Below are 67,000 nucleotides of genomic sequence, written 5' to 3'. Positions count from 1 at the left end.
TGTTCCAGCCTGCACTGACACTGCCATGCGGGGATTTTAATTGTGGGGATTAAAAAAAAAAAAACAACTTTTCCAGTCATTTGGGGTTCCATTTTCATTTTTTCACACAGAAAAGACACAGAAAAGAAAATAATAAAGAGAAAATGGAAGGTTGAAAATGATTGGGTTTCGGGGGAAAATATATTTTTGGCATTGAAATGAGGAAAAGCGCCAGGGTTAGGGAAAAAACCTGAGCTGAGCTCTGAAACTTTACCTTCCTTTAATTATCCAGGTGACATTTCAGACATTTAGTCTGATTTTTTTTTTGCATCTGCATATTGAAAACACCCTTTTAAAAACACTTTCAAAAAAACAGCTGCTCCCAAAGATTTATTTAGCAAAAAGTAAATCTTATAAAAATTCAATTGCAAAGTAGTTAAGGTATTTGAATTTTTTATATATATATATATATATATATTTTTTTTTTTTAAGGAAAGAAGAATCCCAAGAAAGAAAGTATTTGATGGCTAATAATCTCATTTCAATATAATAGGACCTTTCTTTTGCAAAGAGCAAGACAGGTTAAAAGATATAATTATGACTTTGCAAACTCTCCCAAGTGCTACGAGATCATCTGACAGTTCTGATCCCGGGCTCAGCTCTCAGAGGGGAAAAGTCTTTGTCTAGTTAGAGAGTTAAAGAGACAGGATCCCTATTCCACCCTCTGCCTACATTGCAATTTAACTGTCAAAAAAATCCAAGCTGCAAAATTGTCTTATTCCAACACAGCGCAAGGAAAGAGAGGTTTGAGACTGACCTGTCAAACGCACCCTCTTTAAAAATGTATAATATATTTTAAACATTTTTTTCCAGAGGTACTTAAAGGTTAAAGATGTGCCAAAGAAGGAGGATGGGTGGTTTTTTTTTTTCCTCCCCTCTTTTCGCTAAAGCTTTTTAAAACAATTAAAACAAAAAAAAAAAAAAAAAAAAAAGGAGAGAGAGGGAGAAAAAAAAATTCAAAATTAGGGATCATCAGTGTAAAAAATCCCCTGAAGATCAAAAGGAACACATTAGAATCACATTAATTCTGATTACAAAAAAAAAAAAAAACGGGAATAAATCCCCTCTTTCAATGGGAAGAGAAACTTGGAGGACATTTAATGGTGTTTCCATTGTCAGGGTGTGCAGGAAGGTGGAGCAGAATGTCAGGGAGAGACGGAGCCCACGGAGCCACGGGCAGAGCCGGAGCCTGGTGACACTCCAGGATATTCCTGGGCTCTTTAAACCTTGGCTTTTTTCGTGTTTCAAAATAGTGAAAGAAGGAGAGGAAAATATTTTTCCCCAAGTAACCAAACAAAAGGAGCCATTTCCACAGGGGGGTTTCCAAGGAGCCACAAACAAACAATTCCCAGTCATTTTTTGACCAAATATAGATGGCAAACGGGCAGCTGGACACGGCCAGAGGCTCGCCCGTGGTGCCACCACCCGGGCACGTGGCCGTGTCCCCACACACCCCCTGCCACTCCACAGGGACACAGGGGCTGGGAGCAAAGCCTGGGAGCTGCAGGAATACCAGGCTGGGATCTGTTGGCACAGGATTTGGGTGTTTATGGGATCACAGGATGGGTTGGGTTGGGTTGGGTTGGGTTGGGGGATCTTGAAGATCTCATCCCACCCCTGCCATGGGCAGGGACACTTCCACCGTCCCAGGGTGCTCTAAGCCCCATCCAACCTGGCCTTGGACGCTTGCAGGGATCCAGGGGCAGCCACAGCTTCCATGGACAGCCTGTGCCTGTAAAAAAAATTCCCATTATTCGTCCTGCTGCAAGTCAGGAGAGACCCCCCCAAATCATGAGTCAATTCCCTGGAGACAACGTTCTCCCACCTGGCGGAAACCAAGCGGGAGCGAGTTCAGGTCCATTATCCACCTCCATCCCACCACAGCAAACTGGGAACTGGAACTGGGAGGGCTCTCAGCCCAGCAGAGTATTTGGAGTCTTTATCTGCCGCTCGTCCAAGGAGCCAGGTGGGTTTTCCTCCCTCCTAAACTGGGATCTGCTCCTTCCCAGCCGTGCCTCGATGGATGGTCCTGCACAGCCAGGGGTGGGTGACAGATTTGTGGCTTTGGGACAAAAGTCTTGGGAAACAACATCCCTCCCTGCCCCACCTGGCATTGGAGATCTTTCCCATAATGATCCCTCTCCCAGGCACTTGGGTCCCAAACCCACCAGGAAAAATGGGAATCTCCTCCAGGCTCTCAGCTGATCCTTCCAACCAAAGGCTGCCAGGGAGGGGACCCATCTGAAAGGCACCAGCTAAAATCTATTTAGGACTGCGAGCCAAAGGACACAACCTTGGGGATTTTCCCGAATTATTGACGATCCAATAGTCCCAATCCAGCAGCACCTGCAGAATTGGATCACCTGCACAGGGGCTGCACAGCTGGGCTGATGTTTCAGGCTTTAAAGTGCTTGGAAACAGCCCCAGATTTCCTTGGATTTATACAAATGCCAAGGCCATGGGCACACCCAGTAAAACCACCCTGAGTGGTACCAGCACAGTCCAAGATAATCTGGCACCAGTGGCAAGAAAATCACCTCAGCCCTGTGCCCAACTCCTGCCTTTCCAGCCCTCTCCATCCTGTGTTTCCAGGTGGGTGGGGAAATGGAGGAGCTTTGCAGCAGCACTGAATGTCAGACATGGGAGCTTGGGAACAGGGGGAAGTTGTGTGCTTATCTTCAATATTTAATAGATATCAAACTCTGGTGAGCTGGGAATGACCAAACTAATAAAAAAACAGGGATGGGGATCTCCTTAAAGCATCCTGGCAAATGGATTTGTCCCTCCTGCCACACTGGGAAGGGTCAGCACAGCCCTGAGTCCACGGGACCTGCAGGGTGACCGGCGTTTCAGGATTACTCACTGAAAATGAAAGGCAAACTGGACTCCTGCCCCAGGAATGCTGCCAGATTCCTGCTCGGAAAGGAATGATAAAAGCCTTTGGGATGCTGCTTCTCTGACTGGGCACAATCAGGGGTGAGTCTGGGATGAGAGCTCCTCATGAAATGGCTCCAACCCCGCTTCCCTTTCATCCAGAGGGGTCTTCCTTGAAGAGCAGGCCCAGAATGCAGCAGCCAGACCAAGGTGTGCTCCTGATGGGTCATCCCAAGGGAAAGGGCTCCCAGGAGCTGTTCCTTCCATGGATGTCTTCCTAAGAAGACGAGAAAGCCTTTCCCATCCTTTCCATCCCCAATTCTCCTCAGTTTGCCTTGGCTTGTCCAGGGATGAGGTGGTGATGGGGGCTTCCCTGGTGAAACCAGGAGCAGGATCTGGGTCTCCTTGGAAAAATCCAAGCTAAAGCTGAATTCCTCGTGCCACTGGAAAGCTGCCAGGGTTCTGCCCACAGATGAACCCAAACTCATCTGCTCTGCACAACTTCCTCTTCATCCAACCCATTCTCCAGCTCATCTTTCCTTGCTTGGGATGAGTTTGGAAGGATTTGTCCCTCTCTGGCAGGGCCAGGCTGGCTGGGACAGCACCAAGAGGGCTGCAGGTGGTGGAAGGGAATTCCAGCAGTGAAAGTCATGGATGTAGCTCCGAGGAGACAGGGACAGTGGGGAGTGGGACACTGCGAGTGTCACCTGGTGAGAGAACAGCGCGTGACAAAGGGGACGCAGCGACTGCAGGAACACCCATCCAAAGGGGAGAGGGAACCAGCAGGAGAAACCCCAGGAAATCGCAGATAAACCCATCCATGTGTGGATTTATCCTGCTAAAATCATGGAATGGCCGATCCAAACCATGGGTAACACCAGCAGCTCTGCCAGGATTTTCTCAGGAGGGGAATTCCGCCGGGGGTGTCAGGCTGCTGGTGCCAGTGCCACCCTGTCCTCAGTGTCCCCACAACGGGAGCGGAGCTGCCTCGGGCTGGGCCGGGCTCCGTCCCCATCCCCGTCCCCGTCCCCAGCTGGTCCCCCCTCGGCGCACGGCTCTGCTTTGCTTTGATTGATTTTGTAATTGCTCCTTTAATTGAACAGTTACAGCAACACTACCAGGGAAAGGTTTCAGGGCTGGGAAGGGAGGTGGGAGGGTTTTGGGGGTGGAAGGGGAATTGGAGCTGGGGAAAGAGCAAAATGGGTTTTTCCCTGTTTCTCGAGATGAAAACACAGGGAAGAGGCAGGGGATGAGTTCCCTTCAGCAGCAACTGAGGAGGAGGAGAGCTGAAACAATAAATTACAGGAGGAGAAGAAGAAAAATGAGAAGTGGGTTGAAAAGTGTGGCAGGGCCAGAGGGTCCCAGGGACTGCTCAGCCTCCAACTGACATCGGCTTCCTGCAGGCTGGGAGCGCCGGGATGAGGAAAATGGGCCACCGAGAAGGGAAGCTGGGAAGCTGCGAGAGCTGGGAGGGGGGAAGGAGCAGGACAAGGTCAGAAAAGATCCCTGTGTGCCTCAATAAAAGGTGCAGGAGCAACATGGGGAGGCAGGGAAAGACATCCCTCTATCAGAGGAGCTGCGGAGAGTGGAGTGGGGAAGCAGCATAGGGGAGAACAGGAAGGGCTGTGCTTCCAGAGGGATTCTGACAAGTGGAAAGGACAATGGGACAACGGGACAACGGGACAACGGGACAGAGGGCAGGGTCAGATGGGATATTGGGAAGGAATTGTTCCCTGTAAGGGTGGGGAGGGGCTGGGACGGAATTCCCGGAGCAGCTGTGGCTGCCCCTGGATCCCTGGCAGTGTCCAAGGCCAGGTTGGACGGGGCTTGGAGCACCCTGGGATGGTGGAAGGTGTCCCTGCCATGGCAGGGGTGGCACTGGGTGATCTTTAAGGTCCCTCCAACCCAAACCATTCCACGATTCCCTGTGTAACCCCCCCGTGTGCCCAGCTGTGGGGTGGGCACGGCGAGCTCCGAGCGCCGCCGTGGCGGTGGCACCGCGAGCCCCTCAGTGGGGTCTGTGCGAGCCGGGAGCTCGCTGGGAGCGTGTCAGGAAAAGGACAGGAGAATCCAGACGGGGTCAGGGGGGAAGGTGCACGCAGAGGCCACGGTGCAGCTCCACAGCGAAGCAGCTCAGGTTTCAGGAGAGCCTGGAGCCGCGGCTGCAGGGGGACAGGAGGTGGGCTCTGCATTCCCTGGCAGGCAGCACAAGGCAGGTTTAAAGAATATCCTTCCATTTAGGAATTTGTTTATTATTCTTAACTAAGCAGCTCAGGCAGGCAAGCCGGCAGCACCGCATCCATGCTGGCTTCCCAGGAAGGCCGGGAAGGGAGGGACAGGAAGGCAAAGTTCCAGACTGGGGGCAAAGGGATTTGTGCCCTGCTGGGCGAGGGAAGGGAGCAAAACGCTTTGCCAAATATTTAGGAAAAGTGTGGGAGAGACTCAGCTTTGGGATGTCGGGGGAGCCGGGGTGGGGTCCAGCCGAGTGCCCCAACGGGATCAGAGCTGAGCTGCTGTCCCAAAACCCAGCAGCACCTTTGGGGTGGCCGCTCCTCTGACACTTCAGACCTTGAGACTTTTGTCTGAAATTCCTCAGACCCTGGAGCAGATACTCGGCGATGAGGGAGGAGGGAGAAGTCATCTCTCTCCTGTCAAAATCCACTCATTCCATGAGGAGTCACAAGGTACCAGGACATTTGTGGTCATAGGAATTCCCACATCTGGCAGGTGTGTCCATACTAGGGAGTCAGGGCACATCTCCCAGCTCTGCAGTTTGAATTTCTGAACCATCTGGAATGTCCTCAGCTGCTGCAGCGATGGCCAAGAACACGGCAACCCAGGCCAGGTTGGAAATTCCTCCCCGTGAGGGTGGGCAGGCCCTGGCACAGGGTGCCCAGAGAAGCTGTGGCTGCCCCTGGATCCCTGGAAGTGCCTAAGGCCAGGCTGGAGCCACCTGGGATGGTGGAAAGTGTCCCTGGCATGGGGTTGGAATTGGAAAAGCCGTGTTTTTCAGCCCAAATCTCCCACATCCCTGACCCTGGGTGCAGGGAAGTGCTGCAGATCCAGGTGCTGGACACCCAGCCCGGTGTGAGCACGAGCAGGGCAGCGAGGGAAGGACAAACCTGCCCTCCCCCAGTGCCCGGTGTGCTCTGGAAATGAGGGCGAGGAAAGTCATTCAGGATAAATCAAGGGTGGAAGTGGAGTGGGAGCCTGTGGATGCCAAGGAGATCTCAGCGGTGGGAGGCGGCGGGGGGAGGAAGGGCTCATAGGACACCGGGAATGCCACACGTGGGGGAAGCAGAAAATCCCGGGAATTGGAGCAGGGAAACGGTGGCAGCCAGAACAGGAGGCAGGAAAGGTCCCTCATCCCGGCCATAAGCAGGGCTGGGTGTTAACTCCCGGGATTATCCCGCCCCAGAGGCAGGAGGGCTGCACACCGCAGGCCCTGCTGACAGGAAGCCTTTCCCTGGAAACTCGCTGCAGAATGCCTCGCTCCTGGTAGCGATCTATTCCCATCGCCGGCATTCCTGGGAGCAGGGAGGCGGGCGGGGGCTCCCACCTGGCGGCCCCAGCAGGGAGCAGAGAGCCGCCTGTCACCACCTCCCGCTCCCCTCCCGGCCCTCCGCCCGCCTTTCACCACCGCCTCCCCTGCCATGTCTCCCCTCTCTCCTCCCTTTGCCAGCCTCCTCGCTCCCATTCTCCACTTTCCCTCTGCCCGCCTTTCACCACCGCCTCCCCTGCCATGTCTCCCCTCTCTCCTCCCTTTGCCAGCCTCCTCGCTCCCATTCTCCACTTTCCCTCTGCTCTCATCCCTTTCTTTTTCTGCTGCCGTGTCTCTCCCATCTCCAGACCTCCCAAACTCATCTCACCTGTGCCCCACCGGCAGCGCTCAGCGCTTTCTCCTGGGGCTCAGGCCCAGCCTCCAAAAGCCTTTCAGTGGTCAGTCCTCCCCCAGCAGTCTCTGGACAGTCTCCCTCTCTCCCTGCTCCCTTCCCCCTCCTCTTTCTCTCCCTCCCATAATATTTTCCATATGAAGAAGCCTTCCTGAAGCCGCACACTGCCCTCTTGGCGAGTCTTAGGCGGGTTAGAGGAGACCCTGGGAGCCTTTAATCCTCTCTCTCTCGCTTGCTTTCATCCTCAGCCACAGCTGGACGCCCCATTGATGTGGAACAGACCAAACACCAGGCCCCTCGCTAAGCTGCTGCTGTGGGGCCTCTTCTCCTCCAGAGCCGAGCCCACAGCCCGTGTCCGGCTCTCCGAGCGAGGGTCCGGCGTGTCCGGCAGCCCCTCCACACCCAGCGTGGGGTCCCGGCCCTGCCTGCCCCCCCAGCCCTGCTTCCCTCCCCCCTCACTGCTCCTGCTCTTTCCTGAGCCATCTTTTACCCTGTTATTCTGAGAGTCCCCACCTTGTTCCTCATCCCAGTGTCCCCCTTTCTCAGGATTGTTTAGGATCCATTCCCCACAGCCTCACGTCCCTGCAGAGCCTGGGTGAGGGTGAGGGGCTGCTCTGTGTGCATGTGCTGAGGATGCAGCTCGTGGTTATGGCCCAGGGAGGGCCTGGTGGGCTCCGCCAGTGGAGCAGTCGGGTGTTGAGTGTGCAGCCCGCTCAGAGTTTTGGGAAGAAACATTCTTTTAAAGCCCGCTGCAGGTGAGGCAAGAATAGCATTGAATTGTGGAATGGTTTGTGTTGGAAGGGACCTTAAATCCCATCCATTCCCACCCCCTGCCACGGGCAGGGACACCTTCCACCATCACAGGTTGCTCCAAGCCTCGTCCAGCCTGGCCTTGGACACTTCCAGGGATCCAGGGGCAGCCACAGCTGCTCTGGTGTCTCACAGGAATATCCACCCACCTCCTCTCCAGACTTTGCAGCGTGGATAAGCCGGGCTCGGGAGGGCAAAGTGCCGCGTTTGGGGACCCGCCTGCAGCGCGCAGGGGACAGCGACGGTCCCTGAGCGGCGCCGCTGGTTCCAGGTGGAACTCGGGAATGTCGCGAGTGTCACACGGAACGGGCTGTGGGGGGTGTCCCTGCCATGGCAGGGGTGGCACTGGGTGCCCGGGCTGTGGGAGGTGTCCCGGGCTGTGGGAGGTGTCCCTGCCATGGCAGGGGTGGCACTGGGTGCCCGGGCTGTGGGAGGTGTCCCGGGCTGTGGGAGGTGTCCCTGCCATGGCAGGGGTGGCACTGGGTGCCCGGGCTGTGGGAGGTGTCCCGGGCTGTGGGAGGTGTCCCTGCCATGGCAGGGGTGGCACTGGGTGCCCGGGCTGTGGGAGGTGTCCCGGGCTGTGGGAGGTGTCCCTGCCATGGCAGGGGTGGCACTGGGTGCCCGGGCTGTGGGAGGTGTCCCTGCCATGCCAGGGGTGGCTCTGGGTCCCCGTTGCGGTCCCGTCCCAGGGCCCGGGGGGGACCCGCGGGTGTCACCGGGTTCATTCCTGAGCCTCCCCCGCCCCCTGGCGGCCTCGCTCCGCCACTGCAGCCCCCCTGCGACCCCCACCCGGGGCTCCCCGAACTCCCCAAAACCCCCGATGTTTTCTGACCCAGAGAGGCTTCTGCGGATGCGACAGCAACCAGAGTCAGTCAACTGCAATCTGCAGCTCCAGGCTTTCCTTGGAAGGCAGCAGGAAGGGGATGGCTCCATCGTTAAGCACCAAAGGAACTTTGGGGAATCCAAGGAGACAGGCAGGGAGGAGGTGAATTGATAAGGGAGAGGAAGATCCAAGCTTTCAGGAACACAGCCGAGGAGGGAAAATTAACATATTTGGGATGCAGCTGTCTGGAGTGGAAGGGCCGAGGGGAGGAGTGGAGGTCCCTGTGTGCATCAGGAGAAGGGGAATGATCTGATCTCCGAGGTCACAGTGGGTACAGGGGAATTAAAGTGGAGCAAGGCATCAAAGAGCAGGGAGAGGCAGAGCTGGGAGGAGTGCTCAGACAGTGCTGGAACAGGAGAACGCTGCAACCTCGACTGCTTAAAGAGATCTTTAGAAATTACATGGGCAGACCTGATCCTGCTGTGTCACCGGGCTGGATTAAGTGACCTCCTGAGATAACATTCATCTTCTTTCCTGTGATTCTATAATTAAAATCATATTGATCCTCTGTCAGAGATGCAGCCAAAGGACCAACTTCATTACGTTCCTGCTGCTCCAAGGTGCCAGGCCCTGGACAGGCATCTCCTCACCGCCTGTCCTGCCCCACAGAGCCTCTCCCCTCGGACAGGACCTCCCATGGATGCAGCAAACACCGTGGGAAGGGCTGAGGAGCAGCTCTTGGCTCAGTTTGGAGGCAACCAGTTGCAGAAACTGAACTAATTGCAGGCTCCTGGGATTTGTTTGCCGGAGCCCGAGCGTGTTCCCCCTTCTCGTTACTGCGCATCAAGAGCCTGATGAGAGAGGGATTTGGGGACAAGACAATGCGGAGATATCTAGCACAAAATGATTAGCCAGAATGTATTGTTAATAAGCTGCTTATTCATATAATTGGAAATTATTTGCAGCCAGGGTGTCAGTGGAGTCTGTGTGTGCCGCTCTGCTGGAGCGGGGCAGGTACCAGCCCAGGGGACGCTGTGCTGGCACAGGAGCTCCCTGCTCTGCTCTGGCTGCCTTCAAGGGCAGGGAAGGACATGGGGAGGCAGAAGGGGCTCAGCCAAGTCCTGCTGATGAGGGACAGGACTCCCAGCGTGGGAAGCACAGGGTGTCTGGGAGCAGAGTGAAGAACAGGCCTTCTCCAGCATCCTCACAACACCCAGAGAGAGAAAGGCCAGGGAAGCTTGGCCTCGAGGCAGATAAGGCCTGACACTGCTCCTGCTTCCCAAAGCAGCTGTTTGGGACAGAGCCAGGTGTGGAAGGTCATGAGGGAGTCCCCCCAGAGCTGGGACAGCTGTCACCCAAGGGGACTTTGGCGGGGGGATGCCCACATGGCAGCTCCAGGGGTGACCTGGAGGATTCCACCGGTGGCTTTGATCACGTTGAGGAGCGCTGGCTTCGTGTGGATTTCCAGGAGGCAGAGTTCCTCAGCGAGGCTGAGGGAAAGGAGGGAAAAAGCAGCAGAAGCCATTCCCCATTCCCTCTGTCAGCCCTGGTTGAGCCCAGGCCTGCAAAGCACTTGGGTGCAGAATCAGCTACAGGGAAGTTTATGTGACACCAAAACCTGGAACATTTCTCTCCTACCAGACAGGAAGGAAGATGAAGCAGGTGGGTTGCCCTCACCACAGGCTGAGGGGGCCAGGAGGGTGACAAAACAAATGCCACCAGCCAGGCAAGAGCAGCAACAGCGTTTGGCACCAGGACAGGCTGTTGTGCTCTGGGCTCAGCCACTTCCCCAAAAGCACCCTGAGATTATCTTCATATTAATGTTGTAACAAAATACGGGGAAGTGTTTCTGCCTGGGGCAAGAGCTCGGCACTTCCCCCAGCTGTGTCACTGCTGGGCAGGAGGGGTCACAGGGCACCCACACTGGCACAGGACACACTGGGCAGCCCCCAGCGATGTCCCTTCTCTGGGCCTGAGGATGGCCATGGAGCTGAGAGCCCTGTTGCTGCTGCCACTCTGCTTCCCAGGTAAGAGAAGGGCTCGGCGTGTCCCTGGGCACGGGGACACCCTTGCCCACTTCCTGCTGCCCGGGGAGCTCCTCCAACACCACCGGGGCTCTGATCTGAGCAACTGCTGCAGGGGTGGGAGGGAAGGGCAGCCCCAATTCCCACCACACACCCCTGGCTGCTGCAGGCTGCCGGGATGATCCACCCTGGGAGCACCGAGCTTTCCCACCACGCTGGCCCCGCTCGGCTCCTCTGGTAGCAGTCTTGGGTCAGGACAGTGCCCAAGGCACCACCTGCACCTCACCAGCCCTGCAGAGAGCACAAAGCTCCCAGAATGTGGTGGGCTGGGGAATGAAGCTGCACCCAGCACAGCCTCACAGCCAGGAGCCGCTGGCATCGCTGGGGATGTGGCACGGGGGAGCTGCGGGCTGCACATCCTGCCCCAGCTCCTTCCCTCTGCCCCTTCCCACCATCCCAAACTGAGCCCCAGCCCCCAGAGCGCTGTGTGGGCAGGGGGTGGTCCCCATTTGCCTGCAGGGAGGAGCAGTGCCAAGGGGCTGGTTTGCTGGGACAGCTCCAGACACTGCACCACTCATGGCCCAGCCCCTGGAGCAGCCTGTGCTTGTCTGTGGGCTTTAAACCACAGCTGCAGCCCCAGCTCAAATCTCAACACCGCCCATCCCATCTCCAAGCAGATGAATTCAGCACGGGGAAGGGATTTGGGGTTTTGGAGTTCTTCCAGCCGCCAGTGTCCACAGGGGAAGGTGAGAGGCAGAGTTTCCCTCGGGAGGCTGTGGGCAGCCCTGCATCTTCACAGAAACAGCGATTGGGCATTGGAAGGGACTGCTCAGGGAGGTGGTGGAGTCACTGTCTCTGGAGGTGTTAAAGAAAAGACTGGGTGTGGCACTTGGTGCGAAGGTCTGGGTGACAGGGTGGTGTTAGGGCATAGGTTGATCTCAAGGGTCTTTTCCAACCTCGTGGATTCCGTGGTTCTGTGATTCTGTGACTGCGATTCTGCGATCAGCTCTCCTCTCCCTCACCACATCTGATCCTTCCAGCTCTCCAAGGCCAAACCCCTGAAGCTGAGAGACGTCGGGAAGGGGACACTCTGAATGTCGAGTGTCCTTATAAAGCACAGACTGAAGACTGGCACACAAAATACTGGTGCCTTGAGATAAACGGAAGATGTCAAGAATTAGCGTGGGTATACCAATACGGGGAACAACCCAAGGACAGGAGAGTTAAAATGAAGGATGACCGCACTAGTAGGACTGTGTCCGTCACCATGACTGACCTCCAGTCAGAGGACTCAGGCACATATTCCTGTACTTACTATTCCACTGGATATGTGCTAAAGAAAATCTCACTGAATGTTTTCAAGGGTGAGTACCTGTAGTCCCACCCAAAGCCAAGTGTTGTCAGGAAGCAACATCATTCCTTCCCTGCTCTTCCCCGCTGTCCCCCACAGCTGAGCAGCTTCCCCTGATCCCCCCAGCCCCATTCCCAGCCTCGCTCCCTGCTTTCCCTCCCACACTGGGAGACCTGGCTGGTCCTGCTGCCTCCCGGCTCCCTCGTGTCCTCCCCCACCTCACCCCTGCCCTGACAAGAGGCTCTCCTGAGGGAGCTGCCCGAGGGCATGGTCTGTCCCAGGTGCCTGTGTGCCTAGAAGTGACCAGGCAGTGACCACCTTTGGTGTTTCACAGAGCTGCTCAAGTGGGAGTTGGACACCCTGTTAGTGCAGTGCCCGATCGGGTATGGTGTGGCCTGGTGCCGCAGAGAGCAGACAGACTGCACCAACCTGGTACAAAGAAGTTCAAGACAGAGTGGAAGGAAATCCCCACAAGACAGAGCACAAATCGAGTACAGCACTGAGCAAGGCACTCTCACCGTCACCAAGAGGAAGCTGCAGACCTGGGACACTGGTGTGTACGGGTGTGCACTGGGCCCTGGTCACACCTGGATAAGAGAGGTCGTGCTCTCTGTGTTTAAGAGTGAGTACCTGCTGTGCTCTGTGTCCGAGGGTGGGTTCCTACTGCACTCTCACTGCCCAAGAGTGAGCCCGTCCTGGCAGCCCGGTGTGGATGTGGCAGCTCTCAGCCCAGGTGACACCTCTCTCTCCCCCTGCCCATCCCTCCAGCACACACGGTGCCAACTGATCCCTGGCACCTTCAAGCCAAAGCTCAGGCCAGGCCCTTTGTGCTCTGTCTGCTCCCAGCAGAGACTCAGAGGAGGTTCCTGTGAGTCCCACAAATGGGGCTGCTCATCCCAACTGCTTCCCACAGGGCCAGACCAGTGGCTCCAGCACTGGTTCCCACTGGGCACTGCTGGGACCCTCCCCCATGCCTGGCATTGCTCTTGCTCTGGCCCCACAGCCACCAACCCTCCCAGACCCTATGGGCTGAGTGTCCCACCCTGGGGGAACCAGAGGAGGGGGACAGGACCCCCAAACCTCTGCATGGGGACTCTGGGTCCAGTCCCCTTCTGCTCCACGTGTGTGGAGGTGGATGCAGCTCTGGGGTATTCCAGTGCTGGGGAGGAGGTGCTGCTGTCAGATCCCACTTTGGGGTCTCAGCACACATGCCGGGTGTTTTCCAGGGACCCAGAATTTCACAGCTGAGGAGTCAGGCAACGTCACTGTCCGGTGTCACTACAAGATCGTAGACTACAGGGCTGTCAGCAAAGCCTGGTGCAAAAAGGAAGAGGAGGAAATGTGTAAGGTGCTGGTCACCACCAGCTCAGAGCCCCCAGGGGGACAGAGCACAGCTCGGGAAGGCAGTGTCAGGATCCAGGATGACACCCAGCAGGGCATTGTCACCATCACCATGGAGCAGCTGCAGGTGCAGGATGCGGGTGTGTACTGGTGCGCGCTCCAGGAGAGCTCCGGTCTGTCCCGCATGGAGGAGGTCACGCTCAGCGTTTCCAAGGGTGGGTATGGATCTGTCAGGACACAGTCAGAGATTCCAGACTCCTTTCCCTGCTCTCTCCCTCTGCACTGCCCAGCTTACCCCACCTCCCACCTTGCCTATGTTTGCCTGCCCACACCCTACAGCTTTGGACCTTCTCATGGCCACCACCCTGTGGAATAGCAGCAGGGATGGGAGCAGATCCACATCGGTGCTGTGCTGCTCCTCCTTAACCTGGGAGCAGCCTCAGCTGTCCTGAGAGGGGTTTCTGTCCCTCAGTGTCTGATATCAGTTCTTTATAGTGACTTTATAGCCCCTTTAGAGTGACTCATCCTTTGGCTTTCAAAGGCCTTCCCATTGGGTTGTCAAGGGAACAACTTTAGACTCAGATTTTATAGATCTGTGACTTCTGGTTTCTCATTCAGATGATGTTTGAACAGTAAGGGCTGGCACTGAGGCCCCTGGTCGTGGCAGAGCAGCCCCAGGCTGCAGCCTGGCTCTCACAGGACTGACGGAGCAGGCAGTGCAGGCAATGGGAGGGGACATTGGGATGCTCTGGATAAACTCACGGGATCAGGGCTCTGGGCACAGGAACAGCAGTGGCCTGGGGGTTTCTGCTGAATGCAGAGCAGCCCCACAGTGACCATTGCTCTCCTCATGTCTGTGATTGCAGCGTTGCCTCCAGGAGGATTTGCAGATGCTGAAAACAAAGGTGAAGAAACTCTTTTGGGCGACAGCCCAGAACCCAGGTAAGGCCTAGAAAGAGTCTCTGAGCCTGAGCACACACAAGTTCTTCACGTTGTACACCTGGGCAGGCAGGCCCTGGGCACTCCTTCCACTGCAGAGGAATTGGATAGGACAGGATCCTCACCAAAGGTGGCCTCTCCTCCTCCAGCTCCTGCCCTAACCCTAATTCCAAAGGAAGAGGCAGATTGGTAAAATCGTATCACAGCCTTCTGTAGGTGCTTCTCTACTTCTTTATCCTTCTCCCTTTGGGCTCTGCACTTCACATGAACAGAACCCCCAGAGTCTGCCCTGAGCCTCGACTTTGCTCACTCCTGTCTGAGTATTTAACAATGGGACAGTCCTTGGCTGCTCTTTAATCCATCTACCTGTTAAATGTGAAGGATTTTTTCCCCTTTGGACATCTGCTGTCATCAATGCTACAGCAGCACGCAGAACCCAAGAATCATCCCTGCTCCAGAGAGCCTGGAATTGTGCTCAGAGCTTTGAACAGTGGCTTGTTTCTGGAGACAGCCAGGAGAAAAGTCTAGGAGAAGCTCAGAAGGCACAGCCAGGTGGGAAAATCAAGAACCATGAACCAGGGGAGGTTCCCTTCTGGATCAGCAGGGACTTGCCCATCCTCATAGATGGAGGATCCTGCAGGAGAACCAGACCCTCTTCCAAGTTCTTGAACCGAGCACATAAAACCTGTCCCAGTCCATCTTTTGGTCCCTGTTTGGTGATGGGCTCTGAAACCATCCCACACTGGTAACTCCCTTCCTCTCCTCCAGCTGTGATGGGAACGCCTTCCTCATCCTGTCCGTGGTGCTGCTCATCCTGCTCATCCTGGCCCTCATCGCCTCCATAATTCTGTGTGTCAGGTACTCCAAGCTCCTGGGGAGAACAGGTACGTGGAGCTGGGATTGTCCCAAGCAGGGCCTTCCCTGCCATCACTGTGCTCCAGCTGAGCTCATTCCCAGTGCCCTGAGAAGGTCAGGCTGGGAGGCCTCAAGGCTCCCCGCTGCCTCCCCTCACAATAAATCAAACCCAGGTTCCTCCAGACCCTGCACAGGGGTGCAAACACCTTAGAGGAGGAGGAAAGTGAGAGTAAAGTGTTCCCAGGCTCAGGGCAGAGGCACTGCTCCCATCACCAGGCAATCCCACGGCCTTCCCAAACCTCCTCAGGCAGAGCTTTTCATGGAGTTCTCTGCATCTAAACCCACTGATTTTGTCTCATTCTGAAGGTATCAGAGAAGCAGAGGACACCAGTGACGGAGCAGAGGGCACAGCACAGGTAAGGAAAACGAAACGTTTCCCACACGGTGCCAAATCCCTGACCAACAGTCTGGGAGGAGCTGTCAGACCCTCCTGGTGAAGACCTCAGAGCTCAGCTTGGTTATAAACAGGAGAGAAATGGTATTTAACATCAGCAGAGAAAGGAACATTCCTAGCTGGAGAGAGAGGGGGGTAATTAATGCAAGGAACCTCCAGTAGGAACAAACCCAGTGGAGCAAATTCTAGTAACCCCTGAGAAAGGAGTCGAGGAGTAGCAAGCAGGGTCAGAGCACGAGGTTGTCACCTGTATCCAGGAGAGGTGGTGAAGAACAGAGTTCTCTGCTCTTTCACCTCTGTCATGACCAAAGGTAAATTTTGACACAGCTTTTCTTCTCTTTGTGGGAAAATCTCATTCTCCTGGCAGCAGCTGTGGCCTGGCACTGACTCATGAGTGTTTTCCCTTTCTTTTCCTAGCCTGGCAGCACTGGAAGGAGGGAAAGTTCTCAGGATGACAGCAAAGGGCCAGCATACATCAACATGGACATTCAGTCCCACCCCAGCCCCGAGGATCCGATTTACAGCAATGTGGAACCAAGTCAGGCCCACAGGAACCCCCAAAATGTGGAATACGCCATCATCGCCTTCAACCAGGCCCCAAGGAACGGCAGGGAATGAAGCACAGAATGCCCCAACAACCCAGAAATGGGAGAAAGGAACTGGAATACAGAGTGGGAATGAGGAGTAGGAGGTGTGTGGATGGACACGGGGGGACAAGCTGAGTTTTGCTGCCCTGTGTGGGGTTTGCCTGTGCATTTTCAGCCCTCCCTCCTGTTAGGGCCGAGCAGAGGTTTTGCCACTTTTGTGGCAGATTGTCTGGGGTCAGACAGAGCTGTGGGGGAATTCCCAGGATCTCTTGTACATCTGCTTTTCCAGTTCCATTAAAGTGCAGAGTCTTGGAGAGGCAGCTGTGGAGGCCTGGCCTTGTGGAAAGGAGCAGTCTGGACATGGCGGGGTGGGGTATTCCAGCTGTGTCCTGGTACAAATCCTGCCCCAATCCCAGGGATCCAGCTGCTGCAGCCAAGCAAACTCATTCCAGTGCTGCAGGCATCGAACTCAAACTTTGCTGTGGCTGGGTTCCTTTTTCATGGAACGGGTTGGGGATGCGAGTGCCGGATCCTAAGAATGAGCAGAGCCAGCTCCTGCACTTCCCTGTCTCTGCTGGAAACGCTCCAAATGACGCATTTTATTTACCAGTCATGTGGGGAGCAACATAAAGTGAGTTTGTGGGGCTCAGTTCCATTTCTCCAGGAGCTCTGGCTCCTGATTTCTTTGCCCCAAGCCCTGCTGGAGGTGACAGACCGACGTGGCCTGAACCAGCCCTCATTCCCAGGCCAGTCACATCCAACAGGCTTCTCTTGCCAGGGCTGCAGCAGGGAGGCTGATGGAAATTCTTTGAGATTTTCAGAGTTAACCTGACAGAAAGAAAAAGAAAATGGTTCTGGAAATGGTTCATTCAGCCCAACGTTCCCCTAATGATTTGCTCTTCGTGCAGCTGCATTGGGTCAAGCTGTGGAAGAGTAATAGCAAAAAACAGTGGAGTGGAAGAGAGGCATTTTCTGGGAGATTCTCGAAGAGAATCCAGATTTGTGCTCACCGGAACAAGAAGGAACAAAAACTGCCATCAGTCACCTCACAGAGAATTTCTGGTCGCTGTGAGGGACCATTTTCTTAACCACTAACTCGAGGAAAGGCACATTTAGGAAGGGCCAGGCCTGCAGGTTTAGCACCACACCAGTTTCGAAGCCAGGGTCTATTTGTACTTGCAAGGAAGTAAATAAACCCCTTCAAAAATGAAAAACCAGCAGCCCACCCCCAGCCTCCCAGTTTGCTGATGCTCTGGGGGTTCCATGACTGCATTCCTGAGCCCCTCCAGCGCTGTGGCGTTGGCTGGCTCAGAATCAGTGTCCCCAGCACAGATCCTGTGTCCTTTGTGCCAGCTATGGAACAAAGGTGGGTGCTGGGCTTGTTCAAAGCACCCACAGCTTCTCCCAGTGCCCCTGCCCTGCTGTCTGTTGGATTCCAGACAAGGATCCATGCACAGGCTCTTCTTCCTCCTGAAAACCCAGGAGATGATGTCTTTGCCCTCCTTCACCCTTGGGATGCTGCCAGAGCTACCATGAGAGCCTCCCTTTCCCTTTTGGCTTTCCAGAAACTGCCCCCATGCACAGCTCCTGTAAATCATTTATTGTGGTTTATCACCATCACACTTGGAGTGCCAGGACAAGGGGAATGGCTTCCCACTGCCACTGGGATATTGGGAAGAAATTCTTCCCTGTGAGGGTGGTGAGGCCCTGGCACAGGGTGCCCAGAGAAGCTGTGGCTGTCCCATTGCTGGAAGTGTCCAAGGCCAGGTTGGACGGGGCTTGGAGCAATCTGGGATAGTGAGAGGTGTCCCTGCCCAGGCAGGGGGTGGGACTGGATGATCTTTAAGGTCCCTCCAACCTAAACCATTCTGTGATTCCATGAAATCCTGCTCCAGTGGGAGCAGACACCCAGGCCTGTGGCTTCAGGCCACCACGTGCTGCTCCCTCCCAGGCTGTCTAAGCTGAGCTGTGGCTGGGACTGGGCAATGCTGATGCCTGAATTTTCAGCTCACGAGGGCAATGCCCATCCCTGGAGAATTGCTCAATGTGCAGGATGAAAAAGATGCCAAGTTCCCCGTGCTCCTTCCTTCCGGCAGAGCGGGGAGGGGGAGAGGAGCTGCCCATAGGCAGAGCCAGTGTTGCTCTGCTCCAGGCTCCTCTCCTGCCCCTTCTCTGCTCAGCTCCATGGAGAAGCTCCTGCACCTCACCTTGGTTTTCCTGTCAGGTAAGAACCGCACGTGGCTTTGGGGTTCAGGTAAAGGGCGAAGGATTGGGGCAAAGTTTGGCCTCTATGTGAAGGCTCCATCCTCAGAGTTTTCCCTTCTCCCTTTCTTTACCAAAAGGCCAGTGGTGATCCCAGTGCTCCCAGATTTCCTCACAGGGATCGTTTTGGGTCAGAACAGGAAGCACTGATGAGAGAAGTCCTGCATGCAAGGTGGAATTGCAAAATCCTGGGTGCTTGCATTTGCAAAGGGGATTTACATAGAAGCAAATGACCACAGGCAGGGCTCAAGGGGAGGGACATGAAACCCAGCGAAGGGCACAGCTCTGGAATCCCAAGCACCTGGGTATTTCCAGCCTGGAAAGGAATGTCCATCTGACATGGGAACCAAGGTACAGAGCCCAGCTGGGGCTCTCTGCAGCACTTTGAGAATCCCAGATCCTGTTGCAGGGAAAGGCAACAGACTCGGGCTGTGGGAGCACAGGAACCTGTCCCAAAAATTGGAATGACTTTGGGAAAAATTCACAGCACTTTTCCCAGCAGCACCCAGGAAGGGAGGAGGAACACCAAAAGTTTATGATCTGCCAGCAGAATTGGTTCAAAAGAGGATGACACAACATTTTCCAGAAGGACATCAGGGAATCTTTCAATGATTCTGTTTGAGAAATGTTTTGCAGTGCTCTGGGAATTCTGGGGCTGAAGGACCAGAGCTGGAGGAAGGAAGGGAAAACAGGAGAAGCAGTTAAAGAGTTTTGGAGGGATTGAACAGGACTGGATTGGATATTCCATGAGGTAAACCCTGACTGGAACAACCGAGTGGAGAAACATATCAGGATAAAGCTCTGTAGGTATTGGATACTTGAAGAGCACAGATCCGTTTTAGGTCTTCCAGTCAAACTGAAAGAACTTCAGATTTTTTAGTTTACAATTCACTTAGAATTGTTGAAATTATTGTAAGAAGTGTTATTAAAAGGCTCAGCCAGCACAAAGTCCTTACAAGAGCCTATTTTTAAATTTACTTCTGTTTTATCATTACTTATAGTTTCACAGAAGCATTTGCCTGTGACTTTTTTTCACTAGAAATAGAGATTTCCACAAATACCACATTGCACTTCTCTCTGGAAGTATTAATAACTCAGACTGTCCCCTCTGCCTCTGCCTGTCACAAAGAGGAATGGAAATTAGAAATGAGGAATCAAGACAATAAAAAAAAAAAAGCAGACAAAACCCAGTTATCAACATGGTTAAAATTAGTAAGATATTAAAAGATAGGGTGGAAAAAAGTGTTAAACTGGATTTGCAAACCAGGGGTGGGATTCAGAAGGAACCAGTGAGCAGGACGGGTTTGGAGGTGTCACTGGGACAAATTCCAGAATATCTGAGCCAAGATCTGAGCACACTGGGTTGGTCATGGCGGAAGCAGACAGGTGACACCCTACAGGTGACAGCCCCTATGGGTGACAGCTCTATAGGTGACAGTCCTACAGTGACACCCCTATGGGTGACAGCCTCATGAGCAACAGTCCTACAGGTGACACCCTATGAGGGACAGCCCTAGAGGTGACAGCCCTACAGGTGACAGCCCTATGGGTGACAGCCCCATGAGTAACAGCCCTACAGGTGACACCCTACGAGTGACAGCCCTATGGGTGACAGCCCCATGTGTAACAGCCCTACAGGTGACAGCCCTATGGGTGACAGCCCTATGGGTGACAGCCTCATGAGTAACAGCCCTACAGGTGACACCCTACGAGTGACAGCCCTATGGGTGACAGCTGCTATCACTAGAAGATGAAAATGACATTCAGCACTCCCACAGTGAGGGACAGACCTGGGAGAGCCTTGGCTCACTCCTCTGTCCCTCTGTCTCTCTGTCCCTCTGTCCCTCTGTCCCTCATAGCATCCTGTGCTGCAGAGAACGTCACCGTGGTGGCCGCCATGGAGGGCGACACCATTTCTGTCAACTGCTCCTACGACCCCCGGCAGTGGTGGCGGGAGAAGAGCTGGTGCCGGCAGCTGGACGAGAGCCGGTGCCAGCACGTGGTGAGCGCCCCGACCCTGTGGCTGCCCTTCCCCAGGAACAGGAGAGGCACCACCTCCATCAGGGACAACGCCCGCGCCGGGCTCCTGACCGTCACCATGAGGCGCCTGCGGAAGGAGGACGCGGGGCTGTACCAGTGCAAAACGGATTTCCTGGGGGACACCAGGAGCCTGAGGAAGGTGCAGGTGGAAGTGCTGGCAGGTACGTCCTGGGGCTCAGAGTTGGAGAGTCTCTGCTGGAATTTCACGGGTTGGTATTGGAATTTCACAGGTTCCTTTTTGGAATTTCATGGGTGTCCGCAGCTGCCAAAGGCCCGCTTGAGGCAATATCTACTTTTGTCTCGCTCTAAGGAGGTTCTGTGTTTCACTTCCTCTTTTTATTCCTGACTTACACCTCATTGGTGCCCAGATTGTTCCCAGTGCCCCGTCTCACCTGGGCTACCTGCCCAGCTGAACATCACCCAGAAACATCTGCAGACTAAACTGTTGTGTTTCCATCAGCAGCCAGCCTGGTGACCCACGTGCCAGAGGAGCCCAGAGCTGTGCAGAGCATCTCCAGGTGAGCCTGAAATTCCTTGGGATCTCTTGTCTTCCTAGGACTAAGGCAGCAGTACAAGAGTTTCTGTAGAGGTGGAACCATCCCCTCATGGTTGCATTTCTGGTTCCCCACAGGTCCCGTCCCAAAGTGGATTTCACTGTTTTCTACATCCTCGCTGGATTCCTGGTGGCCAAGTTCATGGTGGCTGTGCTGCTCTGTGTCATTGGCCACAGCAGGAAGAACAGGGAAAGAGGGCAGAACCCAGGCCTGGGAGAGCAGCAGGTGCTCCCGTTCCCTGCTGACCTCAGACACGGTGGAATCGGCCTCTCCTGGGAGAGCTCTGCATGAGCCAAGCCAAAGGGAATCCATGGGAAAGGAAAATCAAGCGTTTGCCACCTGCTGTAAGAAAAGGATGGCTCCTAAACACAGGTCTGGAAGAGCCTGTCACTCTGGAGAGGGAATGTCACCATCTTCTTCATCACCTCTTCCCCCTGGCACCACATCCCCAGGCAGTTATTCCAAATATCATTGCCAGGACCATCCCATCACGGTTGGAACTGACACCCATCAACTCCCTGTCACCTCAGGGCAGAGCCAGGTGACAGATTCTGTCTTTCCAAGGTGAGGAAGAGCAGCTCCCAAAAGCTGCTTTGGACAGTGGGGATGCTTGGAGAAAATCCCTGAGGAGAAGGGTAAGGATCTGCAGGATTTATCAGGAAGGGATGTGGTCTCCTTGCAGCTCTAGCCGGCGTCCTCCTCTCTGAAGGGACTTTGTGAACGCAGGAGCTGTCTCTCTCTGTCGTTCTCCCGGTATTTCCTCTCCCATGTGATGGTTGTTCATCCCTCCCCACAGTGAAGCTGCACTCAGCTCTCCCGGGCTCCAAACCCATGGGCACTCACATTTCTTTTCCCTGCAAAGCTGAATAAAATCCGGCTGATTCCCTGGCTTGGTGTGGATTCCTGGTAAGGAGCTGCAGGACACCGGGTCACAGTGATGTCCCAGAGCAGGGGTGATGCTTGGAACACCCTGGTGTGTTTAGAACATCCAGGAACACTCAGAGCCAGCGGGACAGGCTGGAACATCCAGAGCCAGCCCCATGCAGGAGCGGCAGCTCAGAGCCCAACCTCTCATTGCCCAGAGGAGCAATGGCTGAAATTTACTTATTTTAATTAAACAAGGGTTTGGGTTCTCACTTTTAGAGTAGTTCTGTGTTTTGTCCAGAAATTGAACTTCATGGTGGGGCATCTGGCAACCTTTGTCCTTCTGAGGCTTCTCCCTCCCACCACAGTGAGGTTCACAGTCTGAAATCAGCAACCTTTGGGGAAGAAAATGTGTTTGTTGCTCTCTGCTGGTACAGACAGGTGACCTGCTGTATGACTGCATCCACAGAGAGGAATTTGCCATCTGAAATAATATATTTCCAAGGAAATAAAAAGGAAATAATCAATATTTTACTGATTACCATCAAAAATAATGAATGTAGTTTGGTAGGATTGTATTAATCAAAACCAAATGGGGTTGGGACAGAAATATTTCTGGGGCTGGTTCTGTCCTTCCCTTGCTCCCGTTCCCTCTGTGCTGACATTGGCTCTGTCCTTGTGCTGGCTGACCTGGACACTTCATGGGGGTTGTTTTTTCCTTTCTCCCCATCGATGAATCACAGCTCGAGGTTCTTCAGCACTTTTGGGGCTGTTGCAAAAAAAAAAAAGGGAACTCCCCGTCTCTCAGCGCTCCCATCCTGTGAGAGCCAACAGGAGACTCCACCCCTGTGTTTGGTGCAAAATGCTGTCCCAAATTCAAGGTAACTCTGATCAAAGCCTCATTAAAGCAGGAGGGACTGGAATGATGAATGAGTTCTCATGGAATATGATTAGAGTGCAGCTGAGAAAGCTCCAGCTTAATGACTTGGGAGAAGATCATCTCAGGAGCCATTTCCAGGGGAGAAACAAACTAAGGAACAGCATCAAGCTGGAAGTTTGGGGTGAGTTAATCAAAGGATTAATGATCTTCTAAAAGTCAGCAATTTCTTACTACTTGACAAGAAAGATTACAGGTCAGTGCTAAAGAGCTCTCATCGGAGCCTGGAAATTTCCTGAGACACAGATAATTCCTGAATTTCTTTTTTTTAAGATTTTTGATACATGCCAATGGGATAAATAAATTGGAGCGAACTGGTGGAGGGGGGGTGGCTGACTTGGCTTCACTGATACATGACACTTTCTATTTACACCAGCAGATGGAACAGGCTCTGAGCACTCTGAATCTTTGCAGGAGGAAAAGTCAGATTTTTTAGTTGTAGAAAAAGTCCCCAGGGATGGATCGATGTGGGAACATCACCTGCTCTTTGTTGCTGTTGTGGTTGTTGTTGTTTTCCAGGGGGAAGATCAAAGACAGACCCTGAGAGGGACCACTGCATCCCAGTGAGGGATGTCCTTGAACCCTGGTGCACTGCAGGAAGGGAATCCAAGCTCCTGAGCCTTCTCCAGGCTCGCCAAGTACCAAGGAAAACGCTGCTGGGATGGATCCCCCCAGCTGTGGATCAGTGCTGACCTCACAGAACCACCCTTGTTACAGAAACAGCGGGGCTGGTGTGCTGGAATTTTTATCCTGGAAACATAATCCAGTGTAAAACACACCAAGTCCCCTCCCAAATTAATCTCATCTCCTGTAAATAGGACTGGAGAGATCCTGGTTTCCCCTGCAGTCTCTGTGCCCTCGTGGTGCCGAGTTCCTTCCTGTCCACCACTGATCCGGGTGCTGCTGTTCTCCTCCTCGTCCTCACCACCTCCATCAGAAGGAAGAGGGCAGATGAAGCCCTTGTGATCCCAGAAACCCGGGATGTTCACAGCAATCCTTGTCCAGGGAGGCAGGGATGAGCTGGGAGTGGGAGTCAGGTTTAAAATGAGCAGCGAAAGGTCCAGTTTTATACTCAAAAGCGTTTCTGTCCCTTATGGCAGGAAAAGGGATGGACTTTGGCAGACCCCAGTCAGAAATCCCTGGTGCTTTACACTGCTTTACACCACTCCAGGGGTTTTATCCAACAGCTCCATCCACCCCCAGAGGGTGTGAGGCACCTCCTCGAGCTCCCAGGCTCTCTGGATCTGTTGGTTGTCTGACACCTTCTTGCAAGGCAGACAAAAACCACTTCATTGATTTGAGGAAGTCCCAGCCCTTCTGCTTCTTTTTGCTCGTGGTAATAACAAAAATACACAATTTTGATCATTAATTGGCCTTGAATCTGCAGGAGCAACATCACATCTTCATCAAAGGAAAACTTTGCTACTTGCAATCACTCCAAATATTCCGTGTGCTGACTCTGCCCAGTCCCTTAAACCTTAGGAAGTGCAGTTTGAGCGAGTTTCCTCAACTTCTCTGAGCTCACATTCCCTTTTGCCACACATCCCCTCTGCTCTTCCCCCATTTCACAAGTCAAGGAGGAAATATTTGCAGCTGTAGATGAGCCAAGGCTGATCTTTTGAAGCAAAAACCGCCCAACTCGGTTTGTACCCAGCTGCTGAGGGTGGGTGATGGGGTGAGGGGAAGGACACACCTGGATGCACCATTTCCCTGGAAAATGACTGCACTTTTCCAACAGCACAGCAGCTTGGTGGGCAAACTCCGAGGGAGGCTGTGCTGCATTTGCTTTTCCAAACTGCTCTGTTTTGAAATGGCAGGGAGTTGTAAACCCAAATACAGGAAACTGGTTGTGTCTGGCAGCAGCTGATACAGCACCACAGCCAGGCCAAGTGAGCTGCTTCCTCTGCACTTAAATACTCACAAATAAAGCGTTAATTACTGCCCAATCTGATAAAACCCAGCAAAGTGGTGAAAATCTGCTTTATTTTGAAGCCATGAGCTTTTTCCTGGGCTTCAGAGAGACGAGCAATGCACTTGATGTGTTTTAATAAACAAGGGGCTTCTTGGAAAATATTTGTCTGCTTTATAGTATGAACTGTCATCAGCTTGAGCTGCTGGGGTGGAATTTACACTCCAAGGTATTGATTTGTTTTACAAAGAAATAACTCTGTATTTCCCTGTTGTTTATTAACACACACCCGTGCTCCAGGATAAATCTAGCTTGACTTTATTACAGATTACACCCCTGTTGATCCAACTACAGAACCCTGTTATCGTGGTGGTATGAGCAAACATCCCTCAGGGATTATGGATAAATCCCCAGATTCATCTGAGATTTTCCTCTTAATTCTGTGAGCAGGAGACCGAGGATGCTGAACAGGACACAAAAATGGGTTTAATTTTTGGATATCAAGATTGCAGAAAGACTCTGGATACGGGGTGGCAGGGGAGGGAAGGAAGGTGGAAAGGCAGGGAATACATCCATGGATTGGATAAGCTCTGCTCTGCCTGTGAGTCTTGTGCAATTCTGAAGGTGAGGGAGAGAGAGAAAAGTAAATTCTGTTGACTGCTCTGATGTGACTACATGATACCAGTTTTTTTACCATTATATCTGAGATGATTTGATTATTCTACTTCAAATTGTCTGAAAATAAAGCTAGAAAATTACATCATAATAGCTAAAGAAAGTGATTTCTGACTTCCTAAATAGGCTTGCATGATTGTTCTCATTTCCTGTCCCAGCTTCCCACTGTCAATGTTCTTACATACTGTCATTTCCTTTCTTTCTTTTTGTTTGTTTGGTTTGGGGTTTTTTTTTGTGATCATCACTGTATTGACCAATTCCTGACTGACACCCTTGTGTTCTGGGGGATTTTGAGATGAAGAAATGTTGGTGTGGAGTTTGTACCATTAACTATTTCTCATATTGCAGGGAGCGTGCAGCTCCAATCCTGGGGATGAGCAGCATGCCCAGAGGGATTACAGGAGACTCAGAAATTCAGCATCTCTTAAAGCTTTCAAAGCCCACCGAATCCTCCTAAGAGGACAACTCTTTTTGTGCCAAAACACAGAAATAAGCTCATTCTAAGGGTCTTCATTTGGCTGTGTTTGGGCTAAAAAAGATAATGACAGGATACCTGGGAGTTGGGGACGAGGAGGAATCACCGTCCTGGAATATAAGGGAATTAAATCTTGGAGAGGAGGGCAGTGGGGCACGTGAGGATGGAGTGGGACAGGTACAGATCCCATTGCTGCTTCCACGGACACTCCCCAGGCTCCGGCGCAGCTTCCAGGCGACTTTAGGGATAATTACAGAATGCATTGAATCCTGCAGCAAGGAATGGAGCATCTCCAAGGCACCTGAGTACTGTGCCCACAACCCTGTCAGGACATGGAGCCACTGCCAGGCACATTTCACATTTCCCTGCCCCTTCCAGGCAGGAATGGTGGCACAGCCTCTTCCCACACAGCCCACACCCAGCACGTGTTTGCCCCACACTTGAGGGACACACGAAGCAATAATGGCCAGCTCAAAGCCAGCCTTCCTCCCTTCCTTCCTGTCTTTCTGTCTTTCTTTCTTTCTGTCTTTCTTTCTTCCTCCCCCAGCTCTTGGAGGGCCCTGCTCAGGCCTGAGGCAGAGCCCTCTCCTTTCCCCACACGCCGCCATCTTGAGGCGCCGCCTCATGCCTAAGACAGAACCGCAGGCCAGGATGGAGGGTCCCGCTCCCAGAGAGCCCTCACACCAGGAGCACCTCTGGGGGAACACCCCGGTGTCCCTCGGTCCCCTCAGCACCCACAGCCCAGCCCTGGGGCTGCAGGAGCAGCACCCACAGGCAGCAATATGGCAGGATGGGGCTGAGGGGAGATGGGGGCCAAGATGGCCGTGCTGGCCCCACAGGGCCCAGGGTGAGGGCAGGAGCTCTCCAGCCACCTTGGAACAGGGCAGGGGCTGTCCAGCCATGCTGGGTGAGGGCAGGGGGTGAGGGCAGGTGCTGTTTGGCCTCTTTTGGGCTATGGGGGTGCAGGGGTTTTGTTTGGCCACACCAGCTCAGGGCAGGGCTGTCCGGTCATGCTGGTTGAGGGCAGGGAGTGCACGGCTACACCAGGTCAGGACAGAGGGTCAGGGCAGGGGCTGTCCGGCCATCCCTGGGGCAGTGCTGGGGCTGTCCGGCCATCCCTGGGGCAGGGCAGGGCAGGGCTGTCCAGCCATCCCTGGGGCAGGGCTGGGGCTGTCTGGCCATCCCTGGGGCAGGGAGCAGGGGCTGTCCGGCCATCCCCGGGTCAGGGCAGGGGCTGCCCGGCCATCCCTGGGTCAGGGCAGGGGCTGCCCGGCCATCCCCGGGTCAGGGCTGGGGCTGCCCGGCCATCCCCGGGGCAGGGCGCAGGGGCTGCCCGGCCATCCCCGGGGCAGGGAGCAGGGGCTGCCCGGCCATCCCCGGGGCAGGGAGCAGGGGCTGTCCGGCCATCCCCGGGGCAGGGAGCAGGGGCTGTCCGGCCATCCCCGGGGCAGGGAGCAGGGGCTGCCCGGCCATCCCCGGGGCAGGGAGCAGGGGCTGCCCGGCCATCCCCGGGGCAGGGAGCAGGGGCTGCCCGGCCATCCCCGGGTCAGGGCTGGGGCTGCCCGGCCATCCCTGGGTCAGGGCTGGGGCTGTCCGGCCATCCCCGGGGCAGGGCAGGGCTGTCCGGCCATCCCCGGGGCAGGGAGCAGGGACTGTCCGGCCATCCCTGGGGCAGGGAGCAGGGACTGTCCGGCCATCCCTGGGGCAGGGCTATCCAGCCACCCCAAAGCCCCCCTTTGCCCTCCCCACACCCCATCACAAGATCCCAACACAGAGTAAAAGCTGCTCAGTTTATAAATTTTATTAGCTGGAGAGTGTACACAGTACTTACAATTGCATCTATTAAAGACCAAAATACACTTGAAAAAATGCATCATATAAAAAAAAATTAAAAACTTTGAACTATGTACAAACTTTGCCTGACATTATGTTAAGCTCAGGACCCTCCCACACCCATTCACAAAAGCTTATTTTCCCCCTCTTTCTAACATGTAGGGCCTTCAAGCCACTTAGCATCACTTGAGGATCATTTTTTCCCAAATCCTGTTCTTTACACTCCTATAAATCTGGGTTTTGATGGGTTTGATGCTTCACTGCTCTGGGTCAATCAAACACATTTCTCCCCAAGCCTCTTCTTTCATCCTCACCCGCTCTTTTACTCACTCCCAAAGTGGAGTTTTTGCTCAAGTGTAGCCAATCTACAAAGAAATCTCATTTAATTACTATAGGGAGGTTTGGGCTGGGCATGTCTCCAATTTAACAGATTTCCCTGAAAAAGCAAGCAGACATTTTTGGTACCGTGGTGTTAACTGCTGGCTCCAACCTCACCAAATTAAACACAACTTTCAGCAGTGATACACAGAACACAAAACAAATAAAAACATGACAGGAGCACTCGGGCTTTCACATCACTATTTAAAGTATTAACAATAAGACTTTGAAGAACACAAATCTGTATTTCTTCACACACAACCTACAACAGCGGATCAGAGAACCTGAATATGAAGGGATATTGAGAAACAAGTTCTAGCTGGCTAGAAAAAGTTTACAAGTTCTTTAAGAAAAGTAATTACTCATTAAAGAAAAAACAAAACAAAATCTATGTCAGAGCAATAATCTTGCTTCCCAAACTTCCAGCTCTCAGAGGGGGTCCCTCAGGACAGAGATTTACCATCAACTAAAGAGCAAAAAAAACAGCATGGAGAGGCTCTTACTCCAGCACACAAATATTCCACCAACAAAATGTACAGGTGCTCCAAAAAAATATTTACAGTAATGCTGCAAATCCAACTAAAATTCCTTAAGGAGAGCTGCACGTTCCCAAAATGGGGGAGATCCCAGGAAATGCTGCGTGAGGGTCTCAGGTGCCAACTGAGGAAAATCAGCACCGGCCTGGAAGTGGGCAAGGATTTAAGGCAGAAGCAACCAGAGGCCCTGATGATGCCATCGATGTTAAAAATACCCTTGAAATCATTAGAAATAAACCCTAATTAAGAGTTGTGAGCAGAGTGTCAGATTACTGGTTTAACTCAGGACAAAAATTGAAAGAAGGAAGATTTCTTTGCCTGCCAGGAAGCGGGCCAGCTCCTCCTGCAGCTGCAGGTGTCCCCATGGCCGAGTTTCCTTCCCAGCTCCAGCTGTGGGGAGGGCTCGGACACGGAACCAGGAACTCCCAACCAGGAGCTGAGCTGCACTTAGAGATCCAGCTGCCAATTCCAAACCCCCTCTGCAGTTCCTCCTTGTCCTTTCACTGCCTCCACAGGTCATCCTTACACCTGGGACAAGCTCCCTCTTCCTCCAGGATTGCCTGCTCACAAGGATCCAACATTTCTCCTCCCTCTTCTCCTTCTCACACTCTCAGGTTTAGTATTTTTCTTGCATCCAAAGGAAACAGAATTTTCCAGGCCCTGTTCTTTTGTATCCTCCCAGTCTTCCACAACTTGCTGATTTGTCCTTCACTTTGTCTTTAGTCAGGAGCTTCCAGTAAATGGGAAAACATGGGAGGGAGGAAATGTAATTTTCAGGCTGCACTTGAAATCAGCATTCACTGAATTTAACCCAGTCTCACCCATCCCTGGCTGCTTTCCTCAAAAACTCCTCCCTCTGCAGCTTCACCTGGCCAGGTTCACATTCACCTGGCAACATTCCCAACTCCAAACTTCACTGCTGTGATCCAGTTTGAACTACAGAACACAAAAATCGGAAAATCTGGGACTCCCAACAGGCAGATGAACCAGAGAGCAGCTGGGTAACTCATTAAGGTGGGAGAGGGGAACAGGAATGGAATGGTGAGAAATCACCTGTTAAATGCTTTTAACTACTGCTCCCATCAGCAAAATTCAAATCATAAGAATAGGGCAGGCTTAGAATCTAAATTCAAGATCTGTTCTGTGGAGATGCTCAGCCCAAAGCCAGCTCTAGGTCATGGAAAAATCCTTTTTTTTTATAATGTAAGTACTGCTCGTTCACTAAGTGCCACTTTTGTTTTGTTTTTAAGAGGATAATTTATAAAAAGCATGAAAGGTTCATTGGTATCTGCCTTCATTTGTTAAAGAGTCCTTCAGGTACCTCAGGCTGAGCTGCCCCAGCTGCTGCTGTCCTGAGTCATCCATCACTCTGAACTGTAGGACTGATTTAGGCATCAAAAACATCATCCCAACAATGGTCAAGTCCCACTCTGGGACTGAGGATTCCACGCCTCCTGGAGGAACCATGGACTTCACTGGCAGGTGAGAAAGAAGATTTAAAAACAAAACCAAAAAAAAAGATCCTTTGGAAGAGACTCACTTAAAAGTTTCAGTCCTTTTTATACTCACATCCATCTTTCTTCCAAAGCAACAAGTACTGGCAATGAACATACAAAACCACCCAGAAACTGATTTACTGATCCAATCCCCCCCACATCACCCTGTCCCACCCCACTGGCAACAGAGACACAAAACATCAAGTCCTGCAATAATCTTGACTATTTCTAGCATTGATTGGATGGCTGAACCTTTCCCAGAGAAGAGCTTCTTTACACATTTACAAGGTGGAATTGAAAAGAATCCCCTTGAGTTTCTGCCAGGGCTGGAAGTGCAACAGCAGGGCCCAGCTCAGGGAAAATGAAGTCCAAAAGGGGTGAGGAGTGGATGGAATAACAAATCTCTGCTGGCCAAACACAGGCCTGTGGTGCAGCCACTCAGTGCTGGTTGGAGCAGCTGGAATCTGTCCCTGGACAGGGCTGTGCTGCACCAGCCACAGGGATTGAGGCGAGAAAATGAAGGAAAACCAAAGGGATGAGTGTTCAGACTCCGAATTCCCTGTGCTGGATCAGGAGAGGGCACCAAGGAGTCTGAAAGGTTCTGTTTGTAGAATTGAAACCTCAAGCACCTCCTCAACACATGGTGCTTGCTCTGTGGAAAAGGACAGGCTGTGACATGGAGATTGTCCCACTCCAGGATTCACTGGACACTCTGGGCAGGCAGGACAGGCTGGCAGGAGGGACGGGAATTCCCTTCAGGAGTTTTTCCCTGGAAGCAGGGGTTAGGAGACCCTGATCATCTGTGTCATCGCTTCTTCGTTGGTTTGAGTTGGATCCTGCAGACACAAAATGTTGGAAATCCCACATTTTTCCATGAAGCAGCGAGAACCACACACAACAATGGAGGGAGGAGACACTCCTGCCCTTCCCTTGATCTCCAAAAATATCCTATTTTTCCTGGGTTTTACAGGCCAGTGTAAGAGACTGAGACACAAAAATCCTAATACTTCCCAGGAATGTGTTGTTTCTGGTATTTAGGAAGACCTAGGACTGGTCTGACACTTAGGAATGACTTTAGCTCAAAGTAAGAAATACTCCCTGAAGGCACAGAACTGCTCTAAAGCACTGAGCAACAACAGAACCCGTTCATTCTACTCCATTGTGTCCCTTCCTTTGAAAAATGCCTTGCACTTTTTATGCAAATCAATATGCAGCTAAGAATCAGATATTCCCATCTTTTAATTCCCATCAGATGTAAAGATAAGGTGTCTTTACCTTTCATTCACGTCCTGAAAGAACACACCACAACCCAACCAGAAAGGTTGTTTTACAAACAAAGAATGTTTGTGTGCATTTATCCTAGGAACCACAAAGTGAACACACTTCTCTCCACATTATTGTCATTTAATTCCTCAGGGCACACATCCCTTGCTCTCCACAAGCAGCAACAGGAGGGGTTTTTTTTCCAACACTTGGAATAAATTTAAAGGTGGGGAGGACCAAGGGTCAGCAGCCAAGCCCAAAAACCCAACCAAAGCAGCACAGACACCTCTGATGTGTGTCCTGAAGGGCTGAAATTTGCCCCAAACCCCACTCACCTGCATGTGAGGGCTGTCCTTTTCCTTGGGGGAGAAGAAGCGGCCCCCCTCTCCCCGTTTCCTGGCCATGGCGTGCCGGTGCCGGGACTCGTGCAGGTATTTCTGCAGCGAGGGAAGGAGCAGGTGAGGGAGCAGCCACTCCTTCCAGTCACTGCTTCCCAGGGGCAATTCCCAGTCCCATCCATCCCCCTGCCCCACTCCTTCCAGTCACTGCTTCCCAGGGGCAATTCCCAGTCCCCATCCATCCCCCTGCCCCACTCCTTCCAGTCACTGCTTCCCAAGGGAAATTCCCAGTCCCATCCATCCCCCTGCCCCACTCCTTCCAGTCACTGCTTCCCAGGGGAAATTCCCAGTCCCATCCATCCCCCTGCCCCACTCCTTCCAGTCACTGCTTCCCAAGGGAAATTCCCAGTCCCATCCATCCCCCTGCCCCACTCCTTCCAGTCACTGCTTCCCAGGGGAAATTCCCAGTCCCATCCATCCCCCTGCCCCACTCCTTCCAGTCACTGCTTCCCAAGGGAAATTCCCAGTCCCATCCATCCCCCTGCCCCACTCCTTCCAGTCACTGCTTCCCAGGGGCAATTCCCAGTCCCATCCATCCCCCTGCCCCACTCCCTCCAGTCACTGCTTCCCAGGGGAAATTCCCAGTCCCATCCATCCCCCTGCCCCACTCCTTCCAGTCATTGCTTCCCAGGGGCAATTCCCAGTCCCATCCATCCCCCTGCCCCACTCCTTCCAGTCACTGCTTCCCAGGGGAGATTCCCAGTCCCATCCATCCCCCTGCCCCACTCCTTCCAGTCACTGCTTCCCAGGGGAAATTCCCAGTCCCCATCCATCGCCCTGCCCCACTCCTTCCAGTCACTGCTTCCCAAGGGAAATTCCCAGTCCCATCCATCCCCCTGCCCCACTCCTTCCAGTCACTGCTTCCCAGGGGCAATTCCCAGTCCCCATCCATCGCCCTGCCCCACTCCTTCCAGTCACTGCTTCCCAGGGGCAATTCCCAGTCCCCATCCATCGCCCTGCCCCACAGACACCTGTCGTGCTGACAGTCAATGCAGGCTCACACACAGCTCCAGACACTCCCAAAAACACCCAAAGGAAGAAGAACTGTCCCCAAGGGACTTTAAAAATTTACTCTGATGTAGCTCATGAACAACAAAAGCATCATAAAACTGAGGAACACCCTGATTCTAATCCTCATTTTCCAGCCCAGGTGGGATTCCGTGCCTTTCTCACAGAGCAACCCTGTGTTAGACCCGAGTTTTATTCTCACCCTTCGCTCTTTGGGGATTTTTCCCTCTGCTTCCAGCTTTGCCCGTGCCTGCCTCCTCTTCAGGATGCGGTGGTACTGCTTGGCATTGACATAGAGGGGCTCCTCTTCCAGCATCTCTGCTCCAGGCAAAGGGATCCTCTGGATGGCTGGGACTGAGCCAGCTCCAGGCACCATCTGTATGGAGAAGGAGGGTTTAGTTCAGAGAAGGTGGGTATAGTCCTTGCAGCTCAGCACACAAACTGAACACAAAAATGCCATTAAAAACCTAAATATTAAAATGGAAAGTGGGTTTTGCTCAGGTAATGCAGCCACTTAAATGAAGAGGAGCAATAAAACTGTTCTCAAACTGCAGAGCCAATTTAAACAAATCAATTCCTTGTCAGTCCTGCTGGGTTTTTCTGATAAAGGTAAAATTTCAATACAATTCCATGACTGTGTTGCTGCTTCTTGGACAATTAAACAAACAGGACATGGCTGGTGCTTCTCTTTCTTTTGGGTTATCTCTTACTTCAATTCTTTCATTTCAGAGCATTTCTAAGCCAACATCACAGAGCTGCTGACATCTAGTGGGGACCAACAACATTCCAGTCCTCACACTACAACGAAATAGGAATTGGCAAGAAAAACCTCTATAAGTGATGGAAACAAATCCTAAGGGATCCTCAAGAAAACCAGTAGTGACTCAATCTATTTAAACCTTTGCTCATCAGTTCACAGCTCAGTTTGAATTTCAGTTTTTAGATTTCTGAGCTGCTGTGGGAGAGAGGAAGTACAGAACACACAGATCACAGCAGGATCCAGGTCTTTGAAGCTGAAAATTTCTAATTTTTAAACTTTAAACTAATGGAACTTACAGAAAAGACTGAGCATATGAAGGTGACCTGAATCTCAGACAAGAGTTTATCAGAGAATCAGGGAATCACAGGATGGTTTGGGTTGGAAGGATCTTAAGGATCACCCAGTTCCAACCTTCTACCATGGGCAGGGACACTTTCCACCATCCCAGGTGCTCCAACCTGGCCTTGGACACTTCCAGGGATCCAGGGGCAGCCACAGCTTCTCTGGGCACCCTGTGCCAGCCCCTCCCCATCCTCCAAGGAGAAATTCCTTCCCAATATCCCACCTAACCCTGCCCTCCATCAACTTAAAGCCACTCCCCACTGTCCTATCCCTACCCTTGTGAAAACCCTGCTAGATGTGAGTACAGACACCCTAAAGCTCAGCCTCCAAAGGCAGCAGTGGGAATTTCACACCTACCATGACCATTCCCCCTGAATTGACCACGTTCCCAGCCACCGGCAGTGTCACCGTGACTGTCCCCTGGCCACTGCTGGTGGTGTTGGTGTTGGCTCCAGTTTGGACAATCTGGGCTCCAGCCAGGCTGGCTGCTGGAATGGTGATCATGCCTGTAACAGGGACTGTAACTTTAAGGAAGGAGAACACAAAAGGGAAAAAAAAAAAAGAAAAAAAAGAAAAGAACGAAAAAAAAAAAACCAAACGAAACAAAAACACGCACACAAAAAGAAGGGAACAGCATTAGTCCCACTTCTGTGTTTTACTCATTCATCCTTCCAGAACATGCACAGAGGGAGGAAAAGCATTCAAGTGAGGGATTAAATTCCATCAGAACTCCTGGTTTTTGCATTGTAACCTCACTGTGAGTAACCATGCACTCCTGAGGTGGAAAAGCAAAAATAAGGGTTTCTATTCTACCAGCCCTTGCCAGAGACAAGGAGATTTTCTGTTTCTGGGGGAAGAACCCCAGAGTGAATTGCTGCAGAACACAAACACCTAAATAAATCAAAAGCCTTCTCAAAGAGGTATCCTGGCTCCTCCCAGCCCTCCTACCTTGCTGCAGGATGGTGCCATCAGCATTCACGGGCTGGTACACGATGGTCTGGCCCTCAGCAGCCTGGGCAACCTGCTGGCCTTGCACCGCTATCTGCTGCTGGGTCTGAACAAAACAAAGAGCACAAGAATGTTACAAATTGCTTCTTTTTTCCAGTGTTTACAATTCCTGAATGAACACATGGTGCTTGAGGTGTTCCAGGTGTCTATTTCTGTTGCCTCATTAGCAGCAGTAAGAAATAGGCTGGAGCACAGACCAAATAACTGGAGATCAAACACCTGAAGCACATGTAAGATGCTTTTTCTAACAGTTTAATAACGAAAAAAACAAATTCTAGGTTTCCTGTCTCACTATGAAGATGTGAAAGGAGGAACTATTCTGCTCAGAAATTTAATTTTGGCCCTAACCAAAAGCATCAGCAGAAACCCCAGGTGTGACTGGACTACTGCACACGATGGCCCAAGTATGGAATTAGCAATGCTTCATGTTTTCAAAATTCAACAAAGAGACAAAAACAACCACGAACCAATAAAATACAGAAACACGATGGAGAAAAACATGCAATCTAATTATTCTGCCCCAGAGTCATGTATGAAACACTACAAAAACATGACACTCATTCTCAAGTTCTCCTCAATATTAATAATTCCTTTTTTTTTTTTTTTTTGGCCTTTTTTTTTTTTTTTTACTTAACCACATCTTAAGTCATTTGTCAAGTTTCTCTTCCTGTTCCTCTGCAGAAAAGCCTTTCATGCTGGTGCAGTTACCTGTGTCTGGCCAGCAGTAACTGCAGTCTGGGGCTGCTGTATAATGATCTGCTGGGTCTGGCCCTGCTGCCCCTGTACCTGCACAGCCTGCCCACCTTGAATCTGAATCTGACCTGGCTGGACCAACTGAATCTGTGGAAGAAAGAGTCAGAAAGGAACATTAACTATGCCTCTGATTTCTCCCTCCTCGGCCTCAGCATGACCAAGTCATCTCTGAGGGTGATTTACTGTTGCACAGAAAAAGAAAGCAGCGAGTCTTCTCTTTTTCCAGTTGAAAATGAGGAGTTTTAATGGATTGCTCCCTGTGACACAGCAGCCCAGCCACGCAGGGCAGAGGGACCAACGTGCTGTGTCACTGTGCTCCAGCAGCTCTGCACTGCTTACACAATAAATCACTCAGGAGAAATCAATTATTCACATGGCACTGGGAACCAATAGTCAGGTGGAAGAAGAGGAGGACTAAGATTTAAGACATCTGTGGGGTGTTAATTATCCAGCACTCAGAAGTAGTTCTGGGATATATAAAGTTGTCCTCAGCTTTGCAGAGTCTTTCCACCACTGTGGAATGTTCTTAGATTAAAAAAAGAAGAGCTGGAATATGGTTTGGAGTTTGTGTTTAAAAACACAGTTATGGGTTTTCCTCCAACAACCAGACTGAGAAGAACCTCATAAAAATACAGTGGTTTTCAACAACGGAAATTTTAAATAAACCTCTCAAAACACCAAGACATCATTTGCCTTCCTGGGCTATGCTGGGTTCCTAAATCCCATCCTAAATCACCAGGACACTTTCATTATGCCATGGTTACAGTTCTTCCCTTTGCTTTTGAGGAACACTTTGACCACCTCCTTAAATTTACCAACTGTCTTTTAAACAGATAATTACTTCCCAAAAAATCCATCTTCTGTACCTCCTTCACTATTGCCTTCTGTGCAACAGGAATGTTTAAATTCCCCTTCAGCCATCACATATTAGACAGGCTCAAGCACAAATTATTTTCAAGAAACTTCCTTAAATAATTTTTTTTTAAATCCTCTTTCTGAGCCATAAGTTGAACAGGCACCAGATCCCTTACTACACCGCAAGGGCCAGATAAAATATCCCAACCAACAAAAATCCTGGTCTAGGGGAAGGTATCCTGCCTGTGGCAGGAGGGTGCCAACTGGATGAGCTTTTCGATCTCATCCAACCCAAACCATTCCATGATGAAAACCCCCAAACCAACCCAGCTGTGTTTTAGCGTTTTTAATCCAAAAAGTTTGCACCAGGCCATAGAACATAAAAACTGAGTTCATAAAGGACTTTCACTCATTCCCACCGGGCCAGAGCCACAAAGCACCACCTCTGCCTGGTTTTAGGGTGCTGAGCAGAGCCTGTGTGGCAGTGGGAGCATCCCAGAGTGTCCCCAGGCTGTGCAGTGCCCCCGGGGTGTCTCACCTGCTGCAGCCCCTGCGTGCCGGACACCGGGACCTGCATGATGGTCTGGCCCTGGCCCCCAGGCACGGCCTGCACCATGATGGGCTGGCCCGTGGAGGTGATGAGCTGTCCCCCGCTCACCTGCACCATCAGCGGCTGCCCCTGCACCTGCGAACGAGGGAACAACAAGGCAACAATGAAAACCCCGCCAGAGCAGCCCCAGTGCTCACCTGTGCTCCTGTGGGGGCAGAGGAACTGAGAAACAGGCACTGAGCTGCTTCAAACCAGCTCTGGGTTCCAGGACGTGCTATGGATTTAGTAAATGATCTGCTTTTCTTGCAGTCTAGCTGTTACAAAGCATGAAAACCGCATTTTCCAGCCACAAGAACTACCTTCATGCACAGCCCACGAGCAAAGTGGAATAAAAAACTTCATTATTCACCTCACAATTACTGATTTTTAATTGGGGTTCCTACTGAGAGCTCTGTTCTGACAGGGAGGTTCTGAGGTGGCTTCAGCTCTCCCCAATTTCATGCCTACAGCGTTTCCATTTTCTATCTGACACGGAGCATGAGATGTGCTGAGAGAAACTCTCCATGATTATTGAGGGAAACTGTAACTGGAGCAACACAAAATGGAGTTCAGGGAGGAAAAGTGAAAGTGGATAAGCAGCAGCCACTTCTGGGCCCAAAAAGGCGTAGAGTGGATTTATAATATCTAAATCTAAAATATAAAATATAAAATACATGTGTGAGGGTGGTGAGGCCCTGGCACAGGTTTCCCAGAGAAGCTGTGGCTGTCCCATCCCTGGAAGTGTTCAAGGCCAAACTGCACAGGGCTTGGAGCAACCTGGGATAGTGAAAGGTGTTGGGGTTGGAACTGCATGAGGTTTAAGACCCCTTCCCACCCAAACCCGTCTGGGATTCTGTGGTAACTTTGGTTTGAGAGTCTCCAGACTCTTGGACCCAAGAGTTCTTCATCTCTCTGGTCACTGGGAAAAAGGCCCATGAAAAGAAAAACGAAGGGAAAACCTCTCTGTTTGAACTCCCTCACCTGCCAAGTCCCCAAGTTGCCCAAATGCATCTTGTAAAATGCTCTACCTCCACGGCCTAAATGCAAAATGATCTCATGAACCACGGAAGCACAAAATCTGATTTGTTTAGGGACAAGTACAACACAACGTGGTAAAGTCACTGCGTTCCTGGGTTTCACACCCCATGGGGTGAGGAACCAAATCCTGCAGGGAGCAACCAACTGTGGTTAACACGTGGAATTTGACTTTCTGGGTCACCACTCTGTCCCTCAGCCTGTCCATCTCCCATCCAAAGCCCTCAGCCCCTGGGCTGGATCACACAGGGAGGAGCATGCTCAGGTCAGCACAGAGAAGCACAGGCAGCAGCACAATATCCAAGAAGCAGAAAGGAAAACAAGACATTCCAGGATTTTTGTTAATGAATTAGAGCAAGCCAAAATAGAAAAAAAAAAAAAAAAAAAAAGGGTGGGGACAACATAACAACAACCAGAGGCCCCAGTGAGCCCAGCAATCCAAGTCAGGCAGCGTTTGAGATTTGAACTCTGAACATAAAAAATGCTGTGTTAACTTTGCACCTGGCAGGGCCACTCCAGCCCCTTGGAACCATCCTGCTCTGAGGAATTACAAACCAAACAAAACCAAAATACTGAGTGCAAAACTGCTACAGTTGCCCAGGGTCTGTCAATTGCTCTAAAAAGGGCTCCTGGAAAGCCTGGCTGAGTTAAGTGGAGGCTGCAAGACAGGAAATACCTCACACTGAAACAAGTGATTCCTTCCAAACTGGGATGTATTCGCTGTCTGGATTCACATGGCTCCTGGGTTTCCCTGTGTTGTTCACAGGTAAATAAGAAATTGGATCTCTCAGTGCCACAGAGGCCAATATTGTCCCCAGGTGCCCTTTTAGTCGCAGGTGAGAAGGTTCCACTGCTCAAGCTCAGGCTCCCCCAGCACCTCTGTCTGTCTCATGCAGTGAAGGCAGAGCCCTCCTCAGGAAGGAGCTCAGAAACTTCATTTCCTTGGAATTACAGGAAATCTTTGGGGTTTACCCTGACTGTTACTTCCTCATTTTGGTGTTTTTAACTTTGAAGTCGCATTGAACCACAATTCCTTTCCAGAATTCCTGGCATGCACCTGGGACCTCAGGAACAGCTCCAATCCCATGGCAAACCCTACAGCCAGCACCCAGCACAGATTCCTGCTCCACATCCCCCTGCTCCTCTTGGAAACCCTGGGAAAAACACAGCATTAGATATGTGGTGCTGGGGAGGGTCATGCAGTGCTCAGAAACACAATCAGAGAGGTCACCACTACCTGGAGGGTCTGGACTTGCTGGCCTGAGGCCGATGCCACCTGGGCCTCAGTCTGCAGCTGGACAGCTGTGACACCTCCCTGCTGCGGGGAACAGGAACAGGGAGAGCTTGAAACATGGAAATGCACAGCTCTGACACCACACAACACACTGCTGGGACAGGGGGGGTTGGGGTTCATCCACACTGCTCCAGAACACGAGGAATGGGAATTGTAGCAACCCTAAGGATGGAGTTCCCCGGAGCTGCATGTGGCACTGGAAGGCTTCAATATCCCAGCTCGCAGGGAACAGGAGGGATCATTTTGCAGGATTTAAAGCTCAGTTTCAGGGTTTTAGTCTGCTCACTGCCCAGGTTTGTCACTGTGAAGGGTTCCAAATTTTGGTCCCTCTGGTTTGTCATGACAAAGCCCTTCCTGCAGCACAGTCTGAGCTCATCTCTGCCGCTCCTGTGTCGCTGCCTGCCCACCAGTGACCCTGAGGGACAGTCTGGAGAGGCTGCAGGAGCAGTTAGAGCTAAAAGCCTTTTCTATCTTTAGCCTCTTTGCTAAGAGGCCCAAAATACTCCCTGTAACTGTGTTAGCATGGAGAGATGAAGGACAGCTCCCTCCCAAGTGCTGCAACAGCCTGGTAAAACAACTTATTTTAGAAAAATGTTTCATGTCACACACAGGCTTTAAGAGCCTGTACTGAAAACCAAAGCCAAGGGATGGTTTTGTCTCCTTTTTACCTAGAAATTGTCAATAAACCAAATACATCTTTGGTTATGTGCTGCAAACAGGTATTTCGGGTAATCCTTAATATAAAATGTTTTAATCTCAAGTGCAATCTTGTTCTGGCTGAAAAAGTCAACTGCAGCTAAACCCAGTGGAAGGATCTGGTCCCTGCTGAGGCCAATGCAAAGCAGATCTCCCTGAAAACAGGATCCAGTGGCTCAGCCCTTTGCATGACAAACCACCAAACCCTTCTTGCCTTGAACTAGAACAGAAGATGCAGCAAAAATCCAGCAGCAGCTGAAAATACATCCCTAAATCTGCATACAGAAGGCTTAACAGTAAAAAGCAATCAGCTCTTAAAACTCAGCCCTGATATTTCACACACTGAAACAAGAACTTCTTTGTGGGAAGGATGAATTCACCCCAAGCTACTTGGTTAATCCTGTTCTGTGTGTTTGCTTTGCTCCACCTGTAGTTCTGAAACAAAGAATCTCAGTAAACGTTCATTTGAGAAAGCTGGAGGAAACATCTGTGGGCTTGAACAAAACCTATTTTAATTTTGGGGGAACTGTTCTTGTGGACAATTGATTGTTTCTGTTAATATTCTGTTTCCTCCATTTCCAGAGATGTGTTCATATATTCTTATACATTTTTATATTTTGCTTTCCCCATGTCACTAGCAGTTTACAAACTCCCTGCTACGCCGAAATTTGGTCACTTCCACACCCGCAATTCCATTTCCTAATAAGTATATTTTAAAAAACCACATTTACCCTGACTTCCAGGCAGGTGACATCAGTGCCCAAGTGACAGAAGTCAGGTGAACAGGTGCCCAAGAAGGATCAGGAAACCCCTCAGTGCTGCTGTGCCCCTCTGAGGGGTGCAAAGGGTTCCCAAATTCCCACATTCCGTACCTGCTGCTGGATCTGCCCGGCCTGCACCACGATCTGCTCCGTGGAGCTGCTGCTGTTGGCTGTGTACTGCTCCATGGTGCCTCAGCCCCTGGCAAGACAAGGCAAAACTCAGGTGATCACTGTCCCAAGGTTCAGGAATTCCCGTTCTCCCCCGGGAGTTGCAAAGCCAAGCAAAGCAGGAGCTGCGCCCAGGACAGATCTCTCCCAGAGCTGCTCCATCTCAGCAATGAACAGAGGTGCCACATCCAACCCCAGTGAGCAGCAGAACCACCTCAGTTCTGTCCCACATTTCAGGGACTCCACCAGTTCTGAGTCTGCACATCCTGGGCTCCAGCCAGGTGCCCACACAGGGGAGTGTCACTGCTGGAAAACCTCAGGAAATGCAACCTTTAGGTGTGAAACCAAACAGCTCTTCAAGAATTCAGCAGAGCTGTGAAGCCTTCTCTCCTTCCCCCACTACACACCATGCTCTCCTCGTATTTCTTCCCTCTCCTCCTACTCTCCTGGAATGGTTTGGGCGGGAAGGGACATTAAAGCTCATCCAGTGACACCTCCCACTACCCCAGGCTGCTCCAAGCCCCGTCTGACCTGGCTTTGGACACTGCCAGGGATCCAGGGGCAGCCACAGCTTCTCTGAGCACCCTGTGCCAGGGCCTCCCCACCCTCACAGGCACAAATTTCTTCTTTAAAGAAGTATTTATACACTCAAATATGTCCTTCATGTATTTTGGGAACCACCAACAGATTTGCCAGCACCTCCATCCTCTTGCTGCCTCTCTCTCATTCCTTGGCCCTTTCCCTGCACACTTCAACACCACTGTGCTGAAATAAAACACCTCTTCCCTGCCATGGCTTCTCTCCTCACTGGCCCAACAAGGGCAGAATTCCTACTGCAGTGAGGTGTTTGATTTATGTCACGACTGAACAAGTTCCTGCCACATTGGTGAAAGAAAGCACAGCCTGAAACTTGAAATTTCCAAGTCTAAAGCAACGAAACCTCAGGGTCCCTCAAATTTTCAGGGAATGCTGACAGGATGAAGTCACAGACTCTCTCTGTACCAGTTGCTGTGGTTACTGCTGCTGTTTGAGTGCCATCCTTTGCCCATTTATTGACACTTTTTCACCGCCAGAATAAAAGAAGATAAATATTCTTTCTGAAGATGCTGCTGTCTGGTTCACTTCACTTTTGCACTGGATACTTCCATTTCTGCCTTAAACTAAAATCTTTAATTAAAACATTACCAGTTCTGTAATCCCAACACTGCACCAGCTGCCTGAAGTTCTGGACAAGGTTCTACCAGCGCTGGATCCTCACCCTCCAAGGGATTATCTCATCCCCTTCATTAAACACAGACTATCCAAGTTAAATATTAAAGATCAGGGATCAATCAATGGCAGAGAACGGCAGCTCCTCCTCACTGGGGAATGCTCTGGTAAAGGACTGTCCGAGTTTCAGCAGCAGATATTCATATAGACTATATATATATATATATATATATATATATATATAAAATATATATAACAAATATCCTGAGTTGTAAGGGACGCATTAAGGATCATTAAACTCCTGGTTCTGCCAGCCCCAAGAAATATATACAAATATATGTATGAGGCCATGGAAGCTACACCAGGACGTTTCCTCAACAACCAATCCACACCAAGAGCAAACCAGTGCCACGAACAGTCCAAGAGCTCCAAAGCATCATTTTAACCGTGTCACAGCCCGGAGCAGAGCTCCTGAACGGGCAGAAGTTTCCAGGGCAGAGCCTGTGACGCTCCCGTGGGATCCCAGCGCTCCAAGGACACCGCGGAGCCGCACGCCCACGCCAGGCCGGGATTTCACACGAGCGGCGCGGAGGGGGCGGTCTGAGCACCACATGTGGAGCACAAGTTTAGCTCCTGGCTCTTTGTGGAGCCCAGCGATGACCCGGGGCTGTTGTTTCAGTGCGGGAAGCCCCGGCCCGGGGGTCCCTCGGTGCGCTCGAGCCCCTCGCTGCCCCAAGGGCCGGCCCTGCTGCCGGAGCACCGCGTGCCCGCACATCTGGGGAGGCGGCACCGGAACGGGCACCCTGGGCCCCCGGGCCAGCGGGGAGGCTCCCGGGGAGGGCGGGGCACTGCGGGCTCCAGGCTCCGCCGGGGGAGGAGGCCGGGCTCCGCTGCGGCGCTCGGCCCCGCGCCCCCGGCCCAGCCCCGGACCACCCGACCCCGCTCGGCTCGCTGCTCGCAGCGCTGCCCGGCCCCGCGCCCCCGGTTCCCCCGCGGCCCCAGCGCGGCCGAGCCCGGCCCGGCCCCGGTTCCCCCCTCAGCCCCTGAGTGGCCGCGGCCCCGCCAATCCCGGCGCGCGGGGGCTCCATATTGGCCGCTCGCGCTCACCGTGCCGCGCTGCCCGGTCCGCGCCCCGCGCTGATTGGCTCCGCCGCGGGGCCCCGAAGCCCAATCAGCGCCCGCACTCGCCCGCCGCGCAAAATGGCGCCCAACCGCGGACAAAGGGGGCGAGGGGCGGGGCCCCGCCCGGCCGCGGCCGCCCAACCGCGCGCCTCGCCCCGCCCGCCGCCGCTGCGCCTGCGCGGGGGGCGGTGGCGCGCACGCGCGGGAGGGGCCCCGCGCCAGCCCCCGTCCCTCAGGCTCCGCCCACCGACCCGGAATGTTCTGGGCAGGGACCATAGAGAGGGTCCGCCCGCGCGGACGGAGCGGCGCGGCCGCCATGTTGTGTGGGGCTGGGCGGCCTTGTTGTGTGGGGCGCGGCCGCCATGTTGTGTGCGGCCATATCGCCTTGGTGTGTGAGGCGATACCGCCGTGTTGTGTGCGGCCATATCGCCTTGGTGCGTGAGGCGATACCGCCGTGTGGGCTGAGGAGGATCCGCCAAATCCCCGTGAGACGGATCCGCCATTTCGCCGCCAGGCGGAGCCCCTGAGGCAGCACCGCCAATGTCCCGCTGAGGCGGACCCGCCGTGCCGGCTGAGGCGGGGCCGTGTGGCCGTGAGGCGGAGCCGTCCTTGCGGCGCGGCCGGAGCGATGTGGGCGGTGCTGGGCAGGCTCGGCGTGGCGCAGGCTGTGGGCCCGGCCCGGTTGATCGCTCTGCGCCCCGCGGGTGCGGCGGCCGAGGGGCCCTGAGGGGTGGGAGGAGGAGGAGGAGGCGGAGGAGGGTGATGATGGTGATGAGGACGAGGGCGGCAGCCTGGGGGTGCCCCTTGTGTGGTGACCCAGGGCTGGGGCCTCCTCCCGGGCCGGAGCTGCGGGCGCAGTGGGACCGGGTCAGGGGCACCGGCATCTTCAGCGGTGTTATGTTTGTCCCGCTGTCACAGATCAATTAGGCTTACCCTCGCCCCCTCTAACACACTCTTACTGCCTAGCTTGAGGTTCCTAATAATTGTTTTTCTCTCATCTTTCCAGCCGCAGGAGCCTTCTCCATACCCCACGTTACCATGGCCACCCACTTCTCCAAGGATCAGGAGGAGAGAGTGCGTAGGAAATGGGTTACATGGGATATTGTGTGTACAAAGAGCCCTTCCCCTTACTACAGCCCTGACAGCACGGCACTGGCTGCATCCCGCAGCTTTTGGGAGCAAAGTGGCTGCCAGTGCTGAATTCCATGTGCTTTTTGTGTGTAGTGTCAGCGTGGCAGATGCTGTGCAGCAGCACAGAGCTCGCCTGCGTGCCTGAACACCTCAGGACTGGTGCTGCTAGAGGGGTTTCACTGATCCAGCTGTACTCTCTGTCCCATAATTACCCTTTTAAGTTTGATTTTGTAAGATTACCTGCTGAGCTGGCGCATGATACTTATAAATGATCTTGTTGAGAAGGTGTAGTGGGTTTGTAATTTTGTGTATGGGGTGTGTAATTCTCTGTATTGGGTTTGTAATTCTCTGTAGTGGGTTCGTAATTCTCTATATTGGGTTTGTCATTCTGTGAGCTTGGTTTGTAATTTTGTGAATTTGGTTTGCAGTTCTGTCTCTGGGGCTTGTAATTCCACGTGTGGGGTTTATAGCCTATGTCAGCTCAAACACTTGCTCCCTGCGCAGCAAACTCAAACTCTCCCCCTCTTGCTGCCCAGTTCCCAGTCACCAGAGCCCTGTGTGCCCAGGTATGCTCTCTCAGGAGGTTTTGTTGCCTCTGCTCTGCAGATCAGGTGTGTGAAGGGGGACCTGTTCTCGTGCCCGGGCACGGACGCCCTGGCCCACTGCATCAGCGAGGATTGCCGCATGGGCGCCGGCATCGCCGTGCTCTTCAAGAAGAAGTTTGGAGGCGTCCAGGAGCTCCTGGATCAAAGTGAGTGGCACCTGAAGGAGCTCCTGGCTTCCAGCAGGGAGGGTGTTGGAGCTGCTTGGGGTTGTGGTGTGTGGCTGTTTTAAAAACACCTTGATTTTTGTGCTTTAGAGAAGAAGACGGGGGAGGTGGCGGTTCTGCGGAGGGACGATCGGTACATTTACTACCTGGTAAGGGCTGGGGTGGCACTGGGACAGCTCCCTGGAGCTAAACTACATCACATACCAGGCATTAATAGCTGTGGGGGTTTTGGTCATATTCATGGAATCATGGAATCACAGAATGCTTTAGGTGGGAAGGGACTTTAAAGCTCATCCTGGGCAGGGACACCTTCCACTGTCCCAGGTTGCTCCAAGCCCTGACCAGCCTGGCCTTGGACACTTCCAGGGATCCAGGGGTGGCCACAGCTGCTCTGGGCACCCTGTGCCAGGGCCTGCCCACCCTCCCAGGGAACAATTCCTTCCCAGTATCCCATCTGACCCTGCCCTCTGGCAGTTCTCCTTGTCCTGTCACTCCAGGCCCTTTTAAAGAGTCTCTCTCCATCTCGTTGGCTCCCTTCAGGCACTGGGAGGGATTTCTGGAATGCTCCTCTCAGCAAGAGCTGTGAGATGTGTCCTCAAACATTGCCAAGCTGTTCTGTGCATCTGCATTTCACCTTTACTTGGACACAGCTGGCTGCTAAACTAGAGTGTTACAAGCTGTGAAATGTAGTTCTTTGTTCAAGTCCTTCCACAGAGGCAAGCCTGGGTGTGGAGTTTTGGGATATGTGTGTTTTGTAGCAGTATTTATAACAGACAGTGGCTTGCAGTGGTCATGCCAGAGGCACAGCTGAGCTTTGCTGGTTTTCTGTAGATCACAAAGCAGAAGGTTTCTCACAAGCCCACCTATGAGAGCATGCAGAAGAGTTTGGAAGCCATGAAAGCTCACTGCCTGAACAACGGAGTCACCGACATCTCCATGCCCAGGTGAGGGGCTCAGGAACTGGGTGTTTGATTTCTAGGATGTCTGCAGGATGATCCCCTGCTGTGAAATAAGAATTCAAGTATCCGCCTCTATCCAACTCCTCTGTTCAGTTGGGCAAATCTAATTTGCATTTCCCAGTGCATTTCAATAATAGCAAAGCGCATTTGAGTTGTTTCCTTGTTCTCCCTGTGAGCTGAGGCAGGGCCACCTCAAACTGCAGCTGCTCCCAGGGCTGGGTGGGTGCAGCACGAGGCCCCACAGCTCTTTTGGTGCTTTGTCTTCCAGGATTGGATGTGGACTCGACGGCCTGCAGTGGGAAAAGGTGTCAGCCATCCTTGAGGAAGTGTTTGAGAACACTGACATCAAGATCACAGTTTACACGCTGTGAGCAGAAGAGTCAAAAAGCTCCATTTCCCCCAATTTTGGGAGCAGAACCTGTGAACTGACAAGGGGGAACCTGCGTGGGGAGCGCGTTCTGCATTCGGGTGTCACTCACTTGTGTGACAGTGACAGGGGCTTCCAGCAGCAACAAGCTCCAGAGAAGTTCATTTGGGCTGTTAATTAGCAGGAGGCGGCGGCGCTGTGGAAACCCTCGGGAGCTCCCAGTGTGTCCCTGCAGCCACCAGGTGTCACTGGGGCTCCACGCAGTGAAACGGAGCCGCTGCCTCTTGGGCGCTCGGGGTTTCTGTTCGGGTTGGTGCTGGTCAGCTGCCCCAGGCAGCCCTGGCACCTCTGGCTTTGCTCTGTTTGCGATGTCCTGCCCGGCACTCGGGTCACTCGCCTGTTCTCACAGGTGTTAACACTTTAATTTCTCCCTTCTGGCCATAAATTGGGTTTGCTGAGATCGTGCTCACTCAGGATCATGCTGTGGTGTTCAATAAATAGTGCCCTGCTGTTGGATGGGTCCCTGTGGCTGTTCTGGGGACAGGCTGGGGTTGCAGGGAGGGGTGTAATTACACCTGATGGGTGTGTTTTATACAGCAGCTGTATCATTTATAGTCTGCACAGCTCGGTTTGGTGAGGATCCAAGCAGGTTGATGTGCTCTAAAAGCTCACAGGATTGAGTTTAAAGTGGGATTTTTACATTTCTTTGTTTGCTGCATTTGTAGTCCAGCTGTTACACAAAGGTTGGTGTTTGTCACCCAGAACAAAAGCAGATCAGTAACACCCCTGGTTCCTCAGATCCATGGAAAACTCCTGATTTGGAAGAGTTTGTTCCTGAACTGAGGAACTACCACAGACATTTCCTTCGTGTTTGGTTTCCCACCCTCCCACAGTAACAAATCTTTTGGTCTTCTCTCATTCTGAATGCCTAGAAAAGTGCCAGGTGTGTTGAATAAATATAAAAATGGGACATAGGAGTTGGGAATTTTGTAGCATGACAGGGTTGCTGATGGGATTTCCTTAGGCAGGGACTGGGTTAGTCGGTTCTGGGGGGTTTTTTGCTGCTGCAAATCCTGTTTGTGTCTTTAGGATCTCCCTATTCTTACTCTCCCTGTTCCTTGCCCATATTTTGTAAACCTGTTTGGTGGGGAATTGCTGTAGCTGGGAAAAATAACCTTGGACAAAGAGAAATTTGGAGCAATGAGCTGATCCAGAACAGGCACTGAGGCTGCTCATGGATTCAGTCCTTCCTCTTAGTTGTGTCTGGGTTTTAGTTCTGGTTCCTTGCTGGTGGCGTCCCCTGAGCTTTGTTTTACATGGACAATGATCCTGGTCTCTAACACTTGTATGTACTCTGGAAATTGTTTTGGCATTTAATTCTCCCTTCCCAGCTACAAAATATTCCCTGTGTGGCTGTCCCGGGATGTCCTTGAACTCGGACATGCCAGGTTCAATTTAGGACTTCTTGCAAGTAGAGAAGAAGGAATAAACAGTGCTTTGGCTTTTGCAGTGGCTTCCCATTTTATTTCACTTTGCTTTTATATCCCAAACATCATTGTTTGATAATAAGTTCTTGGGCTCCATCATGATTTGGAAGAGAGCTGTTGGCCCTGAATTAAATCACAGCTCTGATTATTGAAGAGAACAGAGGGAGAAAATTTCTTTTTCACCTTAAATCCTTTTCTTTTCCCCTTTCTAATGCATTTATCTAACCAGCAGCTTTGTTCTAAGGTCTTTTGCCATGAAATATTCCCAGAATGTGATCCCACAGCCTGCCTGTGGGTCACTGCCATCCCTTTCACCACAGCACGGGTTTGGTTGGGGCAGGGAGGGGGAGGAACAAAATACACCCAAAAAAATCCCAAACACCAGAGCTCTGTGTCGTGTGTGTGTGTGTTCGGAGTCCCACAGGGCCTTGTCTTCCAGAGGCTGGCTCTCCATCCTGCTGGAATCAAAGCTTTGGGAAGCAGGACTGTCCCTGGTGTCCAGGTCTGTCACATCTCTTCATGGATCCTTCCTGATCCTAGGGAGGGAAAAAGAGACACGTCCTAGAGACTCTGAGGTGACTCTTCAGGACCCCACAGAAAAGGGAATTCTGCAACAACTGGGATTTCCTTTAGTGGTGTTTCTTTAGGGTTAGACTTGGGGGTGTGAGTAAAATCCCCTTTGCTCTCCATTCCTCTCCCTGTTGCGCTGAATATCATCCATGTGGAGAACAGGGAGGTGTTCTGGTGGCCCTGGAACCTTTTTCATTCTTTGTTCCTGGAGGAGAAAACTGAAAAGCAATAAATCCCTTGGGAATCTGCAACGGGGGAGCCCCTGGAAGGGGAAAGTGACAGTAAGAGAAATCAGAACCCAAATTAAAGAGAGGAGAGTTAACGAGTGCCCCCCTGGGAACCCTCGCTCACCTGAGCCTCAGTGCAAGATCTCAGCCAGCTTCTCCTCGTAGTACTGGAAATTCTCCTGAATATCCTCCCAGGGCACGAAGGACTTGGCCTCCTCCCCTTCCTCCTGCTCCACAAAGTTCTTCCAGACATACTCAAAGTCTTGAGGCTTCATAATCCTCAGCTTGCAGCCGGCCTCCTTCATGCTCCTGAGAGCCGCCTGCATCTCGGGCTCTTCCCACATGAAGAGCCGGCCCACCATGATGGTGAGGCGCAGCCCCTTGTCCTTGCGCAGGGCCTCGCAGATCCTCTCGGCGCAGGTGACGCAGGGGCTGGAGGACACGTACCAGGTGACATCGTGGCGGGCACCCGCCTGGCACGTGGGCAGGATGGTGTTGAAAAAGGCCATCTCGGCGTGGGCGGCCGCGTGCTCGTCCTCCAGGTACCCCCGGCACGTCGCCGACTCCTTGCCCTGCGTCTCCACCACGTAGCACAGGAAGGTTTTGTTCCTGCCCGAGCTGTACTCCACATTCCTGAACTGGAATTTGAAGAAGATGGCTGGGAGGCGTTCCCTGAGGAGAGGAGAGGAGAGAGGGGGCTCAGAGGCAGATTTAGGCAAGGGTCACACCAGTGGGTCACCCCTGTGGGTCACCCCGGTGTGGGACCATGGACAAATCACTGCATCCCCCCTGATTTCTCTGTGTTCAAAGGTTTAGGTTGTAAAATATCCAGGATCAAATCCGACTTTGCTGTGAAAAGGTGGATTTCCTGTTGGAGTCCCTACTGATAAACTTCATCTACTCTTTTAATTTATTGTCCAGCTCTTTCCTTCTGTGGCTCCGGATAAGTGAGGAGAGATCACCTTGTGATGGAACATCTCACAGGATGGCTCTGGAGACAGGGGAAGGGAGTGGGATGGAAAAGAGTAGGAAAAAATGCACGTGCTTCCAAGAATAGTGCTTTCCTACTTTGTATCCTGTGGCTCTTTGGGTAATGATTCTTTAATTAATGATTTTTTGAAGGGCAGACATGAGACACCCATTCCAGAGCCATGTCTGCAATGAGTTGTTTCACAATAACATCAGGTTTTTAAATATATCAGAGGCACAGGGAGTTTCATCCCTGATTTAACTCTCTGACAGCAAAGGGGTCACAGCAGTGAGGAGGTTGGCTCTGGGTTTTGATGGAACAGCTGAAGCAGCAGCAACCTGCTCCAGGATGGATTGACTCAGGATGGATTGACTGGGAGCTGGATTTAGCCAGCCCTTCCAGATGGATTTTATTGCTTATCTCGGCGTGTGCCTGAGCTTAGCTGGGATGTTCACCTCCATCTCTGCTCCCAGCAATACGGAATCTGCATTAGTTCAATTAATAACGTTCCAATCAGGAATATAAACCACACTCAGGCAGCTCATTCCAAAGCCTGGCAACCCTTTCCATGAAGAAATTCCCCCTGATGTCCGACCTGAACCTCCCCTGGCACAGTTTGAGGCTGTTTCCCCTCATCCTGGTGTCTGGGAGAAGAGGCTGATCCCCACCTGGCTTCAACCTCCTGTCAGGGGGTTGTGGAGAGTGAAAATGTGTATGGAAATCATTTAAAAGCTGTTCACAGGCACTGAGTTCCCACATTATTCTCAATATAAACCCCTGCTCTGACACCAGGCTGGGGTGAAACAGCTCACCTGAGGATAGGAAAGGTCAAAATTGAAACCTTCCTCCTCCAACTGCTCTGAAAAGCATCATTAAATGGCTTTTTTTCAGCGATTTCTAAATGCTCCAACCTAATTTATCAAAGTTTTCCCTGGGTAGCAAAGTGTTAGATCACACTGAGACCAAAAAAAGTGGAAAATTTGAGGCAGAATCCTCAGTCTGGGATTGAAGTTGCTGAAACCAGGTGGGCTGGAGGAAAGAGCAGCTGCCCAGTGTGACCCTGGCACTGTCAGACAGAAGGGAAGCAAAACTTCTAATGAGGGAATTAAAATGTGGATTATTGGAGAGAGTAACAAGGCCCAAGGAATTACTCCTACAAGGAGCCTCATTTACACCTGGGGAAAGTGGAAATAAATATGTCAGGAAATGTCCCCAGATTGGGATTACAGGCATCCAGCTCTGTGTTCAGCCAAAAAAGAAATGGGATAATATTCTTAAAGAGAGTAATTGGCTTCCCAGAGTTTCCTGGAAGCCAGACTCCTCCTGGAGCTATAAGCAGCAGAGTGAGAACTTGGCTGGCAGTCCTGAGATGCCCCTAATCCGAGGGCTAAAGCTGAAATGCAACATAATTGGGTTTAAGTGCTTCTTCCCTGGCTGCAGCTGTGTTTCCTCAGCACTCACACAACTGCCTTGATTGGCTGGGAATTTGTAAATCATTGGAAAAATCCACGTGGTGATCCCAGGCCAAGGCCTGGCCTGAACTCTCAGTGTGCTTCTTAAAATGAAAGTAAAAAAACCCCTGGGGTTTTAGGACCTCTTTTGGGGTCCTTTAGGATTTCTGCTTTGCTTCCTCACTCTGCCCTTTCCAGGATGGAAAATCCTGTCAAATCCTGGGATACCCATGGCATTCCAACAAAGGATTTAATTGCAGGATGGTGCTGAGGAAGTGTTTCGGCCGTAGTGAGCGCAGGGCCTTGGGTTTAGCAGGGAAGTTTGGACATCCTGCTCAGTCCCTCAGCATTTCTAACTGCAGGTTGAATGTTCCAAGGCTGGAAAACCCAATTTCCTCTTTAAAATTCATTTTAGGACATGTCTGAAGTGTTCAGAACTTTTCCCAGTGGTTTATATCCACAACTGTTGATGCCTTAGCTCCATTCCTAGCAGAGGGATGTTCTTTCCTTAAAAGCCACAGCTAATCACTGTTATTTCTATGGTTGTATGTGGCAGAGACCATCCCAAGAAGGGATTTTTTTTTCACAGCAGTCACATTTTGAGAAGAAAATGGAGATTTTTCCACTCCTGGGCAGGAATGGAACCCAATTTTGTGACAGAGGTGCTGTCCTGCCTCACTCAACCTGGTCAGAACAAGCAGCCAAATTTCACCTGCAGAATCCTTCCTGCCAGAGCCCATGGCACAGGCACAGGGATTCCAGGGGATATTTTGGAGGTCTGAGCTTTACTTTTAAGCAGCTGGAAGAAATCCTGGGTTTGGTTTATTTGCTGGGACACTCCTTTGGTGACTGATAAGGGGAATGTGAGGGGAGAAGGACTCATCCTGCTGCTCCTCTGGGGAACATTTGGGAACGCTTGGAGGGAGCAAACACTGAGGGCTTTTCCTACTTGCAGCTGTCAGTTATGGCTGAGAGTTCAGCTTCCACCAGCTCCCTGTGATATCCTGCTTTTCCAAAGACCAGGCTCCCTGCTGCCTGCTGCCTTCAAAACTGCCTCTTGTTTTGGAGCCTTTCTGCTAGCTGGGCTTTTTGGTTCCTTTAGGAAAGTCGGGTTCCAGCTGTGGCTGTGGAGCTCTTGAAAATAGGAACCTTTAGGTCTCTTGAAAAATCTGACCCTCAGGCCCATCAAGCCAAGCAGCCATAGGGTGATTTTCCTGATCAAGGTGTGTTTTTCCTGATCCACAGGTGGAGAAACTCTCAGACAAGAGCCATTGATCACAGCAAGAAATCAATACCGAGCTCTCATTAAAGCCAACACCTCCGTCCCCATCCCACCAGCAGGGCTGGGAGGGAGCCAGCGCTGCAGAAACAGAGCTGTTCCTATAAAACAAGTGGATTTCTGTGCCTGCCTGGTGGGAGTCCATCCTCTAAAAGTCAGCAAAACTTAGAACAGAACCCCACACGAATCCAAACCATTTCAGGCTCTTCAGAAACGCACCACCAGAAGATGCTGCTTGTGTTGCCCCACATAAAAGCTGAGGCAGAGCTCTCTGAACACCCCCAATTCTATATTTAAATCCCTATCTCTTACCCTGTCACAATCTCAAAGGGTGGCAGGTCCTCCCTCTTCACCTTCTTCTTCTTCCCCTCTCCCTCCTCGGCGTTGTCGGGTTCCCCGTTCTGGGCATTGCTGGGCTCCTCCTGCTTCTCTGCCATCTTCCTCAGGACACTGGGACCGAGCCGTGGCCACTGGGAGAGAGAAAGAGCAATTTCTGAGAGCTCTGGGAGCTGAGGGAGGAGGGAAAACAGGGCTGGGAGTTCCTGCCCCAGGCACAGTTGTCAGGACCTAAATATGGAACAAAGCGGCAGCGGCAGGGGCTGGACGGGGTTGGGTGACCCAGGGCTCTCAGGTGTCACCTCCTTCCCTTGCTCTCTCCAGCTCCTTTCAGCAGTCCCTCTTGCTCCCCTTTTAATTGCAAACCAAGTGACAACTTCGCAGTGGGCGGGATGAGCCCATAATTTTCCCTGATGGAAAATCCTGGAAGCTCAAGCGTGTATTTATCCCTTGGGGTGACAGACGGCTGGCAAGGGGCACCTCCCTGCTCCTCCAGCCCTCTCCCTCCTCTGCCAGTGGATTCCATCGCTGACCTTGAAGGACCAGCTCAGCCTGGCCTAGCTCAGGCAGGAGGGGAAGGGGTCGTGGCTGTTTTGGTGGAAAATCCCTGGGTTTGGCTGGTTTGGCTTCGTGGATCACCTGGAGCATCCCAGCAGGAGACCCGTGGTTCCTCCCACCCTGCTTATCCAGGACTCTGAGGGGGAAATCTCCTCGTTGGAGCTGTAAATCCAAGCCAGAACCTTGTCCCAAATATTTGAAAGCCCAGGTGGAATTCCCAGTGGGCAGCAGTGCTGCTTCTCCCATTGTTCTGTGTTTTTCCTCCCCATAAATTCTGAGTGTTCCATAAATTCCCAGTTCACTGGGACATATCTGGGCTGGAGGGGTTTTCCCTCTCTTTTGTGTTTCCTTCAGGATTGTATGAAATTATCCCAGCTTCTCACTCTCCATTTCAATCATTTACAGTTTGCATCAATCCCACCTGAGCCAAGCTTAATAAAAACCTGGGTGAGGTTCTCCCAGGGACCAATCCTGGCCATGCCACGGGGCAAAGGAAAAGGGAAAAGTGTGGCAGTGCAGGATTTTGGAATCAGAGCACATTGGAAATCAAAACCTGCAGAACTGTGGGCTCTGCACTTAGCTCAGAACGCACCACCAGCAAACCTGGAGTAAAGATGGAATATTCAGCTGTGTTTGATGGAGTATTCAGTCAGTGTCGGTGGAAAAACTTGCTCTTCGTTTGAGAAGGAGAAGAGGTATTCCATAAAAATCAAATCAGTGGGAATACCTGCTTTGTGATCCTGTTCAATTCAGCTCTCTGGAGCCTTGTGAGGAGGCTGCACCACCACAAAGTGAAATAAATCCACGCCATCGGGCAGGTCATTTATTACCAGAGAAAATGAATAATAAATTATCACGGATAATTAGTTCTGGCTGTTCTTCCCAGCCCCCTTGCCATCACCCTGCCTTGCCGTGCTGGATATCCTTCGGAGCTTTTCCTCGGTGCCACCATGGATGCAGTTTTTGGGGACAGAGCACCCCTTTGAGGAGTTGTTGTTTAGTTGGTGTTGTTTAGGTGACAGAGCTGGCACCTGGAGCTCTGTGGTGACAGCCCAACCAAGGATTTGACTAATTCCAAGACATCCTATCCATGGAACATATATCTTCCACGGTGCAGGGTTTTATTTCTTTTTAAGCCTAAAATACTTTCCTGCAGGGCAGGGGTGGTGTTTTGCCTCCTGCGTGGTGACAACGCTCAAGTTCCACCTCTTCTGGCCGATTGCTGTCACCTCTGACATTTCAGGGGCTGCTTTTGGGGTGGGAATCCTCTCCCAATGACTGACAGCTCATTTCCTCCTAATCCTGATATTTTCAAGCAGCATCTCAGCCCCTCTCCAGTCCCTCTGACCCACTCTGCTTTATTTTTGGAAGCTCTTCATGGCTGAGGTCCCAGCTTTGCTGCAGCTTTAGTCTGGCCCCTCCAGGGGCTGAGCTCTAATCTAATCTGGGGAATGTGGCACCGAGGCTCCCCCTCTCTCCAGCCCTTCCCAGCTGCTTCCCAGCTCCTTCTAGGGCAGCGCTTGGAACAGCCACGATCCTCCCCCCACTGCAGCCAAAAATATAAAAGGGCACCACGGAGCTGCTGTGTTGGAGCTGGGGGTGGGTGAGGGCTCTGGTGGCTGTTTGTGACCCCAAACGTGTCCCCAGGGGCTCACAGAGGGGCCTCCCAGCAGCGCTCAGGGGACCCCAAATCATGCACCTGCCAGCCAGAGTTTGTACTGAGCTTCCCCTGCACCTGTCCCTGTCCCCATTGATTTAATATTTTCTCCAGCTGGCTCTGAATTTGTTCATAAAATCCCAGGATCACCGAGGCTGGAAAATCCCTCCGGGATCATCGAGTCCCTCCTGTGCTCGATCCCCACCCTGAGCACTCAGTGCCACGTCCAGGTGGCACCTCCAGGGATGGGCACTCCAAACCTCCCTGGGCAGCCCTTTCCAACCCTTTCCATGAGGAAATTCCTGCTGCTGTCCACCCTGAGCCTCCCCTGGCCCAGCCTGAGGCTGTTCCCTCTCCTCCTGTCCCTGTTCCCTGCGAGCAGATCCCAAATCCCCCCCGGCTGCCCCCTCCTGTCAGGGAGTTGTGCAGAGCCACAAGGTCCCTCCTGATCCCCCTTTTCTCCAGGTTGAGCCCCTTTCCCAGCTCCCTCAGCCCCTCACAGACAGAGCCCTGCCGGGGGGGTCACAGCTCAGCCACAGGGGACACCCAGGACAGGGCTAAGGGACAGCCTGTGCTGGGAGAAGCTTCCAGGCTTTGCTGGATTTATGGATACTGAGGATCCTTCATCCATCCAAGTCCAGAGCAGCTTCTCCAGTGACTTTAGAGGCACCTCTGAGCACTCTGATGGCTTTTATCTCCTAAACAGGGATCTCTGCTTATCCCTGGGCCTGTGTCCCCTGCAGGTCGTGTGCTGTCCCTCTCCTTGCAGCAGGAATTCCCGGATTTAACCTGCCTGTTCCCTTTCCCCATCTCCCACACCTGCCTGCCACAGGCCGTGCCAGGAAAAGGCCGCTTTTATGGCATTCTGGGGCCGGAGGAACATTTTGGGATAGATGTGAGAGTGAAATAAGAGCCTGGCCGGGTGAGTCATGGCTCAGCCGTGCTCTCCATGCCGAGGGGACAGCTGGTGGCACTAACAAAACATCTCCCTAGAGACATCGTCTGGCAGCCAGCCCCCTCCTGCTTTTTCCAGCTGTAACCACGGGACAAATAAATAAATAAACACTGACAGCTTCCCTTCCTTCCTCCCTCCCTTCAGGGTTCTCACCTGTCCCTCTCCTCCTGCCTCAGCACCACAAAGGTTTCAAGGAAGGGCTGGAAACGCTCCTGTCCCACGAGGTTGAGCTGGGCAGTGCCCAAATCCCGGTGTAAGCTGCTCCAGCTGGGCTGAGCCCCAGCTGAGGGATGCTCTCACCTCTGTACCTGCCTTATCTTCCCAGCCAAACCCTCCCTGGCTCAATCCTCACACCCCTGCACATGAGGAGCCTTGGCAGGCGCCGCTGCCTCCCCAATTAATTCCAAGCCCAACTGGGAGTTAATGACAGCTCCCAGCAGCATGCGAGCTCCTGCCGCCGTTTCCTGGGAGCAGCTCTGGGGGAAAGAGAGCTCCAGCCCTGCTGGAGCTGCTCCGAGCACAGGAATTTTGGTCCTGCAGCACCCAGAGCCGGGGCAGGGCCTGGCAGGGTGGCTGTGTCACCTGCACAGAGGTGCCAAACCCTGGCTGGCGCCTCACTGGGTGCTCTAGCACAGCTCCAGGCTGCGGCAACTCAGGGAAAGCTCCGTCCTGCTGCAGCCAGAGTGCTGGGACAGCTGGGGAATCATGGGGTGAGGGAAGGGGAGGGGAAGGAAAGGAAAGGAGAAAGGAAAGGAAAGGAGAAAGGAAAGGGGAAAGGAAAGGAGAAAGAGAAAGGAAAGGAAAGGGGAAAGGAAAGGAAAAAGGAGAGGAGAGGAGAGGAAAGGAAAGGAAAGGGGAAAGGAAAGGGAAAGGGAAAGGCAGGAGGAGGAGTTGGTTGGCTGTGCACAAATCCTGAGGCTGCAGCATCCAGGGAGCGACCACTGGGCCCGAGGGGCACCCTCAGTTTAATGGGAAATTCCTCCTCCTGGAGAGAGGGGCTGGAGTCTGGAGTGACGGGTGCCACCAGAGAGGCGGCTCCGAGTGCCACCAGCCCTTGGGAGCCACCGGGAGCCCCTCAGGAGTCATGGGGACCACGGCACATCCCTGGGCTGGGACATTGTGCCCTGTCCAAGGGCTGGTCTGCAGTTGGGGCTGGACAAACACGAGCTTGGACGGGGCTTGGAGCAACCTGGGACAGTGGGAGGTGTCCCTGCCACGACAGAGGGTGGGATGGGACGATCCTGAAGTCGCCTTCCATCCCAAACCAATCCAGGATTCTGTGAAACCAAGGCTGGTTTGGGGCTGTGCTGCTCAGTCTGGGCAAGAAACCCTCCAGATGACTTTGAAATGTCATTAAAGTTATTTTCATGCAAGGGGGCTCAGTGTATCTGTTTAAACAGCAAATGCACCAAATGATGCTTTAAATATTAATACAGGAGGGTTTCTCGCTGAATTTAATTTTCCCGATTGATTTCAAGCTGCTCTGGATAGCACAGGGAGGAACATTTGCTATTTTTGCTGCCTGTAAGAAGAGGTAGGAGGCAAAGAAAAGCTCCTGCTGCTCTTACAGGTGGGCAGGGAGGAGGAGGAGAAACTGGAAGGAAAACAAGAACAAGGCAGCCAGTCCCAGCAGCTGGGAAAATGGGGAGGGCAAACGTGGGGGAAAATCTATTAATCTTGATTTCAGATTTTCCTTTGCCTGCAGAAAAAAAAGTGCGAAGAGGAAATAGACCCAATTTATGAAAGCTGATCAAATATGCATTCATCTATTTAATTGGAAATGTTATTAAAGAGTTGCAGGTATGAGCCAGATCGAGAGCCACCAATTTAAATGTGATTTAAATAATTCTCTCCCCTTTCCAAAAGGAGATAAAGGTTCATTTAATCCCTCCTGGCCTCTCTGGATGGCCCTGCTCATCCCTGTTCCCTGAGGACAGGATGGACTGAGCCTAAATCAGCCTTGACTCCCCCAAATCCAATGTGCAGCCAGACCCCGCCTTCATTGGAGGGAGAAATAATTCCCATTTACCTGTCCTTGGGCATGGGAGACACAGGAGCTGTAAATAAGCACAGTGGTAACACAGAAAAGAAAGCCCTGAAGTGTTAAAGGATTTCTTTTTTATTTCTTTTTTTTTTTGTAAAGCAGCTTTTGATGTCTCCAGTGCTGCTGGCAGAGCTTTGTGGGGCTGCTCCTGCTCCCAGCCTCAGCTGCTCCACGGCCTTTTCCTGCAGCTTTTCCTTGGGAGAGCACAGCCCTGGGCTGGCAGCAGCCCTGGGAAAAGGTAGCCTGAGCCAGGGGGAAAAAGAATGGATCAGAATCACCCAATTTTATGAGGAACTACAAATTCCAGCTGCTCTCAGCTCCTGGGGTTCAATTCTCGGTGGTGCTGAGGCCCCAGCTCTGCCTGAGCTGGATCCAGGAACATCCAGCATCTCCCAAAATCCAGCTCGATGTGAGTCAAGGAGGAGCCCAGAGCCAGGAATTGTCCTGCTCACCTCGGGGCTGGGGTGACAGGACAGAGGAGCCCCTCAGGGAGATGTCCCCAAGGGAATGTGGCCCTGCTGTCCCCAAGGAGGGGCCTTGGGCACTTTTGGGGTCCAAACCCGCCTGGGCCATGCACTCCCAACCCGCCCCAGGAATGAATCCACCTGTGGAGCCTTCCCAATCCCCTTCCCTTGATCCTGTGAGCTTTTGGAACCAATACAGCGAGAATAACTGGGATTTATTTCTTTATTCTCCCAAAAATCCCCAATAGCTTCTTTTTATTCAAAGCGAATACAATTTATGTTACAGCCCCAGCAAAGCCCTCCCACCCCCTTTGGGGTACCCCCCACCCCCAATTACAGCCCCAATTACAGCCAGTGCCAGGAAGATGATCCACGTGCCCCTTCTCTTCACATTTCATGCTTTTAGCAATTCAAAATAACATAAATTCTGTCTGGAGACCCCAGAGCTCAGGTTTCTACAAAAGGCCGGGGTAAGGGATGGACAAGGATGAGTCCATGCACCCCTTGTGTCTGATTCCATCCCATTCCTTTGGAATTCCTTGGATTTTAACCTTTCCTGATTAATGACGGAATGGAAATGCTCTGGGATGAGGCACTTGCACTGCACCTGACAGACTTTGTCGGGGCTTTTTGCCAATTAAATAATTAATTACAGCCTTCCAGGCAGTGGGAGCAGCCTCACAAATTTTACAGATTCTCGTGTCTCTGCACTTGAGAAAAAGAACAAAATGAAATGTTTTCTTCAAAGGCACTGGTGTGAGTTTTTCAGTTCTGATGAGGAATGGCACGCTGAGGTGGAAGAGAGGAATTTCCTCTTGGGAGAAGCATTTGCATGCTGCTCACTGCTGCTTTATCCTGGAGCAGGGAGGGGAAGGAGTGGGATGCTCCCCAAACAGGAGGCAAAACCCAATCTCCATCCACCAGCAGAACCAGCCCCATCCCTGCTGGCAGATAAAGAGCTGAAGCACAAACCAGGGGATACAGGAACACGAAGCAACGGCACAACGAGTGAAAAATCGAGAAATTTATTTTAAAAAATGGAGTAATTTCTTTAAAAAATCAAGTAATTAAAAAAACCCCAAGTAATTTCTTTTAAAAATCAAGTAATTGAAAAAAAACCCAAGTAATTTCTTTTAAAAAAATCAAGTAATTTCTTTTTAAAAAAATCAAGTCATTTTTAAAAAATCAAATAATTTCTTTTTAAAAAATCAAGTCATTTCTTTTTAAAAATAAAGAGATTAAAAATAAAATCAAGTTCTTAAAAAATGGGTGTGCAGAGGTGAAGGGCATTTTGGTTTGGTCCCAGCAGAGGAGATGGGATTTGCCACGTGTGTGACCAAGCTCAGCTCTCGGGGGGTGGTGGCAGTGGTGAGGGGTGCCCGGGGTTCCCAGCCTGAATTATGCCAGATCATTTGGCTGCTGGAATTTGACCTGGTGGCTTTAAGGACAGGGAGCAGCTGTAGCCCCCAAACCCGCTGGAGAAAACCCCGTCAGGCTGCCCAGACCCCTTAAAGGAAGGAATGGTGCAAACCTCTCACAGAGCCACGGTGGAGCTGAGAGGAGGAGGAGGAGGAGGAGGGGGAGGAGGCAAGTCCCAAAATGAACCCCCCGAATTCTTACACCTTGGTTCACCTCAGGACAGTTTCGTTGTGCCAAACGCCTCGGTTTAGTCGCTCTTGCCCGGCTTCTGCTCGGGGTTGTCCTTCCAGATGCGGATGGTGAGGCAGGTGGCCATGGCCAGCCAGCCCAGGTAGGGCAGCAGCAGCAGCGCTGCCACCGAGTTGATGCGGTACCAGGAGCACGCGGTGCCTATGGCCAGCCCGTCCAGGAGCAGGATATCGATCAGGGCCTGCGGCAGAGAGAACACGGTGATTGCAGGCTCGGGAGAGCGGCACAGCCCCGCCCGGCACCGCCAAAATATCCCGGGCCAGGTTGTGGGGAGGTGGGACAGGGATGGGGGTGTTCGCGCTGGGGCGATCCCAAACCCCAGGACATCGTCCCTGGGCTCCAATCAGAGGGATCTGAGTGTGTCACACCGGGGGCTGAGACTAATTAATGTGCTCTTCTCTGCTCATTATCGAGTCCCGCAGATTAACACCCTGGTCACGGCGCGCGTCCCCTTTGCTGACGACAGAACCCGCTCCTGGTGGTGGCCGTGGCCACTGAACCAACTTTCCAATGCCACCTTTCACCCCCAGAGTGGCAACATCCTGGTGGAAACGCAAATCCCCATCTGTGCCCCTGTCACTTCAGGCTCTGGCACCTGAGGCAGTGCCTGGTGGCCCAGCCCGGGTGTGGCAGTGCCCCAGCCCCGCCCTGGCTGTGCCCGATAAGCCCCCGGCAGCTGCTCCCCGCCGGGGATGCCGACAGTGCTGTTGTCGCTCAGGGTGTGACCCCCCAAAGGACTTTATCTCCCAGCCCGGACCCTTAACTGGGGGGTGCAGCCCTGGCGCTGCCCGGCCCCATCTCCCACCTGGCTATCAGAGCGGCCCGAGGCTGGAGGGGGCTGATACCATTGTCCGGGGGCACGGGCAGCTGGAGCTGGGCTAAAGCTCCCTGTACGGTCACATAATTCTCCTCAGCACCGCTCCAAAGCACCCCAAACCCGGCTGAAAAGCCCCAGTTACCATGTTCAGGTTGCGGGCACCAAAGAACAAGGGGGGCCATGCCCAGTTCAGCGCCAGCTGAGCCCCGTAGAGCCCCAGGGGGACGATGGCCTTGCTGCTGCAGCCACCCAGGTCGTTCCACACCAGGTAGGAGGCGTAGCTGTGAGGAGGGACACTCGTTAGTGCCCGCAGCCACCCTTGGGAGGGCCAGAGGAGCGTTTTCCCCGCCGGGGGTTTGCAGGAGAGCTGTGTTTGCACAGCAGCATCCACGTCAGGCACTGAGCTGCTCTCTGGGAGCAGGGACAGGACCCAGGGAACAGCTCAGGGGAGGTTTAGGTTGGGTATCAGGGAAAGGTTCTTCCCCCAGAGGGTGCTGGGCACTGCCCAGGCTCCCCAGGGAATGGGCACGGCCCCGAGGCTGCCAGAGCTCCAGGAGCGTTTGGACAGCGCTGCCAGGGATGCCCAGGGTGGGATTTTGGGGTGTCTGTGCAGGGCCTGGAGTTGGACTGGATGATGCCCTTCCAGCTCGGGCTATTCCATGGTTTCGTTCTATGATTCCATGTCCCTCGCTCCTCCCAAACCTCCCCTGCCCCACACCTGAGTGGATCCTGTCCCCTGCCCAGTGCCATGGCTGGTTGTGGCACCTCCCCCAAGCTGTGCCTCCGCTAGCGCAGTGCCAGGCTCACACCTGACATTCCCTGCTGGTCCAGGATACCCCAAACCCCCGGGCAGAGCCTGGCAGGGCTGCTGTGGCTGTGCCAGGGGCAGCAGGACGGGAGGCAGCGGTCTCAGCACTCACCCCATGCCCGTGTACAGCACGGTCCAGGCCACAGGGAACACTCTGCGGGATGGGCACCAGGAAGGCTTTTTCAGCTTCTCGTACCACGCTGGGATTTCCTTCCGGTTGAGGAACCAGCCAAGGAAACCTCCGACGTGGGGCAGGACGGTGAAGCCCACGGTGTAAGCCCACATCCTCCCTCAGGGGCTCAACGTCTCCTTTTTCCGGCTCTAAGTTAAAAACAAAATCCCAGCATCACTTTTAAAGGACATTTTTTTCCCTACTTCCATCCTCTAATTCCGTGTTCCACTTCAGCCCCCAAGGCAGATGGACAGGATTTAATGTGTTTAGTCCCCTCTGCCCCTCTCTGAAATGGGGATTATTCCAGTCTGGGACATTTTCCCCCCTGATTTTCCCACTCTTTCACAGCTCCCTGCAATATTCCTGCGAGGTGGGAGGACTGTGAGCAGACAGGGCTGCAGGGGCTGTCCCCATCCCTGCTCCCGAGACTGGCAGGCTCTGAGGCGCCTCCTGGAGCTGCTCCCCCTCCTCTGCTGCCCTCAGGATGAAAACCCAAACTCCGTTCAGACTTGCCCATGATTTTTCACCGTGGATTTCTATTTTAATTTCTCTTTTGAAAGAGGTCTATGAAAGAAAAATCATTCCAGCGGCTTGAAGTGCTCCAGGAGCCCACAGCAGAGGGGACTCCCACCTGTGCAAGGGGTGAGCTGAGGCTCAGGGGGAGTTTCTGGATTTGCTCACGGGCTGCCTCTAGGATAAAACCAAGGGAAAATTGCTTTAACAATAAAAACATTCCCACCCAACGCAGGGTAACACCAGGACACATCCAGAATTCAGTGCTTGTCCCCTATCTTCCCCTGCAGAGCTCCGAACCTGCCACTCTTCCGTCCTCCCCAAAACCCCCTTCCCTCCGGATCCATCCCGGAATCAAACCCCAATTAACATTCGTCAGGGCTGCCACACAGGGGCCGCCAGGAGCGCAGTTCTGTGCTGTCAGCACGAGCACAAAATGCACCTGGGAAGGTTTGGGATTTAGGAATGCAAGAGGAGCACGGAGCAGTCCCTGAGCCAGGGAAATGTCCCGGAGCCCGGAGCACTGCTCAGGAAAACAGGGAGTAGAGGATAGGACTGACCTGAACAGGCTCTGGGTGGGATTTCAGTTCGCAGTTAACACCCGGCTGCACCCTCAGCTAATTGTTCTTGTTGTTAGCACACCACAACGTGTTTGGGAATGCGGTGGGAGCCGACTCCCACCTCACCGAGGAACAAACACCCCAGGCACCAACCAATTCCTTCATCTGACAATTTATGGCACTCTTAATTAGCCACAGAACCAGGAAACGACTGAAAACGGAGACAAATCCCAGCTCAGTCCTGCTTTAAATGTGACCCAGCCCCGCCGAGTTCTGCTTCCCACACACACCGCAGGAACGGAATATGGGAAAAGCGGATTTCCCCCAATTCCTTTGCAGCTGCAGAGGTGAAGGAGGGTTGAAAAACTTTCTTTTGCCTCGCAGTGCCGTCCCTGGAGCTGCCTGAGCCTTACCTGGGTCAGTGCCTCGCTCTGCCTGGCCGAGGGAAGGGCTTGGACATCCAGGACCGGCCCGTCCCCGCCGCCGGCGATCCCCGTGTGCCGCGGTTGGCAGCGGGGTTTTACCCAAATAGCCCCAAACTGGGCGGTGGGGTGGGGCTGGATCAGATTAAACCGGGGAGCTCCCACTGGGGACAATCACCGGGAGTTTGGGGTGCTGGAACCCGTCAAGGGCACGGTGGCTTTGGGGCTGGCACCGCCGGGATGGACCCAGATCCACACCTCGGGTCACATCCCAGAGCGTGTCCCTGGTGTGGGCACGGGACAGGAGCTGCTGTGCTGTTCGGTGTCCCTGTCACACTCAGGGAGTGTCCCTGTCACACTCGTTCGGTGTCCCTGTCACACTCAGGGGGTGTCCCTGCCTGGCACCCTCTTTGGGTGTCACTGTCACATTTACAGGGTGGCCCTGCCGCACTCACGGGTGTCCCTGGCATATTCATGGAGTGTCCCTGTCACATTCACAGGGCACCCCTGCCACACTCAGAGGTGTCCCATTTGCAAGTACACGGTGTCCCTGTCACACTCAGGGGCTGTCCCTGAGTTCACCCATGTTCATGGGCTGTCCCTGACACACTCACAGGGTGCCCCTGCCACAGTCAGAGATGTCCCTGCCACACTCATGGGCTGTTCCTGCCACATTCATGGTGTGTCCCTGTCATACTCATGGGCTGTCCCTGCCACGTTTGTGGGATGTCACTGTCGCACTCATGGGGTGTCCCTGCCACATTCAGGGCTGTCCCTTCTGCATGTAAAGGGTGTCCCTGCCACACTCCTGGGGTGTCACTGCCACATTCACAGGGTGTCCCTGTCACACTCCTGGCCTGTCCCGCCCCTGCCGTGCCCCAGGCGCTCATTAACACCCCATTAATTAACCAGGTGCTTCCCGGGGCCATCTGTGTGCGGCCCTGTGGCCGGAATTCCCTGGCGGGTAAAACGAAGATGTTCGGGCGTGTGAAATGGCAGAGGGAAAAGCCAGGAATCAATTTCCATCAGGGAGCTCTCTGCCAGGGCCAGGAGAATGAAACGCTAATTCCCAGCAGTTCTGGGTCATTACCTGGATTTCATGGTGGTAGGAGTGGGGCTGGCTCCTCACACGCTGGGATTTTGCTGCTGCAACAGGAACCAGGAAAATCTCCTCTTTTAGCGGGCTCCCAAGGAAATTATTTTTTTTGTGGGAAGAGAAAGAAAGGGGGAAAAAATGCTGTAAAAAGCCAGGTTTTCAGCCAGCCTGAATCCTGCCCTGCCATGGGCTGGTCCAGTGGCATTCCCACTTCCAGTGACAGATGCAGTGCTCGTTAATCACAGCCCCACCACCTGCATCTCCTCCCGGAGCCTGTTGCTATTTGCGACTGGAAATTTGTGTCATGGAATGATGCAGCTCCCAGAAGAGCCCAAATGGTTTCCGTCGGAGTCAGGTCCTGCTGTGCTGCAGAGCTCAGCCCCTGCTGCCTCCACCAGCCCCTGGCAGCTCTGGCAAAAAGCACAAAATTGGACAATTTTCAGCTGGAGATTTTCCTCCCCCTGGGTACGAGCCCAGTCCCACGTTACTGGATGACTTGGTAGGAATGTGCCCAGGCTGGTTTGGAATTTAATGTGCTGGAAGAATGAGGAGCTGAGGGTCAAATCCCAAGGATCTGGTGAATCTGGGATGCTGGGAATGCTGCTGGTGATGGGGGAATAGAAAATGGGAAGAGGAAAAAATAACAGGGGCAATTCCAGGCCTTCAAATTGTGTCTTTGCTGAACTTTAGGGCAAAGAAAGGGATCAGAGAGTCACAGAATGGTTTGGGTGGGAAGGGACCTTAAGGACCACCCAGTGCCACCCCTGCCATGGGCAGGGACACCTTCCACTATCGCAGGCTGCTCCAAGCCCCGTCCAGCCTGGCCTTGGACACTGCCAGGGATCCAGGGGCAGCCACAGCTTCTCTGGGCACCCTGTGCCAGGGCCTGCCCACCCTCCCAGGGAACAACTCCTTCCTGATTTATTCACATGAAGACCTGAGGTGCACGGGAAAATGGGAGGAGATTTGCCCCTGGTGGCTGCCAGCGGGCTCCCATTCCCTCCTGGGCACGAGAATGTTGGACCTGGCTGGCCTGGAGCCAGGAAGAGCCTCTCTTGCAGTGTTTACTCGGTGGCGATGAAGCTGAAATTTGGCAGGAGACAGCGAGAGGGAGGCAGAAAGAGCAGGATCGGATTTGGGAAGAGCCTTTGGTGGCAGCAGCAGTGCTGGATTTACCTGTGGCACGAATCCATGCACACGGGATGAATCCATCCCAGGGGACGTGTGTGGCGCCCCTGGGCTCCCTCCTGCTCTGGGCACGTGCTGGAGCAGGGAACAACCCTGGGAATGCTCTGGAAAGGCTCCTCCAGCACAGCCCTGCCTCTCCCCTTGCTCCCATGGATTTAAACCTCGATACCTCTGCGTTGGATCATTTGTCAGTAACCCAGGCTGAGCTAAGGCTGCTCTGCAGCGGAACCACGTCCATCCCACGGCTCGGGAAAGAGCAGGATCGGGTTTGGGAACTCCTTGGTGGCACCAGCAGTGCTGGATCCATTTACCTGTGGCACGAATCCATGCACAGACTCCCCCAGGGACGAGTGTGGTGCCCTCGGGCTCCCTCCTGCTCTGGGCACGTGCTGGAGCAGGGAACAACCCTGGGAATGCTCTGGAAAGGCTCCTCCAGCACAGCCCTGCCTCTCCCCTGCTCCAACAGATTTACACCTCGATATCTCTGCTTTGCCTCATTTCACAGCAACCCAGGCTGAGCTGAGGCCGCTCTGCAGCGGAACCACGTCCATCCCATGGCTCGAGACAGTCCGGATTTGGGAGCCCCGGCTCTGCCGCATCCCTGCAGAGTGTGGCACACGCAGAGCTCGGTTACACAACGCTGTTTGTTTTCCTCTCCTTAGCAACCCCCGCACGTTGTCCTCGGAGGTGCTCGCTCCGTGCAAGATTAATTGCTCAAATAGAAAGGCCCCGTTAACCTGAATATATTATTGAAAAGCAGCATATTTCAATCTGCCCTAGATTTGAAAATAGAGATGCCGGGTCAGCTGTTGGCATAAATCTGCAGAGCTCCTGGAAGCCGGCGGAGCTTCCCTGATTTACATCGGCAATAAAGGCGGCCTGGATCGGCTGCCAGGATGGGGACTCGCCTGGCTGCCGCCAAGGACGTGGCAGGGGACAGGCAGGACCCTCGTGGCCATCCCTGGGACCTGCCAGCCCTGACACTGTGGCACAAAACATTTCCTTGTGCTGAACTGAAAAAAAAAACCAAACCCAAAGCACCACCCTACTTTTATCTTTAATTTAAAAAAAACCCCCACATTTGTATGGTTTTTTTGGTGATGCTGCCATGAAAATCCTGGATCATATGAAGGGATACAGGAATTTCCAGCTGGTCAATTGGGGTTTTTCCATGTGGGCTGAGGTGGGCTGGAGCCCCCAGCCCCTCAGACTGGATGTGGAATGAGCAGGGAGCTGGATTTCCACCTTCTCCCTACTAGAGGGAATTTTTTTAACGGGTTGGTTTGGGGATGAAAGCCCAGTTTTGAGGAGTTCCGAAGCTC

The 67,000-nt window shown here is 52.7% G+C and overlaps 5 protein-coding genes and 1 long non-coding RNA gene across 16 annotated transcripts in view; 3 read left to right on the top strand and 3 right to left on the bottom strand.

Moving 5' to 3' along the window:
* LOC125338083 overlaps positions 1-1,747 on the bottom strand; it is a 3,311-nt gene extending 1,564 nt beyond the window's left edge. Inside the window, exon 1 of the long non-coding RNA XR_007208175.1 lies at positions 1,712-1,747. This is a non-coding gene — a long non-coding RNA (uncharacterized LOC125338083). The remainder of the gene's footprint in view (positions 1-1,711) is intronic.
* Positions 1,748-10,292: 8,545 nt separating this feature from the next.
* On the top strand, positions 10,293-16,304 carry LOC125338061. Its single transcript, XM_048328398.1, has 8 exons — positions 10,293-10,466; positions 11,504-11,827; positions 12,149-12,436; positions 13,041-13,370; positions 14,022-14,097; positions 14,863-14,978; positions 15,316-15,365; positions 15,821-16,304. Exons 1-8 carry the CDS (start codon positions 10,418-10,420, stop codon positions 16,019-16,021), a joined length of 1,434 nt encoding a protein of 477 aa, XP_048184355.1. The 5' UTR covers positions 10,293-10,417; the 3' UTR covers positions 16,022-16,304.
* Positions 16,305-18,062: 1,758 nt separating this feature from the next.
* Positions 18,063-21,734, top strand: TREM2 (triggering receptor expressed on myeloid cells 2). 2 transcript variants are annotated; one of them, XM_048328414.1, is made up of 4 exons: positions 18,063-18,214; positions 20,112-20,453; positions 20,756-20,810; positions 20,924-21,734. In XM_048328414.1, exons 1-4 carry the CDS (start codon positions 18,175-18,177, stop codon positions 21,135-21,137), a joined length of 651 nt encoding a protein of 216 aa, XP_048184371.1. In that variant the 5' UTR covers positions 18,063-18,174; the 3' UTR covers positions 21,138-21,734. The 2 variants fall into 2 exon arrangements, with proteins under 2 accessions (XP_048184371.1, XP_048184370.1); XM_048328413.1 differs by having other exon boundaries at positions 20,753-20,810.
* Positions 21,735-27,492: 5,758 nt separating this feature from the next.
* NFYA (nuclear transcription factor Y subunit alpha) lies at positions 27,493-43,326 on the bottom strand. Of its 9 annotated transcripts, none has more exons than XM_048328401.1 (10): positions 43,196-43,326; positions 40,823-40,910; positions 39,195-39,278; positions 36,875-37,021; positions 35,437-35,568; positions 34,669-34,774; positions 34,078-34,244; positions 32,821-32,994; positions 31,548-31,649; positions 27,493-30,785 (listed from the first exon to the last, which is right to left on the bottom strand). In XM_048328401.1, the coding sequence occupies exons 2-10, from the start codon at positions 40,895-40,897 to the stop codon at positions 30,732-30,734; spliced, it is 1,041 nt and encodes a 346-aa protein (XP_048184358.1). In that variant the 5' UTR covers positions 40,898-40,910; positions 43,196-43,326; the 3' UTR covers positions 27,493-30,731. The 9 variants fall into 9 exon arrangements, with proteins under 9 accessions (XP_048184358.1, XP_048184362.1, XP_048184360.1 ...); XM_048328405.1 differs by having other exon boundaries at positions 34,078-34,226; XM_048328403.1 differs by having other exon boundaries at positions 39,198-39,278.
* A 328-nt stretch (positions 43,327-43,654) lies between these two features.
* On the top strand, positions 43,655-46,950 carry OARD1 (O-acyl-ADP-ribose deacylase 1). Its single transcript, XM_048328435.1, has 6 exons — positions 43,655-43,914; positions 44,217-44,284; positions 44,948-45,092; positions 45,201-45,259; positions 45,942-46,054; positions 46,338-46,950. Exons 1-6 carry the CDS (start codon positions 43,839-43,841, stop codon positions 46,438-46,440), a joined length of 564 nt encoding a protein of 187 aa, XP_048184392.1. The 5' UTR covers positions 43,655-43,838; the 3' UTR covers positions 46,441-46,950.
* A 982-nt stretch (positions 46,951-47,932) lies between these two features.
* APOBEC2 (apolipoprotein B mRNA editing enzyme catalytic subunit 2) lies at positions 47,933-63,481 on the bottom strand. 2 transcript variants are annotated; one of them, XM_048328417.1, is made up of 6 exons: positions 63,386-63,481; positions 61,840-62,048; positions 61,062-61,200; positions 52,733-52,890; positions 48,845-49,392; positions 47,933-48,459 (listed from the first exon to the last, which is right to left on the bottom strand). In XM_048328417.1, exons 2-5 carry the CDS (start codon positions 62,010-62,012, stop codon positions 48,852-48,854), a joined length of 1,011 nt encoding a protein of 336 aa, XP_048184374.1. In that variant the 5' UTR covers positions 62,013-62,048; positions 63,386-63,481; the 3' UTR covers positions 47,933-48,459; positions 48,845-48,851. The 2 variants fall into 2 exon arrangements, with proteins under 2 accessions (XP_048184374.1, XP_048184372.1); XM_048328415.1 differs by lacking the exons at positions 61,062-61,200; positions 61,840-62,048; positions 63,386-63,481 and adding an exon at positions 52,988-53,091.
* Positions 63,482-67,000: the final 3,519 nt, after the last annotated feature.

This window comes from Corvus hawaiiensis, chromosome 24 (assembly GCF_020740725.1).
Source record: "Corvus hawaiiensis isolate bCorHaw1 chromosome 24, bCorHaw1.pri.cur, whole genome shotgun sequence".
Taxonomy (NCBI): domain Eukaryota; kingdom Metazoa; phylum Chordata; class Aves; order Passeriformes; family Corvidae; genus Corvus; species Corvus hawaiiensis.
The sequence above is the reverse complement of the archived record's forward strand: the minus strand, read 5'-3'. Positions and strand labels throughout refer to the sequence as shown.

What these genes read in the sequence shown, in the direction of transcription:
- NFYA (XM_048328401.1), bottom strand. Translation starts at nt 40,897, where the DNA reads ATGGAGCAGTACACAGCCAACAGCAGCAGCTCCACGGAGCAGATCGTG. An exon ending in CCGGGCAGATCCAGCAGCAG is followed by an intron (nt 39,279 to 40,822) that starts GTACGGAATGTG and finishes TGTTCCCCGCAG; the next exon opens with CAGGGAGGTGTCACAGCTGT. An exon ending in ATTCAGGGGGAATGGTCATG is followed by an intron (nt 32,995 to 34,077) that starts GTAGGTGTGAAA and finishes TTCTCCATACAG; the next exon opens with ATGGTGCCTGGAGCTGGCTC.
- OARD1 (XM_048328435.1), top strand. Translation starts at nt 43,839, where the DNA reads ATGTGGGCGGTGCTGGGCAGGCTCGGCGTGGCGCAGGCTGTGGGCCCG. An exon ending in CCAAGGATCAGGAGGAGAGA is followed by an intron (nt 44,285 to 44,947) that starts GTGCGTAGGAAA and finishes TCTGCTCTGCAG; the next exon opens with ATCAGGTGTGTGAAGGGGGA. An exon ending in CCAGGAGCTCCTGGATCAAA is followed by an intron (nt 45,093 to 45,200) that starts GTGAGTGGCACC and finishes TTTGTGCTTTAG; the next exon opens with AGAAGAAGACGGGGGAGGTG.
- LOC125338061 (XM_048328398.1), top strand. Translation starts at nt 10,418, where the DNA reads ATGGCCATGGAGCTGAGAGCCCTGTTGCTGCTGCCACTCTGCTTCCCA. An exon ending in CACGCTCAGCGTTTCCAAGG is followed by an intron (nt 13,371 to 14,021) that starts GTGGGTATGGAT and finishes CTGTGATTGCAG; the next exon opens with CGTTGCCTCCAGGAGGATTT. An exon ending in GGCGACAGCCCAGAACCCAG is followed by an intron (nt 14,098 to 14,862) that starts GTAAGGCCTAGA and finishes CCTCTCCTCCAG; the next exon opens with CTGTGATGGGAACGCCTTCC.
- TREM2 (XM_048328413.1), top strand. Translation starts at nt 18,175, where the DNA reads ATGGAGAAGCTCCTGCACCTCACCTTGGTTTTCCTGTCAG. An exon ending in CACCTTGGTTTTCCTGTCAG is followed by an intron (nt 18,215 to 20,111) that starts GTAAGAACCGCA and finishes TGTCCCTCATAG; the next exon opens with CATCCTGTGCTGCAGAGAAC. An exon ending in GCTGTGCAGAGCATCTCCAG is followed by an intron (nt 20,811 to 20,923) that starts GTGAGCCTGAAA and finishes GGTTCCCCACAG; the next exon opens with GTCCCGTCCCAAAGTGGATT.
- APOBEC2 (XM_048328417.1), bottom strand. Translation starts at nt 62,012, where the DNA reads ATGTGGGCTTACACCGTGGGCTTCACCGTCCTGCCCCACGTCGGAGGT. An exon ending in GTGCTGTACACGGGCATGGG is followed by an intron (nt 61,201 to 61,839) that starts GTGAGTGCTGAG and finishes CCCTCCTCACAG; the next exon opens with CTACGCCTCCTACCTGGTGT. An exon ending in CCCTTTGAGATTGTGACAGG is followed by an intron (nt 49,393 to 52,732) that starts GTAAGAGATAGG and finishes TCCTCTCCTCAG; the next exon opens with GGAACGCCTCCCAGCCATCT.